This window comes from Lygodium microphyllum, chromosome 11 (assembly GCF_053477565.2).
Source record: "Lygodium microphyllum isolate KBCC chromosome 11, Lygodium_microphyllum_v1.1.10, whole genome shotgun sequence".
NCBI classification, from domain to species: Eukaryota; Viridiplantae; Streptophyta; class Polypodiopsida; order Schizaeales; family Lygodiaceae; genus Lygodium; species Lygodium microphyllum.
Genome location: NC_141145.1, coordinates 47,266,005 through 47,338,093, shown reverse-complemented (window position 1 = coordinate 47,338,093; position 72,089 = coordinate 47,266,005). Strand labels below are relative to the sequence as shown.

General features: G+C 40.1%; 1 protein-coding gene and 1 pseudogene across 2 annotated transcripts; one reads left to right on the top strand and one right to left on the bottom strand.

Moving 5' to 3' along the window:
• Nucleotides 1-26,621: 26,621 nt before the first annotated feature.
• LOC148028786 (heat stress transcription factor A-3-like) lies at nucleotides 26,622-31,607 on the bottom strand. 2 transcript variants are annotated; one of them, XM_087687578.1, is made up of 3 exons: nucleotides 30,916-31,032; nucleotides 30,390-30,543; nucleotides 26,622-28,003 (listed from the first exon to the last, which is right to left on the bottom strand). In XM_087687578.1, exons 2-3 carry the CDS (start codon nucleotides 30,459-30,461, stop codon nucleotides 26,861-26,863), a joined length of 1,215 nt encoding a protein of 404 aa, XP_087543704.1. In that variant the 5' UTR covers nucleotides 30,462-30,543; nucleotides 30,916-31,032; the 3' UTR covers nucleotides 26,622-26,860. The 2 variants fall into 2 exon arrangements, with proteins under 2 accessions (XP_087543704.1, XP_087543703.1); XM_087687577.1 differs by lacking the exon at nucleotides 30,390-30,543 and having other exon boundaries at nucleotides 30,916-31,607.
• Nucleotides 31,608-50,114: 18,507 nt separating this feature from the next.
• Nucleotides 50,115-61,184, top strand: LOC148028785 (uncharacterized; annotated as a pseudogene).
• Nucleotides 61,185-72,089: the final 10,905 nt, after the last annotated feature.

The window sequence follows — 72,089 nt, the reverse complement described above, 5'->3', positions numbered from 1 at the left end:
TGAAAAAAAGAAATCTCTCTTTATGAATTTTTTTTAATTTGGAAAAAATTTAAGTTAGACTTGCTAATTGTTGAGATATTGAGCTCCACTCGTGATACGCCAGGGTGACCGTTGTGTATTTATGTCACCGACTTGTCAGTTGCAGATGCGGTTGGTACACCGCCCCTGAATAATAGCTACATGATAGCTATCCTTATCTACTCTAGTTCGTGGCTCAGTTAGTATGCCACCTTAGTTAGTTGAGTTTGGTTTGAGACCCATATCTAGGGTTCTTCTATTTCTTTGTACTTGAGTTCTTTTGGCTTACACAACTAAGAAGAGGAAAACTGTTTTTTCAGCCTCCACCCTTGTGTGTCTTCCCCCATTTGTGCAAGCAAGAAAGCTTCAAGCGAGACTCCTTCCTTCTCTCCCACAATCTTGACATGGTATCAGAGCCTTGTTCGTGGTAAGGAGCTCAAGAAAGCAAGCCAAGCTCGTGGTGGTCTGGTAAGAGGAGCAGTGTTGCTTTCATTTTCTGTTTTGGGAGCAGATCTCTGCAAGTAGCACAGCCGGAAATTGCAGGAGTGCATTGTCTTAGGTTGAGATGCCCTTCGCGGTGAAGCAAGAGGGCAGTATATGTTGCGGGAGAAGGCTTTAGCCCTCGGCGACCTTGTTTTTTTTATTTGAGGCCATTTCGGGGCCTGTTTTGCAGACGGAAGTTTTCTGCACGCACTCAGGAAAAGGCTCAGTTTTATGCTGTGCGACCACTGTTCTACAGGTCGGTGAAAAGTTACTGTAGAAATTGCATCGTATGCTTGTGCGCAGAGACATTGGGAGTTTCAGAATCATCCTTGGTTCCTGTTTATGCAAAATCGTCACTAGGAAGTGACTGTGTGGTCAAATATCACTTTCGCCAGTTTTGCAGATTTGCCCTTGTGAGGGTGAAGCTGTGTTTTTTTGCAGTGACAGAATTTCTTGCAGTATTCTGTAATGGCGTCTGATTCTCTTTCACAGATTGTCACTGAAAAGCTTGACAAGAACAACTTCCAGGCATGGAAGTTTAGAATGACGAATTTCCTTATGGGAAAAGGATATTGGGAATTTGTTGCAGGAAATGAAGAAAAACCAGTTCTTCCTGATGTTCCCAATCAACAACAAATGCAGGCATTTAAAACATGGCATGAGAGAGCCAGGAAAGTTATGTATTGGCTGTCTATCAGCATTTCAGACTCTATGATTGTGCATATTCAGGATGCAAGTACGCCAAAGGAGGCATGGGATACTTTGTCAAAAATGTATAGCACAAATACGCAAGCCAGGAAAATGCAGCTCAAGCAAGAGTTGCACAATGTGCAAAGAGAAAATATGAGCATCAACGACTACCACATGAAGGTGAAGAAGATTGCAGATGCACTTGCTTCCATTGGGTCGCCAGTGGAAGATGATGATTTAGTTTCCGTGACCTTGAATGGTCTAGGAAAGGATTATGCACAGTTTCGGACATCCATTTCAGTTCGTGAAAGATTTCCTGATTTTGAGGAGTTGATTGCTCTTCTAATTTCTGAGGAGCAGAGAAATGGTGGTGCATCTTCTTCAGGAGGAACTTCAAAAGAAGCTGTCTTCTACTCAAATGCTGGAAGAGGTAGAGGCAGAGGTAGAGGAGGCCGATTTGGAGGCCGTGGTAGAAATCAGAATATGCAGCAAACTCAAGAAAACCAGTCCTATGGAGGAGGACGTGGTAACTCTAGAGGCAGGGGGAGCCAAAGAGGTCGTGGTGGATGGCAAAGAGGTCACAATGCAAACAGTAATGTTGAATGCTACTACTGTGGTAAAATGGGTCATATGGCTAAAGACTGCTATAAAAAGCAGAATGACATCATGAATGGAAAACTGCAACAAGGGAATTATGCATCTTCTAGTAGACAGGGTGATGACAGAAATGAGCATTTGTTCATGGTGCAGCACATGAACAATTCTGTGACAAGTGCAGAAGAAAGCAATGATGTATGGTATGTTGACTCAGGTGCATCAAACCACATGACAGGTCATGCAGAATGGATGGAGGATGCAAGGAAAATGGAAAAACCAGGATTTGTGGAGACTGGTGATGATACTGCACATCCTATTGTGCAGATTGGAAAAATTCCCTTGTCTATGCAGGATGGGAAAAAGAAATACCTATCCGATGTATTTCATGTCCCGAATATCACCAAGAATCTGGTTTCTGTTGGTCAAATGGTTGAACAGGGCTTGCAGGTCAGATTTAATCCTCATGGATGCTTTGTTGAGGATATGAAAAATAAAGGTCGCTTGATAGCAAAAGGAAAGAAGAAGGGCAGAATGTTTACATTGGATGCAGACATGTCTGAATTGAGTGCAGCAATGTTTGCACATGGGACCGGTGTAGTTGCAGATATTGATATCTGGCATAAACGCATTGGTCATGTTAATGTACAGCGACTTAAATCAATGCAGGCCCAAAATATTGTTGCAGGTTTGCCGAAATTCAAGGTTGCAGAAATGCATAAGGTATGTGAAGCCTGTCAGTTTGGAAAACAGGCAAGGAAACCATTTCCTAGACATGTTCAAGAGAGTGAGAAGCCATTGGAATTAATCCACTCTGATGTGTGGACTACTAAAACTGCATCTCTTGGAGGCTGTCATTATTTTGTCACTTTTATTGATGACTATAGCAGAAAAGTTTGGGTGTATTTTATGAAAAAGAAAAGTGAAGTTTTTGGGCATTTCAAAACTCTTAAAGCTATGGCTGAAAAAGAAACAGGTCTGCAAATAAAATGCCTAAGGTCAGATGGAGGGGGAGAGTACCTCTCAAATGAGTTTGCAAAGTTCTTGCAGGAGCATGGCATAAAGCAGCAATATTCATGCAGTTATACCCCACAACAAAATGGAATTGCAGAAAGGAAAAACAGGCATATTGGAGAGGTATCTCGTGCCATGCTCAATGAAAAAGACTTGCCAGATTTTTATTGGGCTGAAGCAGTTGCTACAGCAGTCTACATAATGAACAGGACTCCCACTGCAGCAATACATGGAATGACTCCAGAGGAGAGGTATACTGGTAGAAAACCAGATATTTCTCATTTGAAAATTTTTGGTTGCATTGCCTATGTACATGTGCCAGATGAGCTGAGATCCAAGTTGGATCCAAAAGCTGAGAAGTGCATCTTTATTGGTTACTCTCTGCTGCAAAAAGGGTATAGATGCTATAACCCTTCTACTCGTAAGTTTACAGTGAGCAGAGATGTTGTTTTTGATGAGATGAGTAGCTGGTATAAACCAGTAAATGTGATTGATGATGAAGATGCACAAAATGGTAATGCTACACAGAATTCACAGCAGCAGTCACAAAATATTAGTGGACCTGGAGCGTCCTCTAGCAGTGGTTCACATTCTTTGCCATGGACAGGCAGATTGAGATCAGGAGAATCTTCTCAAAGCAATGCAGATAGTGGTATGCAGGTATCACGAAAAGGAAAAGAGAAGGTTGATCAGCCCATGTTTGATGTGAATGCAGGTCACTCTTATGTGGATGGTGAATCCAGTGGCTCAGAACAGAGCATTGATGATGAGTTGGGTATTCCTTCTATTGTTACACCTGGAGTAAGGAAGACCAGGGATGTTTTGAGAGCACCTGGGAGTGAACCTACTTTGTGCAGGTCTACGAGAGCTAGGTATCCTGTGGATAGGCTGAAATATGATGGATTTACAGCCATTCACTATGCATATATGGTCAAAGTGATACAGGAACCAGAACCCACATCTTTTGAGCAAGCCATGGGAAAAGAAAAATGGGAGAAAGCCATGGATGAAGAAATGGATGCCTTGGAAGAAAATGCTACATGGGAGTTAGTACCTTTGCCTAAAGGTAAGAATGCAATTGGCTGTAAGTGGGTTTATAAGGTGAAGCACAATGCAGATGGTTCTGTGAATAGATACAAGGCAAGATTAGTAGTCAAGGGTATGCACAAACATATGGCATTGACTATGAAGAAACATTCAGTCGAGTTGCAAGGATGGCAACTGTAAGAGCAGTCATTGCTATGGCTGCATCAAAGGGATGGTCTTTACATCAGGTGGATGTAAAGAATGCCTTCTTGCATGGTGATTTGCAAGAAGAGGTCTATATGGAGCAGCCACCAGGTTATGTGCATGCTGTTCATCCTGAGTTTGTTTGCAGGTTGAAGAAAGCCTTGTATGGCTTGAAGCAAGCACCTAGAGCATGGTTTGACAAGATAGGACAATATCTTGTCACTATTGGCTTTCAGATTTCCAAGGCAGATTTCTCACTTTATGTGAGAAAAATAGAGAAAGGTATTATGCTACTTGTCATTTATGTTGATGATTTGATTATGACAGGTGACAGTGTTGAAGATATCCTTCATGTGAAAATGCTATTGAAGCAGAAGTTTGAGATGAAGGATTTGGGAGAGCTGCGTTATTTCTTGGGCATTGAGGTGATTAGATCACCAAGTGGGATACAACTCTTGCAGAGGCAGTATGGATTGGACATGCTGTCCAAATATGGGATGACAGGCTGTAAGCCTATTTCAGTTCCTTTGGAGCAAAATGTGAAGCTGAGCACAGATGCAGGTGAGCTTCTAGAAGACCCTACTATGTACAGACGCATAGTAGGAAGTTTGATTTATATGACTATTACCAAGCCAGATTTGAGCTATGCTGTTGGATTGGTAAGTCAGTTTATGCAGGCTCCAAGGAAACCACATTTGGATGCGGCTAGACGCATACTCAGGTATGTGAAGTCCACATTGCAGTATGGACTATTTTATGAGACTGGGGTTCAGATACAGTTGCATGGATACACTGATGCTGATTGGGCTGGTAGTATTTCTGATAGACGATCTACCAGTGGATATGTATTCTCTTTTGGGAGTGCTGCAGTCACTTGGAGCAGCAAGAAACAGCCTACAGTTGCCTTGTCGAGCACAGAGGCTGAGTACAGGGGTGCAGCAATGGCTGCATGTGAGGTAGCTTGGTTGCATAAGCTACTTTATGATATGCATCAGTCTACAGATGGGCCAGTTGTCATTTATTGTGACAACATGATTAGTATACACTTGGCAAATAACCCAGTCTATCATGCTAGAACAAAGCACATTGAGGTGCATTATCACTATGTGCGAGAGAGGGTTTTACTAGGTCTTATTGATCTAGTTTATGTCAGCACAGAGGATCAGGTAGCTGGCATATTCACGAAGGCATTGGGCACAGAGAAGCTGCGCAAGTTCAGAGACCTGCTTGGTGTGCAGGAATTGGGATTGAGCTTGAGGGGGAGTGTTGAGATATCGAGCTCCACTCGTGATACGCCAGGGTGACCGTTGTGTATTTATGTCACCGACTTGTCAGTTGCAGATGCGGTTGGTACACCACCCCTGAATAATAGCTACATGATAGCTATCCTTATCTACTCTAGTTCGTGGCTCAGTTAGTATGCCACCTTAGTTAGTTGAGTTTGGTTTGAGACCCATATCTAGGGTTCTTCTATTTCTTTGTACTTGAGTTCTTTTGGCTTACACAACTAAGAAGAGGAAAACTGTTTTTTCAGCCTCCACCCTTGTGTGTCTTCCCCCATTTGTGCAAGCAAGAAAGCTTCAAGCGAGACTCCTTCCTTCTCTCCCACAATCTTGACACTAATATGGTGCTTTTGGAAGGGTGATGGATACTAACTTGGAGAAGAAAATGGATAGTTACAAGGGATAAAAGAAATAGAGACCCCCTTCTTTATGGATGCGGTGCATCATACAAAGTAGGGTGTAGCCTAGCAATGTAGGGGGCCAAAACATAAAAAATTATGCAATGATGACCATAGAAGAGAGAAGCTTCGCATTTTCCACCCTTTCCATGGTAGAGATGTTATTATTTGACTAAAAAGTGGATAGAATTATGTAGTTTACTTCATATATGATATCTTATGGAGGGTGTAACTCTAAAACTCTAGAGATGAAGAGTAAGGATCTTAGTACAAAAATGAACAACGTAAATTTCATTTAAAGTATATGTTAATCAAGGGTGGTTCATGCACAAGAAAAATAATTATATTCTATGAGGCTTAGAGACAAGAGTGAAGAGAGAGAAAGGAGAGAAGAGAGAGAGAGAGAGGAGAAGATAGAGACAAGGGGGAGAAAGAAAAGAGTAGAGGGTAGAGAGAGAAAGAGCAGACAGAGTAGAGGATAGAGAGAGGAAAATAGAAAGATCAAAGGATAGAGAGAGAGAGAGAGGAGAGGAGAAAGAAAAGATCTAGGGATAGAGAGAGAGAGAGAGAGAAGATAATAGATGGTACGAAAAAAAGAGTGGAGGGTAGAGTAAGAGAGAAAGAGTAGAGAGGGGAGGGAGAGGAGATAAAAAGAATTTGAGAGAGAGAGAGAAGGTAGATAGTGTAGGTTGAGAGTAGACAAGGTAGAGAACATAGAGGAAAGAATGTGCACGTAGGCTCATAAGATGTGGGGTCTCTATGAAGATATTTAGGAAAGAGGTGGGGTCTCTATGAAGATATTTAGGAAAGAGGAGAGAGAGATGTAAAACTAGCTAAAAAAGACAAGAAGCTTTGCTTATTATGATCAACAATAGGAAAATTTGAGATTTCAATCCTTTGATAGCTAAAAAAGACAAGAAGCTTTGCTTATTATGCTCAACAATAGGAAAATTTGAGATTTCAATCCTTTGATAGCTAAAAAAGACAAGAAGCTTTGCTTATTATGCTCAACAATAGGAAAATTTGAGATTTCAATCCTTTGACAATAACTATGAATCAAAATCACATTGTTCTTGTCAAAATTTCTTGGATGTTAGCACTTCACTACTTCCAAGGACTTCCACGGCGCAAGAGTGATAAAAAATAAATCTAAACTTTGCTTAATCCTCCACTTCATCTAATCATGATGTAGATTAGGAGTGGTCGAAGCTAAGCCCCTAACAATAACCCTTGTAAAGTCACATCAAAGCTTGATTCAAATCAAAGGGGACGAAGCCTTCTTCAAGATGAGCTATAAGATTCGCTCCTAGATGCAATACAAACTTTATTATAACCAGCTTTTTGTGCCTGTTCTTGAGTGCTTGCAACTAAAATACTGCCTATCCCAATTCTAACATGCATTGTATGAGTGGCTTTCTACGACTTTACTACAACAAGCTTTCTATGACTATTCTTAAAAGTGCATGTAACTAAAACACTATCTGTCCCAATTCGAACACGCACTGTATGAGTGGCTCATGGGATGAGGAGCCTAAGCATCATAGTAAGAAATATCCTTAGCATATTGAGCATGATCCCAAAACTACATCTAAGCATCAATTGGCTATGCCACCATCACTACATAAGAAATCCTCATTGCCATACATCTTGCATTGATTGTATACATATCAAGTGCTATACATGGGTGTCTTGATCATTGAAAGTGTGTCATACCAATGGGTATCTCATAAGAAATGGGCCAATCATGGAGTGTATCTACACCTTCAATACAAGTGTCTGTCTCCGAATCATCGGGAGGTGGACAAAAGTTCCCCCCACACTAGGTTGTGCATCCCTTTGGGGTCTTAAGTGATAATAAGAGAGGGTCACCTCTCTTTTGGTTTATCACCTTGCCTAGCATCGAACCTTTTCCTTAGCCGGAGTACACATGGTAGACATTTTTAATTATTTAACCAGCATGAGATACATTTAAAAATAGACATTGGGCCTTTTTATGAGATGCAAGGATTTGGATAGGGCTTACCTTTGCCGTCTAATGACTCTTTGGCTACCACTTATCCTTTCACAATGGCGTATTATCTACTTGGGATCAATTCAACACACACATGATCAGATAATTGTTAGAGCTAATAATAATTAATGAGGAAGAGTTAACATGATGCTTTCATGGTTTTCCATAAGAATTATTTTCATACTGAGCTCCATGTATTCAATTCGGGTAAGTGAGGCCAATAATAGCTGAAATGGGCTCTTAGGGGCTGAGATTAAAGAGCATTTGGATTGATTTGAGAGCTTAGATTGAGTTTCAATGGCGTCCCAAAAGAGTTCACTACTATGCACAAGGGTTTTCCAGCTTGTGGTAGCTCCAATGCTAAATGAAGAGATTCAAACATTTATCAAGAGAATGAAGAGAGGTTGCATGAGCTCAGTAGAAGAACGAAAGAGGATGGGTAGAGCTAGAAATGGATCAAGGAAGCTAGGAAGTAGGAATGAAGATCTTGAGGGTTCTTGCCAGGTGTGGCAAACATGGTAGCTTGCAAGAGAAGAAAGAGAAGGGACTGGAGCCAAAAGTAATTGAGGTTTTTGCCCTCCTCTAACTCATGATCCTCCAACTTTGTTGTGGAACCCCTATAAGTTTTATAGAAAAGAGTGATGACCAGCTAAGTTAACCATTTTATCTCCAAATATATCACAAGCTCCAATCATAGCTCCTCCTTACTTCAAGAAATCTGTCACTAATTGTAGTCCTCTTGTTCTACATGTACCTGCCGAGTAGCTAGGATCTTTAGATTTGAAAAGAGAAATAGATAGAGAAAGCAGAAAGCAGAAAGGGGAAAATGACCAAAGCCTAAAGCTCTGGAACCACTCGTTATGAATGAGGATGAGAGGAGAGAGAAGAATGAGCAAAAAAGAGAGGAAAAGAGGAAGAAGAGAAAGAAAGACTAGAAAGAGGGGAGGAGGAAAGAAGCCATGGAAGAGGTGAAGAGTCAATTCTTGATTATGTTTGGATACCCTAAGCCAGGCCTCTTACACCTTTTAAACCTTGGTCAATGTGACTAGGTATTTAACACCTAGTTCCTGTATATCCCACTTGTTTTACAAGAGAAGAAATTGCTATTCAACTTGGTCTTTAATTGTAATATTGGTTTGGAAATATTAGGAGAACAAACTAAAGCATGAAAAATGATTAGTTGAACAATAATCTAGTTAGGAACCTTTAGAGATCAAGAACACCACATTGTTGGAGGAAGGGAAAAAAGTCAAACTCTAGGGCTAAAATCATCATATCCTATTATTGTGCACTTGGGAGAAGTAATGGAGCATCGAGTACCTATATACTTGTCTCTCCTCTAATGGATCCCATTTGGAGAATGAAAATGATAGTTACCAAGGTGAAAAGGAGCAAGGGGACAAAAAGGCATGTAGTGGTGGCCATGGAGAAGGGAATAATTCAAGTTTAATATTTCCTAATCAATTCCTTATTACAAGGCTCTTTTTGAGCCCATATTTCTCCTAACAAAAACTAGCGTTCCACACGCACAGAATGCTAGGCCGCTTCGCAACAGCTTTGCTACCTCTTGAAGCGACAAGCGAAGTTGCCATGCGATGAACTTCGCAAAAAATCCATTTCTCATCTTTCTCTCTCCTCTTTTTTTTCTTTCTCTCTCCCCCAAATTCCCTACATCTGTTTTTTTTCTCTCTCTCTCTCTCTTTCTTTGCCTTCTATTTTAGTTTTTTTTCTCCTGGTTCTCTCTCTCTCTTTTTCTCTCCCCGCTTTTTTTCTCTCTTTCTCTCTCCTTTTATTCTCCCCCCTCTCTCCTCTCTTTTCCTTCTCTCTCCCTCTCCTCTTTTTTCTTTTTTTCTTCTTCTCTCTCTCTCTTCATTCTCTTTTTTTTCTTTTCTCTCTCTCTCTCTCCTTTTCTTCTCTTTGCGCTTTTCTTCTCTCTCTCTCTCTCTCTCTCCTTTCTTTTCCTTCTCTCTTTCTCCTCTATTTTTTATTCTCTCTTTTTAAATTTTATATTTTCTCTCTCTATAATTCTCTCTGCATGTTCTCTCTCTTCTTCTTCTTTCACTTTCTTTCCCCCCCCCTCAGTCTCTCTTAAAGTATGTAAATTTTATATTTTCCCTATAAATAATTCTCTCTTTATGTTTATATTCTCTCTCTTCTCCTCCTCTCTCTCTCTCTCTGCCCCCTTTTCTTCTTCTCCCCTTTCTCCTATTTTTCCTTTTTTTCTTCTCTCCCTTTTAAATTTTGTCTTTTTCTTCTCTCCTCTCTCTTTTAGCCTTTATTTTCTCTCTCTCTCTCTCTCTCTCTCTCTCTCTCTCTCTCACTCACTCTCTCTCAAAAAATATTGAAAATTTAAAAATAATTTTCTCTTTTCTCTTTTTTTCCATCTCTCTTCCTCTTTTCCTCTTTCTTCTTCTTATTCTTCTTTCTCTTCTCTCTCTCTCTCTCTCTCTCTCTCTCTCTCTCTCTCTCTCTCTCTCTCTCTCTCTCATTTCCTTCTCTTCCCTCTTCTTTCCTTTTTTCTTCTCTTTTTAAAATTTTTTATTTTCTCTTTCTTTTAAATGTTATATTTTCTCTCTCTATAATTCTCTCTGTTCAAATTCTCTCTCTTCTTCTTCTTCTTTTCTCTCTCTCATTTTCTTCTCTTTGCCTCTGTCCCCCCTCTCTCTTCTCTTTTCCTTTTTTCTTTCTCTTTCTTTCTCTCTCTTAAATTTTATATTTCCTCTCTCTATAATTCTCTTTCCCTCTGTTTTCCCTCTCTCTTCCTTCCTCTCCTCTTTCTTTTTTGCTATTTGTATATATATATATATATATCCTTATTTTAATAAAAAAGAAATTTTCACTTTTTTTCTTTTCTCTTTCTTTTAAATTTTATCTTTCCTTTCTCTATAATTCTCTCTCTCTGTTCCCCCTCTCCCTCTCCTCTTCTTTTTTTTTTCTCTCTCTCTCTCTCTCTCTCTCTCCTTATTTTAATTAAACAAAATATTTTTATTAAAAAGTTTAATCTAAGAGAGAGAGAGAGACAGAGAGAGAGAGAGAACCTAGGCCCTACGCATGAGAGAGAGGGGGAAGGGGGAGAAGAAAAATGTTTAATTAAAAAAATACTATTATCTTTCCTCTTTCTCCCCCTTCTCTCTCCGTCTTCTTCTTTTTATCCTTCTTCTTCTTCTTCTTCACTACAATAGAAACGAGGCATAGACGCGCGTGTTAGACGCGCAAAGTCGGGCACGTCTATCATTGCGTCTATAAGTGCGTGTAAACGTACGTGTAGATAGACGCGAATTTTGCGTCTATATATCTGCACAAATAGACGCCAATATAGATGCGCCAGCAGATGCACAATTATTTAACCACCTAAAATTGCAATTCACATAATTAAAAAACCAAAGTTAATAATTATTTAACCACCTGAAATTGATTCTTGAGCATGCACGTGTGCGCAAGATAAAAACCATAGAATTAAGAATACAAATTGAATCATTGAATTAAAAAAATAGAGTTAATAATTACTTTTTCATTGCTCTCTAATGAATGGGAGTTCCTCCAATTGACAAGCCTGATATAAGTAATCAGCGCGGCAAGCGACAGAAACCTTACAATTAGTAGCAAGCATTGCAATATGTATCTCGTAATTTCTCTACTTGAAGATGATAAAAAATACTTCCTTTTTATTATGAAAAATTCAATTTACCTTTAAACTTGACTATTGATTCTTGAGTATGCACGTGTGTGCATGATAAAAACCATAGAATTAGGAATACACATTGAATCATTAAGCAAATTAAGTATGTTACAGTGAATGATCCATCTTATCTTCAATGAGATCAGCCCTTGCTAAACTATCTACTTCTAGGTCTATGTTACCAAGAGGTAACGAAACAAATAAGTCTATCCCACTATTAGATGTGTTGCTATATTGCTCAATAACTTCATCAATATCATCGACAATCACATTATTGTCTTCTTCTGCGTTTCCTTGAACATCCTCGCGAGGTTCATCTTGTACTATATCACGCATATCATCCATTATGGTGTCATCATGCACATCATCATTAATTGTTGGATTGCCATCTGCTATCTCCATGTCGGTAATATTACCATATATTGGTTTTGAACGATTAGATATAGGGATGACATACCACCATCAGTTATTGTTTACCATTGGATGATACACAACCTATATTTGAAAAACAAAAGCAAGAAACTTAAGTACTTATTATATTGTGTATATATATCACATGTATACATATTAAAAAAATTAGCCTTTGCATATATACCTGCTCGCATTGTTGAGGTAGTACTAATGTGTCATTCTTGTTTTGGTGAAATTTTGTAGAGTCAATGATTACAAAAACACTTGGATGATGTCTGATTGTGCAATGCTCACCATTTGTTACCATTTCTTTAAATGACTTTACATCCAGTACATATATAAAGAATCATCTGAAGTCAAGCTTCAGAATATCTTGGATCAAGCCACAATAACCTTCCATGGTACCATTGGCATCCTCCAAGTGAGAAAGGATACCACAATCTTGGGTATTTCTCTTTTCATCTATACGTTGAGTTCGAAGATGTTTACCCTCACACCAAAGTGCGTTGAATAATGTGCACTAGAGGTAAAAGATAAAAGATCAAACATGTCAATTATTTATATAAAATAAAACTTATAGAAACAAATTAATTGATAGTATGTCTCACCTTTGATAAGGAACCTCGTGCGTATTCCCACTCTTCTTGAGATATATTAATTTCCTCCTCTTTTTCCATTCTCTCCATTTCCTCATGTAACCAATCTATATCAATATGACGTGGGAGCGCATTTAGATGATCTGGAAATGAGACATTACGTCCATATCTAGTGTGAAATTCTTGTCTTTCGCTTTTTCTTCTTGCCCTTGCTTCATTATATAGTGTCACCCATTTTCTCATTACATCACTATTGAGCACACAAAAACTATTTAACTTATGAAGTTCTTCTTTTGTTAGCACTTTACTCATTCCTTTTCCTTAAGATACTATAGAGGTCATCCTCAAGTCTTCATCATCTTTCCATAGTTGTGGATGAGAGGGATCCACTTCAACAAGATATTCAGAGATATAAACAAGGGATGATTGCACTAACCAACCCTCAGCCATGCTTCCCTCAGGCCGTGCTTTTTGCCTCACAAAATCTTTCAAGGTTTTCATAAAGCACTCAAGAAAAAACATCCACCTTACATGAACTGCCCCACAAAGTACGATCTCATCAATCAAATGTACGAGTAAATGTAATTGAGTAGTCAAAATGGATCGAGGAAAAATTTCCTCCATCAAACAAACCACCTCAACAGATAATACTCGAGCATCTTGCAATGTGTTTGGATCAATTTCCTTCGAGCTCACGTATCTGTCAAGATGTATTTGAGAATTGTTTATTTTTGTATAAAAATTCAAAGATATATAATGAAAAAATACAATGTATACACACCTCACAAGCTCTCCCATCTTGTAAATGATATCACGTACATCTTTGGATACACAATGGGATATGCTAGTAGGAAGTACGAACTGAATGTAAACAATATTTATAGATCAAATGATTAGTTGAGAAAAAAGTCATCATATCCCAAAGTTTACACATAGTTACTCCACTAATTACTATATTCATGGTTAGAGATACCCTTACTTGAATCATTTTGTGCCAATCATGGGACTTCAAACCAGATAGTTGCTCCACATCTCTTTTCTTTTTCTTTATGAAGGCTCCCTTGAGACATCTCATACATCCTGTGGGTGTTCGAAAGATATATATTTGTTCCTTCACTATTTTTTCCTTGTTCTTTGACAACATCCAAGGTGCATGGGGTAGCTCAATCTTTCCTCTGGGTCCAATGCATGGCCAGGCTCGTCTCATGCGACCAATTTTACGTGAATCCTCCCTTACATTAACTGAATCGCGAGCCCCTATCAAGTGATCCCATAATGTAGATACAACATTTTTGAATATGTGCATGGGGTCCAACAGGTGATTGATCTTGAGTTCAGTCCAATAAGGAAGACGAAAAAATATAGAGAACCTAACAAACAAATAATATATTATGTAAACAATTCATCATGCTAAATACTTTAAAGTCAATCGAGAGAAATGCACTTCTTACCGACTCATGCCGAGTGGAGAGTGGCTGTCGACATTAATCCATCTCTCCTTCCAATCTCGAATGGTTAGAGATTGTGGAGTCATTCCATTAGTAGGGAGAACATATTTGGGATGGTTAATAGGAAGAAATCGATGATGATTGTCGTAGATAACCTTCTTTAAACGTGCCGGCCTAGAGGAAACTAGAGAGGGACTACAAATAGGACATGCATGATATCCTGACGTGGTTAAAATTGAAAAAACAAGTGAATTAATAAAATGCAATTGATTCAAGTCTTGAATTTCAAATATAGAGTTATATACATGTACCTGAATACTCTCCGTATCCTGGAAAGTCATGCATGGTCCACAACAACATGGCCTTCAATGTGAAATCTCTAGAGGATGCAGATGTAGTTGTATCTTGCACCTCAATACCTTTCCATAACATTTCTAACTCTTCAATCAAAGGCTCTAAGTAAATGTCCATGTTTTTTACCTTGTGCTTTCCAGGAATCAGAAGGGACAACATTACATGTCCCTTTTTAATTGCCATGGACGGAGGAATATTATAGTTCACCAATACCACTGGCCATACACTGTATGATGTGCTTTTGATGCCAAATGGATTGATTCCATCCATACCTAAACCAAATCTCAAATTTCTTGGCTCTTCTTTGAAAACGGGCCACAAATGATCTATATGTTGCCATGTCGGTGTGTCTGCAAGGATCCTCCATTTTCCATCACTTGAACGATGACTAGCATGCCATGACATGAGCTTTCCAATAGACTTACACTTGAACATAAGCTTTACACATGGAACAATCGAAAAATGTCACAAAACCTTACTAGGCACATCCATTGACTTCATCTCCACTTCGTATCTTGATTCACCACAAACAGAACACTCTCGTGCGAACTCATAAATCCCACGAAATAAGACACAATCATTGGCACATGCATGGATCTTGACATAATCGAGGCCTCCCAGAGATATCAAGTAATGTCTTGCTTGCTCTCTCTTAGTTGGCGATTTGTTTCCTTTTGGAAGCATTTGTGATAATAACCTACATATATTTTTAAAAGTGAGTTAAAAAACCACCAACGTCATATATTTCTGTCTGATTTCAAAATAGAACAATTAATATTATGATTCATAAGCCAAATTGAATTGATACCTACTTCAATAACGCATCCAAACTGACATTACTCCATCCATAAATTGTTTGCATGTTACGTATCTCGAGGGACGCACAAAGAACGGAGTACGTACAACCTTTATACAACAGAGTAGATGATGCTACATATAGTGGATCATCTGGCTTCGTAGAGTGACCTTCTCCCTGAACCAGTTGCGAAAATAGATGGTGTACTATGTTATCCAAAATCTCATCCTCTACGACTTGATGGGGCATTTCATGAGGGCTACTATCATGGTCGTCAGTCTCTACTCTTCTTGAAGACTCTGCCTCCTCGCGTCGACGTTTTGCAGCCTCTCGACGCCCGGGAGGGAGCATTTGAGAATGTGGCACCGCATCCTGCTCAACCACAAAAGGGAGTTTCATGTACGTTGATATATAATTCCTGTAACATAGACTAGCAATCTTAGTGGTTAAAAAAAACAATGAATACCGGTGATTTTTCTCGGTCCCATTCTCCATACAAGCTGAGGTGTGACATTGCAATTCGACATGCTCGAAAAATACACCCTCGACAACGATCACACATGCATTCAATTTTTCATCGTAGCCATGCATCTCGATTATGAAGACGCAGTGTTTCATCCTCACTTGAGGATATGCTCATTGGCTCATCAACATGCACCGTACTAGGTGATGACGATGACATGATTAAACCTAATTCATGACAACATCAAATTAAAATATTTGTCATTCATATGTTTACATAAGATCTCAATTTTAAATACACAAAAATAATCATAAATACATTAAAACTTATGATAAGAATACACTATTAAAACTTATCTTAAAAATAAAAAATTATGATAAAGCCTAAATGCACGTCTATATTCGCGTTTACATACGCGTCTATATTAGCGTCTATTTTTGCGTCTATATTCGCGTCTATCTTCGCGTCTATCTACATAATAGACGCGCATATACACGCAAAAATAGACGCACACGTCAAAATTCAAACCATACTTAAATCATTTCTTTTCAAACTACGCCTTTCCTTTCCTGCGTTTTTTGCAATTCTAAAGCTTGAGTTTAGCCGACATGCAGTCTCTGTCAAGATTGTGGGAGAGAAGGAAGGAGTCTCACTTGTAGCTTTCTTGCTTGCACAATGGGGGAATACACACATAGGTGGAGGCTGAAAACAGTTTTCCTCTTCTTAGTTGTGTAAGCCAAAAAGAACTCTTATACAAAGAAATAGAAGAACCCTATATATGGGTCTCAAACCAAACTCAACTAACTAAGGTGGCATACTAAGTGAGCCACGAACTAGAGTAGATAAGGATAGATGTCATCTAGCTATTATTCATGGGCGGTGTACCAACCGCATCTGCAACTGACAAGTCGGTGACATAAATGCACAACGGTCACCCTGGCATATCACGAGTGGAGCTCGATATCTCAACACTTCCCCTCGAGCTCAATCCCAATTCCTGCACACCAAGCAGGTCTCTAAACTTGCGCAGCTTCTCTGCGCCCAATGCCTTCGTAAATATCTCAGCTACCTGATCCTCTGTGCTGACATAAACTAGATCAATAAGACCTAGTAAAACCCTCTCCCGCACATAGTGATAATGCACCTCAATGTGCTTTGTTCTAGCATGATAGACTGGATTATTTGCCAAGTGTATACTACTCATGTTGTCACAATAAATGACAACTGGCCCATCTGTAGGGGCTGATGCATATCATAAAGTAGCTTCTGCAACCAAGCTACCTCACATGCAACCATTGCTGCACCCCTGTACTCAGCCTCTGTGCTGGACAAGGAAACTGTAGGCTGTTTCTTGCTGCTCCAAGTCACTGCAGCACTCCCAAAAGAGAACACATATCCACTGGTAGATCGTATATCAGAAATGCTATCAGCCCAATCAGCATCAGTGTATCCATGCAACTGTATCTGAACCCCAGTCTCATAAAATAGTCCATACTGCAATGTGGACTTCACATACCTGAGTATGTATCTAGCCGCATCCAAATGCGGTTTCCTTGGAGCCTACATAAACTAACTTACCAATCCAACAGCATAGCTCAAATCTGGCCTGGTAATAGTCATATAAATCAAGCTTCCTACTATGCGTCTGTACATAGTAGGGTCTTCCAGAAGCTCACCTGCATCTGCGCTCAGCTTCACATTCTGCTCCAAAGGAACTGAAATAGGCTTGCAGCCTATCATCCCATATTTGGACAGCATGTCCAATCCATACTGCCTCTGCAAGAGCTGTATCCCACTTGGTGATCTAATCACCTCAATGCCCAAGAAATAACGCAGCTCTCCAAAATCCTTCATCTCAAACTTCTGCTTGAATAGCATTTTCACATGAAGGATATCTTCATCACTGTCACCTGTCATAATCAAATCATCAACATAAATGACAAGTAGCATAATACATTTCTCTGTTTTTCTCACATAAAGTGAGAAATCTACCTTGAAAATCTGAAAGCAAATAGTGACAAGATACTGTCCTATCTTGTCAGACCATGCTCTAGGTGCTTGCTTCAAGCCATACAAGGCTTTCTTCAACCTGCACAAACAAACTCAAGATGAACAGCATGCACATAACCTGGTGGCTACTCCATATAGACCTCTTCTTGCAGATCACCATGCAAGAAGGCATTCTTTACATCCATCTGATGTAAAGACCATCCCTTTGATGCAGCCATAGCAATGATTGCTCTTACGGTTGCCATCCTTGCAACCGGACTCAATGTTTCTTCATAGTCAATGCCATATGTTTGTGCATACCCCTTGACTACTAATCTTGCCTTGTATCTGTTCACAGAACCATCTGCATTGTGCTTCACCTTATAAACCCACTTACAGCCAATTGCATTCTTACCTTTAGGCAAAGGTACCAATTCCCATGTAGCGTTTGCTTCCAAGGCATCCATTTCTTCATCCATGGCTTTCTCCCATTTTTCTTTCCCATGGCTTCCTCAAAAGAAGTGGGTTCTGGTTCCTGTATCACTTTGACCATATATGCATAGTGAATGGCTGTAAATCCATCATATTTCAGCCTATCCACAGGATACCTAGCTCTCGTAGACCCGCGCAAAATAGGTTCACTCCTAGGTGCTCTCAAAACATCCCTGGTCTTCCTTACTCCAGGTGTAACAATAGAAGGAATACCCAACTCATCATCAATGCTCTGTTCTAAGCCACTGGATTCACCATCCACATAAGAGTGACCTGCATTCACATCAAACATGGGCTGATCAACCTTCTCTTTTCCTTTTCGTGATACGTGCATACAACTATCTACATTGCTTTGAGAAGATTCTCCTGATCTCAATCTGCCTGTCCATGGCAAAGAATGTGAACCACAGCTAGAGGACGCTCCAAGTCTACTAATATTTTGTGACTACTGCTGTGAATTCTGTGCAGCATTACCATTTTGTGCATCTACATCATCAATCACATTTACTGGTTTATACCAGCTACTCATCTCATCAAAAACAACATCTCTGCTCACTGTAAACTTACGAGTAGAAGGGTTATAGCATCTATACCCTTTTTGCTGCAGAGAGTAACCAATAAAGATGCACTTCTCAGCTTTTGGATCCAACTTGGATCTCAACTCATCTGGCACATGTACATAGGCAATGCAACCAAAAATTTTCAAATGAGAAATATCTGGTTTCCTACCCGTATACCTCTCCTCTGGAGTCATCCCATGTATTGTTGCAATGGGAATCCTGTTCATTATGTAGACTGCTGTAGCAACTGCCTCAGCCCAATAAAAATCTGGCAGGTCTTTTTCATTGAGCATGGCACGAGATACCTCTCCAATATGCCTGTTTTTTTTTTTGCAATTCCATTTTGTTGTGGGGTATGACTACATGAATATTACTGCTTTATGCCATGCTCCTGCAAGAACCTTGCAAACTCATTTGAGAGGTACTCTCCCCCTCCATCTGACCTTAGGCATTTTATTTGCAGGCCTGTTTCTTTTTCAACCATAGCTTTAAGAGTTTTGAAATGCCCAAAAACTTCACTTTTCTTTTTCATAAAATACACCCAAACTTTTCTGCTATAGTCATCAATAAAAGTGACAAAATAATGACAGCCTCCAAGAGATACAGCTTTAGTAGTCCACACATCAGAGTGGATTAATTCCAATGGCTTCTCACTCTCTTGAACATGTCTAGGAAATGGTTTCCTTGCCTGTTTTCCAAATTGGCAGGCTTCACATACCTTATGCATTTCTGCAACCTTGAATTTAGGCAATCCTGCAACAATATTTTGGGCTTGCATTGATTTAAGTCGCTGTACATTAACATGACCAATGCGTTTATGCCAGATATCAATATCTGCAACTACACCGGTCCCACGTGCAAACATTGCTGCACTCAATTCAGACATGTCTGCATCCAACATAAACATTCTGCCCTTCTTCTTTCCTTTTGCTATCAAGCGACCTTTATTTTTCATATCCTCAACAAAGCATCCATGAGGATTAAATCTGACCTGCAAGACCTGCTCAACCATTTGACCAACAGAAACCAGATTCTTGGTGATATTCGGGACATGAAATACATCGGATAGGTATTTCTTTTTCCCATCCTACATAAACAAAGGAATTTTTTCAATCTGCACAATAGGATGTGCAATATCATCACCAGTCTCCACAAATCCTGGTTTTTCCATTTTCCTTGCATCCTCCATCCATTCTGCATGACCTGTCATGTGGTTTGATGTACCTGAGTCAACATACCATACATCATTGCTTTCATCTGCACTTGTCACAGAATTGTTCATGTACTGCACCATAAACAAATGCTCATTTCTATCATCACCCTGTCTACTAGAAGATGCATAATTCCCTTGTTGCAGTTTTCCATTCATGATGTCATTCTGCTTTTTATAGCAGTCTTTAGCCATATGACCCATTTTACCACAGTAGTAGCATTCAACATTACTGTTTGCATTTTGGTCTCTTTGCCATCCACCACGACCTCTTTGGCTCCCCCTGCCTCTAGAGTTACCACATCCTCCTCCATAGGACTGTTTTTCTTGAGTTTGTTGCATATTCTGATTTTTACCACGGCCTCCAAATCGGCCTCCTCTACCTCTGCCTCTACCTCTTCCAGCATTTGAGTAGAAGACAGCTTCTTTTGAAGTTCCTCCTGAAGAAGATGCACCACCATTTCTCTGCTCCTCAGAAATTAGAAGAGCAATCAACTCCTCAAAATCAGGAAATCTTTCACGGATGGAATAGATGTTCGGAACTGTGCGTAATCCTTTCCTAGACCATTCAAGGTCACTGAGACTAAATCATCATCTTCCACTGGCGACCCAATGGAAGCAAGTGCATCTGCAATCTTCTTCACCTTCATGTGGTAGTCATTGATGCTCATACTTTCTCTTTGCACATTGTGCAACTCTTGCTTGAGCTGCATTTTCCTGGCTTGCATATTTGTGCTATACATTTTTGACAAAGTATCCCATGCCTCCTTTGGCGTACTTGCATCTTGAATATGCACAATCATAGAGTTTGAAATGCTGATAGACAGCCAGTACATAACTTTCCTGGCTCTCTCATGCCATGCTTTAAATGCCTGCATTTGCTGTTGATTGGGAACATCAGGAAGAACTGGTTCTTCTTCATTTTCTGTAACAAATTCCCAATATCCTTTTCCCATAAGGAAATTCGTCATTCTAAACTTCCATACTTGGAAGTTGTTCTTGTCAAGATTTTCAGTGACAATCTGTGAGAGAGAATGAGATGCCATTACAAAACACTGCAAAAAATTCTGTCACTGCAAAGAACACAGCTTCAGCCTCACAAAGGCAAATCTGCAAAACTGACGAAAGTAGTATTTGACCACACAGTCACTTCCTAGTGACGATTTTGCATCAACAGGCAACAGGGATGATTTTGTAACTCCCAATGTCTCTACGCACAAGCATACAATGCAATTTCTACAGTAACTTTTCACCGACCTGTAGAACAGTGGCTGCACAGCATAAAACTGGGCCTTTTCTTGAGTGCGTGCAGAAAACTTCCGCCTCCAAAACAGGCCCCGAAATGGCCTCAAATCAAAAAAACTGGGTCGTCAAGGGCTAAATCCCTTTCCCGCAGCATATATTGCCCTCTTGCTTCACCGCGAAGGGCGTCTCAACCTGAGACAATGCACTCTTGCAATTTTTGGCTGTGCTACCTGCAGAGATCTGCTCCCAAAACAGAAAATGAAAGCAACACTGCTCCTCTTACCAGAACACTGCGAGCTTGGCTTGCTTTCTTGAGCTCCTTACCACGAACAAGGCTCTGATACCATGTCAAGATTATGGGAGAGAAGGAAGGAGTCTCACTTGTAGCTTTCTTGCTTGCACAATGGGGGAATACACACACAGGTGGAGGCTGAAAACAGTTTTCCTCTTCTTAGTTGTGTAAAGTTGTGTAAGCCAAAAAGAACTCTCATACAAAGAAATAGAAGAACCCTATATATGGGTCTCAAACCAAACTCAACTAACTAAGGTGGCATACTAAATGAGCCACGAACTAGAGTAGATAAGGATAACTATCATCTAGCTATTATTCATGGGCGGTATACCAACCGCATCAGCAACTGACAAGTCGGTGACATAAATGCACAACGGTCACCCTGGCATATCACGAGTGGAGCTCGATATCTCAACAGTCTCTTCATGCCTCACCTAGTCTCTTCATGTCTCACCTCCTCATGACTCACCTCTTCTTTCATTTCAAACACACAAGAAGGGAAAAAGGAAAGCTAAGGAGAGAAAGAAAGAGAGAACAAGAGAGAGGAGAACAAGAAGAAGCAGCAAGCAAGCAAGCAAGCATCAAGGGAGGGTAACTTACCAAGGAGAGGAAGAAGGAGAAGGAAGAAACACCACCACCCACCATACCAAACACCCAAGGTGACTCTCTCTCTCTCTTTCTCTCTCTCTCTCTCTCTCTCTCTCTCTCTCTCTCTCTCTCTCTCTCTCTCTCTCTCTCTCTCTCTCTCTCTCTCTCTCTCTCTCTCTCTTTGCTCTGTTTGTGTATTTAGGATTTGTGATTCCATTATGTATTGCATTTTGTAAATCATCAATGGCGGTCGTTGAGTAAAAATCAGCCGACCGAGTGTGTCTGATAGCACGTCTAGATTTCAGTGTAGACGCAGATATAGACGCAAAAAATGTCTCCTCTCATAGCATCCGAGGGCGCGTCTTAGAGCGCATGTTGGCGCATGTGCAGGTCAATCTACACGCGAGGATACACGCGCGCACAGATTGACCTAATATTTGTGTCTGACAGCGCGTCTGTGCTGCATCTTAGATGCAAATATAAACGCACTAGACAGAAGGTTGACTTTGGGAGCGCGTCTGAGGGCACGTCTAACCTGCAATTTAGACGCAGGGATACACGCGCCAGGTCTCCCAGCTCTGATAGTAAACAATATATTTTTGCAATGATGAATGTGACCAATCCCATGTTTGTGTGCTCTAGTTTTCTTGTTTATAAGAAGCATTAGCACTTAAGTTTTATGCTCAATGTCTAAAGAAAGCTCTTTGAAAATGTAGGTAATATATGATTTTTTGTATGCAAATAAATTTATCTTTTTCCTGTGTTTTTTTGCAGATGTCATATCCTGGTTCATCTAGCAATGACCCAGATTTGGATCGCATGAATGATACATTGGCCTCGTCTGGCAGGGGGGTCAATGCATTTTTTGGAGGTTTTCCTAGTAGGGAAGACTTCATGGGAGAGATGACCAGACACCTTGGCCGCTCTCCCACAGCGGACGAGGTGTTCAATGTTATGTCTGGAATGCCTCTGACGTCTCTGCCTGGCACTACTTCCCAAACTCCACATGTAGGTACTCCACATGCAGGTACTCCATATGCAGGTACTCCATATGCAAGTACTCCACGTGTAGCACCTGTGCATACATTGGCTGGAGCACAAGCATCTGCAGAAGCACGTGCATCTGCAGAAGCTCGTGCGTCCATCGAGGCAGAGGGTAGTCGACAAAGAGGGAGGAGGGAGAGTCGAGGGGGAGGACGAGGCTTATGTGGGGGTTGCCTAGGAGGTGGCGAGCGATCACCCTCACTAGTAGATCACGTAGAGGAGGTTGTACGCCAATACTATAGAGTTACAGATGCTAGTGGCATCTTTCATGATGATGAAGGAAGGGATGTAATGCCGTACATGAGGAGCGTCGTGCATGCAACATATAAAGATTGTTTCATTGCCTTCAAAAATCAAAAAAGCGGCTTATGGCAGGAGGTGTTGAGGGCAGTCCATAGGAGGTACCCAAATCCTGAGGGTCAGCGATTCTCGGATGATTGGGGACGCACAAAAGTGAGGGATATGCTTCACAACAAAAGATCCCACCTCATGACACGGGCCAGGGACTCACTGTGGAGGCAGGAGGAGGGGCATGGAGCCCATAGCCAACCACCTATGTGCCAACGCATAGAGTGGAAGAAAGCCAAGAAGAAAGCAGCAGAGAAAGTGAAGAGTCGCTAGCATGCAGAGGCGCGACAGATCCAAATGGAAACCATGGGATCTTCGCATTATGAATCGGACGGCAAAGAGTCGTGGGAGGCAGAGTTTATAAGTATATTTTGATTTCTAGTTTTTTAAAATTTATATTTCTTTCAATTTCTAATATAATTTATTCTAATATATTGTGACTCATAATTGTTTGTATATATCATAATTGTTTTGCAGACTACTATCGTTGGTACGATACCTACTCCTAGAGAGGTAGGTTACCATCGAGGCCATAACCGCGCAGCCACATGGCTTTACTTCTATGAGGAGGGTCTCATCACTGAGGACCAATACAACGGGGCCATGAGGATTCGACAGTCAGAGGAGGTATGTTTTTTTTACTTTCCTATTAAAAGTATAGCTAATTATAACATTTTCTCCACCATGTCTATGTAAGCAACCTTGATCTTTTGTGTGTGTAGGCAAACCCGGATGTGGAGCATAGCGAGGAGGGGTATAGCGACGCTAGTAGCCATAGTGATACTAGCAAAGATGTTTCTTCTTCAGATTTGTAGAGGAGCACCATACCTCCTTATGAAGCCTTGTTTTCTTGTATATGTATGATCCATCTTTGAGCCTACTGCTTGCGGCCACGCTTTAGGTCGCAAGCACTTAAACTTCCTATGTAAATGCTTTTGATCTATAATAAATACATGGACTTTTATTTTCAATTCTCATGCCCATAAGATACATTGTCTTTTTTCCAAATGCACAATCTGATGTATGGGAGGGGGGAAAAAAAAACCAAAGAGCTTTGCAACCACATGCTTTCTGGTTTTTTTTTTTCAGTTTTGTTTTGCGCGTCTATCCGCGCGTCTAAATTGCAGAAAATCCGTGTTTATACGCGCGTCTACCGTGCAGATTACACACACTTATACATGCGCTTTATAATTCAAATTTTAAAAAAAATAAATATCTTTTTTTAAAAAAGAAGATTTTTTGTTTTTCGTTTGCGTCTACCAGTGCTTGTAAAAGCGCGTCTACCAGTGTGTTTATATGCGCGTATATATGTGTGTCTATTTTTATGTGTAAATTCGTTGATACATGCGATTATAGACGCGAAATGGTAGACGCGCAAATAGACGGGCAGATAGATGCGGCCGTAAGATTTTCTCTATATTTAAAAATCGCATCTAAAAGTGCGTCTATGAGGCCTTTTGTTGTAGTGCTTCTTCTTCTTCTTCTCTCTCTCTCTCTCTCTTTCTCTTTTATTCTATCTCCTTCTCAAAGTGCGTGAAAAACTATGTTCGAAAATTTTTAAATTAAAAAATCTTTTAAAATGTTTAATTAAAGAAAAGTTTAAGTTAAAAAGTTTAATCTAACTGGGAGAGAGAGAGAAAATTTTGATTTAAAAAGAAGTTTGATTTAATTAAAGGAGAGAGAGAGAGAGAGAGAGAGAGAGAGAGAGAGAGAGAACCTAAGCCCTACACATGAGAGAGAGAGAGGGATTCTCTTTCTCTCTATTCCCCCTCTCCCTCTCTTCTTCTTTTTTGCTATTTCTCTCTCTCTCTCTCTCTCTCTCTCTCTCTCCTTATTTTAATTAAACAAAATGTTTACATTAAAAAGTTTAATCTAACAGAGAGAGAGAGAGAGAGAGAGAGAGAAAATCTAGGCCCTACGCATGAGAGAGAGGGGGGAGGGGGAGAAGAAAAAATTTTAATTAAAAAAAGACTATTCTCTTTCCTCTTTCTCCCCCTTCTCTCTCCGTCTTCTTCTTTTTATCCTTCTTCTCTCTCTCTCTCTCTCTCTCTCTCTCTCTCTCTCAAAGTGTGTGAAAAACTTTGTTCAAAAAAAGTTAAATTAAAACGCTTTTAAAATATTTAATTAAAGATAATTTTAAATTAAAAATTTTAATCTAATTGTGAGAGAAACTTTTGATTTAAAAAGAAATTTAATTTAATTAAAAGAGAGAGAGAGAGAGAGAGAGAGAGAGAGAGAGAGAACCTAGGCCCTACACATGAGAGAGAGAGACAGGGGAGGGGGGAAGAATTTAATTAAAAAGGGGATGGGGAAAAGAAAGAGAGAGATTATAAGTGAGGAGAGAGGGGAAGGGGTTTTAATTTTAAAAAGGGAGGTCGGGTGGGGGGGGGGGGGGAGAGAGAGAGAGAGAGAGAGAGAGGCTTTAATGAAAAAAGGGAAGGGGAAGAGAAAATGGGATATTGCATGTGAGAAAGAGAGGAGGGGAGGGGGTTTTGATTGAAAAAGGGAGGTTTGGAAAAGGAGGTAGGTTCGGGGCTTTCCAAACCTATAGCTAAAATAATATAGTAGTAAGATTATGCATTAAATGTGACCATTCATCTTTGGAATTAATCACTCAGTGTTTCTCATAATCGAGAGAGTCTAAGGTTAGTATCTGTGTATAAAACATGGCAAGAATCCGAGTGAGAGAATAGGAATCTTCTTCTTTATTAGAGGGATTGAATGTGGGTGGAAATATGTAATTTTATTAGTCATTACACACATTTTTATGTCTACTACAATTGCTAACCAACAAACTGTGAGTGGAGGTGTATTTTTATGTCCAAACTTGGACAATGGGGCTTAAAGTAGAGATTATTAGTTGCAAGATTTTCTAGAGATCTAGCACTCTCCTCAAAATAGGTCTAATTTGGACACCAAGAGCTTGAGAAGAGATCCTGAGATAATGGGCAAGCATATGAATAGGATCTTTGAAATTTAGATTTAATATCAATTGTGCAAGTGTATGGATTTTGGCTAAAAGTTGAGTTTACTACCCCATATATTTATAAAGAAAATTTTTAAATGGACTTGGAACCTAATCTATTCTAATTTCAAGAGCCCTTCTTTGAAGGATAAAATGCAATGACCATATGATGATATCAACATCGATATAGTTAGAAGTGCTATATGAAGAAACCCTCCATTCAACCCACTACGAACTTCATCATTGTTTGAAACCAAATTTTCTATTGATGTTCTATGGGTAATAAGGCAATATACTTTGGGTCTTTAATTTTAAATAAATGGTTCATGTTTATGATGTATACATCCATACCTAAACTAGCTGCGTCGATACATTCAAAAAAAGGTATTGTGTTTTACCAATCACATTATGAAGTGGACGTAAGGAATCTATTATCAATTAGATTGACAATTCAATATGTTAGGTAATGTGGTTTTACTTGAGAGAACACCACCTACAAGTATCTAATTATACACATATATACATGGTTTTGTTTTAAAACAAAGGTTAAGAGCATCATATGTAGGTTGGTCCTATGGCTAGCAAGGTATTTAGCATGACCAACTTGCTTCTATAGTAAAGTCTACCAATAGGACTTCACTTTGGCGATCTAGTGCCCCTTACTGCATATCATACAAACTATTTTGTTCCACTTGTAGTCTAGAAATTCCTTCTACATGATCAAGCATTTCCCCAAGATTCTCGGGAAGACTTGGAGAATAAGTATTATCAAAATTCTCATAGGTAGTGGGGGAACCTTTCACATAGATAGGCATTAGAGTAGCATGAGCTTGAGGATCTTGTGAAGGATCTACTTTGTCCATTTTGACTTGAGAATACATGGTTGAAGGCATCGCAAGCTCTTCCATTTGAAGTTGTGCATGCTTGAGAAGCCCACAGTCTATGAGGTCATGTTGTTCCATGAATCCACCTTGCTTTTCATCATCTTCTTCTTCAACTTCAAAAGAGGCTTCTTCATTATAGAACTCAATGTGATCAGCTGCAAATAATTGAGGGTAACCTACTCCAATTTCATCAATGATGGTCTCAAGCTCGAGAGGAGACATGTCAATCTCAGCATTGAGGTACTGAAGCAACTTGGCCTTAGGGTGTGGTAGAGAATCCTCTAGTTTGATCGGATTATGAGGTGAGCGTAACGCGTTCCACTTTCTACTAGCATTGGAGACACTAAGCCCGTATAGTAGTCTCTTGTCTCGGGTCATGAGGAGGTCCGGGTTGGCAAATGATTCACTTTGATAATTCATGGGGGAGTGGAGGACTCTAGCGAGGAAGGAAACCATCTTCTGCTGGGTCTTTTCGACGGCGAGGAGGCGCTGGCCCAAAGAGAGCAAGTCCTGTTTGGATTTCTGGTTTTGGTTGTGGAGCCTTACCACTTCGAGCATGATGGTGGTTTTGTCCTTGGCGAGGCGCCTAAGCTCCATCTCCAAATCTAGGTGGGATTTCGCATGGTGATGGCTGTGATCCTTGGCTAATTGATGAGGAGGAAGGTCATTCAGTGGAGGGGTATGAGCAGCAGCAGCTGCTGCTGCTGGCGATGGTGTCGATCCTTCCATACCACTGTGGTCTGCTGCTGCAGCTGCTGAATTGGCCGTGGTGGGTGGTGCTGCTGCTGATGATGATGAAGGATTATTGCTGTTGTGGTGGGATTTGCGGCGGGTGATGAGGGCGAGGAGGGGCTTCTGTCCCCGCAGGAACTTCTCGCTCGCAAACTCCCATCGATCCGGATCGACTTTCCTGAATCCCTGCCAAAATAAAAAATTAAAAAGATATACAATATGCATTAGTAACAAAGTTCGTGTGTTCTCTCTCTCTTTCTCTCTCTCTCTCTCTCTCTCTCTCTCTCTCTCTCTCTCAAATTTCAATCCCCATTATAATTCTTACGTTGTGAAATACGACAATATCATGAGCTTTTACAAGGGAGCCTCCTTATACCTACCCTAGCAAACCCCCCCCCCCCTTTCCCAATAGTGAAGTACGACAATATCATGAGCTTCTACAAGGGAGCCTCCCTATACCTACCCTAGCAACCCCCTATTCTCAATAGGACTTAGGTAGGTATAAGGTGCCTCCTAAGCATAAGCTCCTTACATTGAACACTGTAAAGAAAAGGGAGAATACCCCACATGGAAAATTGTCAAACTTCCTCTCTCTCTCTCTCTCTCTCTCTCATGTACCAAAGACTTATCTTTTATAGTTCTATCACAATAAACTTAACTTTTCTAGTTCTATCACAAGGTCTCTGGTTCTTATACCATTAAGCAATAGAAAATAAAACACACATTTGGAGACTTTCATAGGTTAATGTATCAATGCTATTGGAAGGAGCTACTCATCCTTCAGTAAAAGATCAAAAGAAAGATAATATGAAAGTCATAATCCATCATTTCATTTAATAGATAAAAAAGGAGTGAGGGAGAGGGTGTGCGTGTGTTGTTGTAGGCAAGAGAAGAAGATATTTTACAAGGAAAGACTCCCTTCTTAAGGCCGTACATAAGTTTTTGAGGAAAGAATAGTTGAAACTATGTCACCTCCCCCACATATAGCATGGGTTGATGTAAATATATTGTTGCTTAATAGGTTTCCAAATCATAAAAAAGAAGGGCTGTTATAAGCAAACGTTTAGCCACTCTAAAAGTGGACTCTTTTTTACCAAGTACATTAATTGCTATGACTACATCTAACTTAAGATACTGTACAATATATTTACCAAAACTTATCTCTCTTTTTTTTTTCTTAAAGAAAGGGGTTCATGTGAGATATTTTTTACTGAGTGTCAACAGATATGTACGCGTGCACACACACAAGATTTATGACTCACTCCACTAGCATATCTCGGCCCTCCAAATGTAAAAGACAATGGAACCAAGTTCCTGCAATCTTCAAAGACAATGGAACTAAAATTCTCTCTTTCTCTGAAGGAAAATTCAAGCCTTGGCAAGATAATAGGCATACTCTCACACTTGAGATTGGACTTGTTTTTCTAGCAGACATAAGATATACCTATGAGATCAACAATATATTTATGTTGTCACTAACAATTAATAAGGATGAGAAAACATGTATTTCTTTCAAATCCCCTAAGTTTCCAACCAAAATGTAAGCATAACATGTGTTATGAAAGAGACATGCACTTTCTCTCTCTAAGTTTTTACCAATAGAATCCTCAAAGAAGAGCCCCTACGAGGAGCTAAAATTTGCAACCTTACTTAACTAATGACATTGGAAGTACTTATAATGAAGACTTGGGAATAAATGAAATGGTCAAAAATTGATCTTGAATTTATATCACTATATTATGCACCTCATAGTTATGTATGTGGATTGGTATCTATATAGAATAATTGTATATGCATACACCCATGTCCATACATGCATATAAACACTCACATATATAGAGATAAGAGACTCATGGATTAGTTAGACTAAAAATTCAGTTTACATACAGGTAGGATATAAGTACTTTGGTAGTTACGCTATGGCACCACCAAAGAAGTAATGTGTGTGATCATTGAATAGATTAATCTAAGGATCAGATAAAGTAATATGACATAATCAAAGAAATTGAATTAGAGTGCTTTCCCCATGGTGAGAAAGCAATATGTCTTAATTAGGCAAATTGAAATAGAGGGCTTTCTCATGGTGAGGTTAGGATGTTGAAAGTGTGCACGAATTTTTTTGAGAGTGGCCTTCCCATTGAGTCTAGGAATCTTTTCTGCCCTTATCATTTGCAATAGTGGGTCAGGGACTCCCTTTAGGCTGGGTTCAAACAGAGGCGGTAGCACTACAAACCGTAGCCAACCTTCTACCTCCTTTGTGTCAACAGTGAAGCCGGAGGCTCAGAGTGCTACAAGAAGGTAAAGAGAGGTTTTTTCTTAGTGCCAAGGCTCTTTAAACGCTCGAGGAAGTTACTATATGTGTATCCTCTACATCACGTGCATTCAAGGCCTATTTATAAATATCCTTATCTATGAATTTTTCTTGAAAAAAACATAACCCTTTTCTATTCAATATATAGATGATCCCATTATATTACACCATTTTGTAAGTAAAACATGTATAAAAATTGTATTTTAATAATACATTATTTTGAACCCATGTGATGCACACATATATTCATTAGTAACTTACCTGAGTTTGAACGGAGAGGGGTCGATAGAAAGAAGGTAGGTCCAACAGAAAGAGGAGGAAAGTCTTAGCCATTTGGGAGATACCAGGTCAAAAGCACGCCCCTTTGATATATCTCTGATGTCACTCGTCTGAACCTAGCCTTACTTTCCCCCCTCTACACAACAAATTACCATTTTTAGTGATGACCCCAATGACACCTTAAACATCGCTGGACGGTGCTTCCAAATTTAGCTTTGTTTGGTCCCTTTTCCAGCTCATTGTGGGGAGTCGGGACCCCCTCTTATAACCCAAGGGAAATTCTAACACTTAGAGGGATATGGTACCACCTGCAGGGTATGGGGTAATTTAATTTTCATGGTTCTAAAAAACACCACACGCAAACATGTGCATGTGTTTTGTATGCACGTGCGCGCGCGCACATAGATATACATATACAGATTATACATATGTGTGTACGTATGTGGTGGAGAGACTCGAGAGTGTACTGTGTGTGTATGTATATGAGGGAGAGAGTGAGGGGCCTCACGTAAGTGTTGAGCTGGCGCACAAAGCTTGAGAAGTTGTTGTGCTTGAAGAAGGATGGAAGGAGCAGGGCAGAGAACTCGTACACATCCCACACGATGAACCCATTCCCTGCACCGTTCCACGACACCACACGGTCTGTGAGGGGGTCGTCCACCATCTCATACGTCTTGCTCAGGAAGGGCGCCGGCGGGGGGGCGCCCGACATCATCTGACGATGAGGAGCGACAGCTGCCATGGAAGCTGGATCACAAGAAGAAGAAGAAGAAGGAGAAGAAGAAGCAACTGCAGCGACAGCATTATCCGAACAGGGAGAAGACGCAGCGCCCTCGTCGCATTTTTTTTGTTGAGGATGATGATGATGATGATGAAATGGATGATGGAGGCTTTTGATGTAAGGAGAATTAGTGGCCGCCATGGGCGCAGGTCGGATTCGAGCTTGGAGAGAGAGAGCGCATGGGGTCGAGTATCAGACAAAGAGTGAAGGATGGAAGATGACTGTAATGATAAGGATGAAGAAGAAAGAAGAAGAAGAAGGGGAGTAGTTGCGATGGCTGTGGAAGGCGAGGTGAAACACAGTGGTGATGGATTAGACAGTGGAGTGAGAAGCTAACCAGGGCAGTGAAGGGGTACAAGCCCTTTCCAGCTCTCCCTCTCTCTCTCTCTCTCTCAAGTGGTTCTTCCCATCCATGGCGAGGACTAGGTGATGCTCCTGAAAACTACCTTTCACCCAATCCCGTCCTGCCTGCCCACCGATCCGATGTTACATTTTCAAGGATCTCGTACAACCTAAAATGAGCACCATAAGTGCAACCCCAAGGCCCCTTTTTATTAAATGTAATCTTTAGGTTTAGACTCTAACCCTTTGCAAATTTGATGTGACCTCCATGATTCACGAAAGGTTTTCGGTCCTAAAGGTAACCTTTTTGCAAGAGCCACAATCCAAGTTAAGCTCAGCAAGATCACCTCGCCTCGAGATGAATATAATTGGGTTGTCTACTTACCAAGGAGCAACAACCTACAAATCCATCCTCCTTTGCCACTGTATATTTCGGTTGCCCAATTGAAGACAACTACTTTGGTTAAATCAAGAAAGCAAAAATGCTGCAATGGTTTATCCATTGTTTGCAAGGAAAAGAAAGTGCCTTAGAAACTTGGTCTCTAAGATCACATTTGAGACCACTTTTTGTCCAAAGAGTTCACACACTTGGCTTCTAGAATCAATCCATCCGTAATGCTTAACAAGTATCACATATGAGAGCATCAAAAAAGCTAATCAAGAATATTGGTTTCTAAAATCACATTCGAGACCATGTTACATGCAAAAAGTTGACATGCTTGGCTTTTAGAAGCAATCAATCCATAACCCTTTACTAGTATCACATTTGAAAGCCTCGACAAAGCTAAAGGTGAGTTTGTATAACATTTGACCAAAAATCCCATCCACAAAGCAAAGCTAGGTGCATTATCTAGTAGTCCCAGTTAAGTTGGTGGTAAGGAGGCTGTAAGAAATATCTTCATGTATGAGATTTTTCCTCACCATGTTATCTTCTTCAAACTTTGGTCATTCAATATGTATGCATTAGAAATAAATGAATGATTAAAATCACACAATTAAAACATGATCATTAAATATAAAGTGACCAAAATTACCTATTACAATAAATGCAATAGGAGCATCATAAGATGCTTACATCATGAAACACAATAGTCCAAGGTTCTTGACTTGTTTATATATGGATTTCTATGCTGAAATCGGTGCAAACTTCATTGTTAAATAGTAATCACTTCCTTAACAACCTATGCTTGCAATTTGAATAGCTAGCAATTGGTGTTTCTATTATCATACAATGTTTTTTTTCCAAAAGGAGCCACCATGCCTTTTAATTAGGGACAAACCTTTATGTGTCTCACAAAAAAGTGTGACTACCATCATTATCAAACTTTCTCACCAAATATCTACAATTTGAAAAGGTTTTTTATTATTTCATATTATTGAAGTAGCTTAAAATGCCTACTTTGTTCAAATTCCTAGATTGCCCAATTTGAAAATTTTAGGAGTTTTTTGTATTATTTTGAAAAGCACATGACTAAAAGACTGACGATTTTTAAAACCAATTGTGATTTTGGGACAATTTTGAGAAAATATTTTAAATAATTTCAAATATTTCCCCTAAGTCATAGTATCATCCAAAATGTTTGCAACAATGTTTGCATCTTCACCAAAAAGTAAGAATAGTTCAAAACAAGTGCACTAGTCTAACACAAGTAGAGGTAGAGGTCATGATGGTAGAGGTTCTTGTGGTGGATATTGTGGGAAAAATCAAGGGCAATCTTGTGACTCACAAGAGGAGTCACATATAGGTGATAGAGGCCAGTCTCAAGGAAAGGGGAGCCATAGAGGACATAGAAAATAGAATGTAGGTTATGATAATAGAGAATGCTATAAATGTGGTTAGAAAGGTCATATTGCATATGACTTTCCAAAAAAGAGAAGGGGTGGAAATATTATGTAGCACATGGTGAATGTAATAAGTGCAAATGCAGAGGCAGTGATGATCGGGGATGTATGGTATGTGGATTCAGGTGTCTCTAACCAACTTGAAGTAAGCTTTGAAACTTTTGAAGCTTCTCTCACCCAATGCCGTCATGAAGATACCAGCTATCTGATCCTGTGTATTGACATATATCAAGTTGATCTCAAATGTGCAAGTACATTCTCTCTCACAAAGTGATAATGCACTTCAATGTGTTTTTATCTAGCATCGGACATAGGGCTCCTAGCCAATTGTACGCTATTCATGTTGTCACAATTAATGACAACTGGACCATCTATCTACACATTCAAATCACCCAATAACTTTATATCCATACCACCTCACATGTTGCCATAGTAGCACCTCTATTCTCAACATCTATACTTGATAAAGAAAATATAGGTTACTTTTTGCTGCTCCATGTAATTGTTGTACTACCAAGGGAAAATATGAATCTACTTACATCGTCTGTCTGCCCAATCTACATCTGTGTATCCAAATACCTGTATATCCTTACCTACCTTATAAAAAATTTCCATAATGCAAAGTGGACTTCACATATCTCAATATGCATATAACTACATCCAAGTGAGGATTTGTAGGCATTTACATAAACTGGCTGCTACGACAAGGCGGCCAACAACATAGCTCAAGTCTACCCTTAAGATAGTTGTGTAAATTAAACTCCCTACTATCCTCATGAACATAGTAAGGTCTTCTATCTCATCCCCAATGATGTCTCATGGAGAATGGATTAGAGAAATGAAAAAACTTGAAATGATTGCTTTTGTGGAAACAGGTGCATAAACCTCCTATTTCAATACATAGTTAAATGCGATTATATCCCAGGCTATTCACCTTATAGAATATGTAAGATACCACATACGTTCGAAAGAAATGGTATTTTATTTAGTAACATTTATAAAATTTATAATTATAAAAGGGTTTTTATTACAATTTAGAAAGGACTTGTAATTTTGGTAAATTAAAAGGGGGTCATTTTATGGCCTTATACATGTAAAGAAAGGGAATTTCTTAACACATGTTGAACGCACATTATGTAGATGGTTTCTTATAGGTGCATCTCCCCCTCCCCCCCCCCTTCCTTCAAGGATTATATTAGCTACTCATTTATATATTGCCCTATCAAAAAAATGAAAATGTTGAGCTCTATGAGCACTTAATAGGATATGGACAAATATCTTATTCTTTTCAAGAGTTTGGACTAATATACTATAAAATATGGCATGTATATTGATGAATTTAAGACTAAAATATATCGTTAATTGTTTCCAAATATGAGGACCCACTAGAATAAGCATTGGTAGAAGCCTTGCTCTAAATATACCAGTATGTGCATCGCAATGAGTGAAAGAAAGTGTGTTGAAATAAATGATGATATAGACGGTTGATTATCTAAATGACTATAAAAAAATGTCACTAGTGTATACATTGATGGTTATTGTAGAAGAGAAAAATGATTTAGGAGGGACCTAGCCCTTTTACTACAAAGGATTTGGGCCATGGATGGTCAAATTGTTGCATTTTTGAACTAGGAAAAAGACTTATGGGCATGTCTGCAGTCATAAACAATAATCTATCAATAGACCCACATCCACAATTACATGTATTTCACATAATATAAGTATAATACTTTGCACTTTTATAAACACATTTGCTTGCAAATTTTAGGATAAGTTAAACGTTTAAATAAAGGTGCTAAATATTGGTTTAAAAAATAAGGGCCTGCAAAAAATATAGTAGTTCTACAACTAGTAGCCCCTTAGTTTTTTTGTCCCTTTTCGCTAAAATCCTCAAGCCTAGGCTAATAAATAAGTTTACAAAGCTAGGGAAAATTGCAGTGTTTTTACAAATTCCTCAACCATAATGAGCCTAAATAATATGGATTATACTCTAGAAATACATGGACTGTTTCCTCATCACTTGACATATGGAGAGAAAGAATCACTAAATTGATTACTTATTACACATTCTATATTTAGTAAATTTATATCAATGAATTAATGACTCACTTTTCTTTAAGTATTGATGATGATCTAGCATGGCCATGAAACCACTTAGAGACCAGTGTTCCTAGTGCATCACTTAATGGGGTGATCAAAGCACTGTGGCGGGGATATCTGGTACATGCAGTACAAGTTATAAGGGGGAAGGAAGTGTCTACCAAGTGTGAGAGTGTACACAAGAACCAAGGAGTTACACATAAATGAAGATGTATTGAGTTCTAAGAGCAAGAAGTGCATTACCATTGTGTATATGTATTTATGTGTGTATTTGGGGATGCCTAGGAATGTTTACTTGTGTTAATGAGCATTGCATTCATTTGGGGTCATCCTCTTCCTTACAAGTCAGGGTTTAAGGTCTTTTCTCTCTTAATAAATTAAGAAGAGAAGTAATTCTTTCACTAAGAAAAACGAGAGGTGTAATTCTCTCACTAAGAAAGACGAGAGACGTGATCCTCTAGGAGTGAGGAGAGAAGTGATTTTCTCTTTCTAAGGTCTAAGATGACACAAGATTTTGTGGGAAGTCAATCTTAAGGTTGAGGCCCAAGGCAATCTAATGAACTCTCCTTATCTATGGCTCAAGGTGGTTGCATGGACCATAAGTTAAGAGTAGAGTTTAAAAAGCTGCTTTTCTTAAAAAAGGCATAGTGAATCCATTTCAAAATATCTCGCGATAGAAAGCCGATCTCTAAAAACATCTCGCTAACATTATTGAAAACAGTGAGATCTACAACTTTTGTGTTGGACGTTTTTCTATGCGAGCAACGCACAGAGAGATATCTCAAAATTTGTGTTGCAAAAGACACTACAAGGATATGAGGCTATAGCGACGCGCCTTAGCAATGACAAATAGCGGCATCGCTATTTGCGTAGCTATTAGCGTCGCACCATGCTAATAGCAACCGTACCTAGAGCAAAAGAATCCCCCCCCCCCCTTTCTTCAAGGATTATATTAGCTACTCATTTACATATTGCCCTATCAAAAAAATGAAAATGTTGAGCTCTATGAGCACTTAATAGGATATGGACAAATATCTTATTCTTTTCAAGAGTTTGGACTAATATACTATAAAATATGGCATGTATATTGATGAATTTAAGACTAAAATATATCGTTAATTGTTTCCAAATGTGAGGACCCACTAGAATAAGCATTGGTAGAAGCCTTGCTCTAAATATACCAGTATGTGCATCGCAATGAGTGAAAGAAAGTGTGTTGAAATAAATGATGATATAGACGGTTGATTATCTAAATGACTATAAAACAATGTCACTAGTGTATACATTGATGGTTATTGTAGAAGAGAAAAATGATTTAGGAGGGACCTAGCCCTTTTACTACAAAGGATTTGGGCCATGGATGGCCAAATTGTTGCTTTTTTGAACTAGGAAAAAGACTTATGGGCATGTCTGCAGTCATAAACAATAATCTATCAATAGACCCACATCCACAATTACATGTATTTCACATAATATAAGTATAATACTTTGCAATTTTTTAAACACATTTGCTTGCAAATTTTAGGATAAGTTAAACGTTTAAATAAAGGTGCTAAATATTGGTTTAAAAAATAAGGGCCTGCAAAAAATATAGTAGTTCTACAACTAGTAGCCCCTTAGTTTTTTTGTCCCTTTTCGCTAAAATCCTCAAGCCTAGGCTAATAAATAAGTTTACAAAGCTAGGGAAAAATTGCAGTGTTTTTACAAATTCCTCAACCATAATGAGCCTAAATAATATGGATTATACTCTAGAAATATATGGACTGTTTCCTCATCACTTGACATATGGAGAGAAAGAATCACTAAATTGATTACTTATTACACATTCTATATTTAGTAAATTTATATCAATGAATTAATGACTCACTTTTCTTTAAGTATTGATGATGATCTAGCATGGCCATGAAACCACTTAGAGACCAGTGTTCCTAGTGCATCACTTAATGGGGTGATCAAAGCACTGTGGCGGGGATATCTGGTACATGCAGTACAAGTTATAAGGGGGAAGGAAGTGTCTACCAAGTGTGAGAGTGTACACAAGAACCAAGGAGTTACACATAAATGAAGATGTATTGAGTTCTAAGAGCAAGAAGTGCATTACCATTGTGTATATGTATTTATGTGTGTATTTGGGGATGCCTAGGAATGTTTACTTGTGTTAATGAGCATTGCATTCATTTGGGGTCATCCTCTTCCTTACAAGTCAGGGCTTAAGGTCTTTTCTCTCTTAATAAATTAAGAAGAGAAGTAATTCTTTCACTAAGAAAAACGAGAGAGGTAATTCTCTCACTAAGAAAGACGAGAGACGTGATCCTCTAGGAGTGAGGAGAGAAATGATTTTCTCTTTCTAAGGTCTAAGATGACACAAGATTTTGTGGGAAGTCAATCTTAAGGTTGAGGCCCAAGGCAATCTAATGAACTCTCCTTATCTATGGCTCAAGGTGGTTGCATGGACCATAAGTTAAGAGTAGAGTTTAAAAAGCTGCTTTTCTTAAAAAAGGCATAGTGAATCCATTTCAAAATATCTCGCGATAGAAAGCCGATCTCTAAAAACATCTCGCTAACATTATTGAAAACAGTGAGATCTACAACTTTTGTGTTGGACGTTTTTCCATGCGAGCAACGCACAGAGAGATATCTCAAAATTTGTGTTGCAAAAGACACTACAAGGATATGAGGCTATAGCGACGCGCCTTAGCAATGACAAATAGCGGCATCGCTATTTGCGTAGCTATTAGCGTCGCACGATGCTAATAGCAACCGTACCTAGAGCAAAAGAATCCCCCCCCCCCCCCTTTCTTCAAGGATTATATTAGCTACTCATTTACATATTGCCCTATCAAAAAAATGAAAATGTTGAGCTCTATGAGCACTTAATAGGATATGGACAAATATCTTATTCTTTTCAAGAGTTTGGACTAATATACTATAAAATATGGCATGTATATTGATGAATTTAAGACTAAAATATATCGTTAATTGTTTCCAAATGTGAGGACCCACTAGAATAAGCATTGGTAGAAGCCTTGCTCTAAATATACCAGTATGTGCATCGCAATGAGTGAAAGAAAGTGTGTTGAAATAAATGATGATATAGACGGTTGATTATCTAAATGACTATAAAACAATGTCACTAGTGTATACATTGATGGTTATTGTAGAAGAGAAAAATGATTTAGGAGGGACCTAGCCCTTTTACTACAAAGGATTTGGGCCATGGATGGCCAAATTGTTGCTTTTTTGAACTAGGAAAAAGACTTATGGGCATGTCTGCAGTCATAAACAATAATCTATCAATAGACCCACATCCACAATTACATGTATTTCACATAATATAAGTATAATACTTTGCAATTTTTTAAACACATTTGCTTGCAAATTTTAGGATAAGTTAAACGTTTAAATAAAGGTGCTAAATATTGGTTTAAAAAATAAGGGCCTGCAAAAAATATAGTAGTTCTACAACTAGTAGCCCCTTAGTTTTTTTGTCCCTTTTCGCTAAAATCCTCAAGCCTAGGCTAATAAATAAGTTTACAAAGCTAGGGAAAAATTGCAGTGTTTTTACAAATTCCTCAACCATAATGAGCCTAAATAATATGGATTATACTCTAGAAATATATGGACTGTTTCCTCATCACTTGACATATGGAGAGAAAGAATCACTAAATTGATTACTTATTACACATTCTATATTTAGTAAATTTATATCAATGAATTAATGACTCACTTTTCTTTAAGTATTGATGATGATCTAGCATGGCCATGAAACCACTTAGAGACCAGTGTTCCTAGTGCATCACTTAATGGGGTGATCAAAGCACTGTGGCGGGGATATCTGGTACATGCAGTACAAGTTATAAGGGGGAAGGAAGTGTCTACCAAGTGTGAGAGTGTACACAAGAACCAAGGAGTTACACATAAATGAAGATGTATTGAGTTCTAAGAGCAAGAAGTGCATTACCATTGTGTATATGTATTTATGTGTGTATTTGGGGATGCCTAGGAATGTTTACTTGTGTTAATGAGCATTGCATTCATTTGGGGTCATCCTCTTCCTTACAAGTCAGGGCTTAAGGTCTTTTCTCTCTTAATAAATTAAGAAGAGAAGTAATTCTTTCACTAAGAAAAACGAGAGAGGTAATTCTCTCACTAAGAAAGACGAGAGACGTGATCCTATAGGAGTGAGGAGAGAAGTGATTTTCTCTTTCTAAGGTCTAAGATGACACAAGATTTTGTGGGAAGTCAATCTTAAGGTTGAGGCCCAAGGCAATCTAATGAACTCTCCTTATCTATGGCTCAAGGTGGTTGCATGGACCATAAGTTAAGAGTAGAGTTTAAAAAGCTGCTTTTCTTAAAAAAGGCATAGTGAATCCATTTCAAAATATCTCGCGATAGAAAGCCGATCTCTAAAAACATCTCGCTAACATTATTGAAAACAGTTAGATCTACAACTTTTGTGTTGGATGTTTTTCCATGCGAGCAACGCACAGAGAGATATCTCAAAATTTGTGTTGCAAAAGACACTACAAGGATATGAGGCTATAGCGACGCGCCTTAGCAATGACAAATAGCGGCATCGCTATTTGCGTAGCTATTAGCGTCGCACGATGCTAATAGCAACCGTACCTAGAGCAAAAGAATCCCCCCCCCCCCTTCTTCAAGGATTATATTAGCTACTCACTTACATATTGCCCTATCAAAAAAATGAAAATGTTGAGCTCTATGAGCACTTAATAGGATATGGACAAATATCTTATTCTTTTCAAGAGTTTGGACTAATATACTATAAAATATGGCATGTATATTGATGAATTTAAGACTAAAATATATCGTTAATTGTTTCCAAATGTGAGGACCCACTAGAATAAGCATTGGTAGAAGCCTTTCTCTAAATATACCAGTATGTGCATCGCAATGAGTGAAAGAAAGTGTGTTGAAATAAATGATGATATAGACGGTTGATTATCTAAATGACTATAAAACAATGTCACTAGTGTATACATTGATGGTTATTGTAGAAGAGAAAAATGATTTAGGAGGGACCTAGCCCTTTTACTACAAAGGATTTGGGCCATGGATGGCCAAATTGTTGCTTTTTTGAACTAGGAAAAAGACTTATGGGCATGTCTGCAGTCATAAACAATAATCTATCAATAGACCCACATCCACAATTACATGTATTTCACATAATATAAGTATAATACTTTGCAATTTTTTAAACACATTTGCTTGCAAATTTTAGGATAAGTTAAACGTTTAAATAAAGGTGCTAAATATTGGTTTAAAAAATAAGGGCCTGCAAAAAATATAGTAGTTCTACAACTAGTAGCCCCTTAGTTTTTTTGTCCCTTTTCGCTAAAATCCTCAAGCCTAGGCTAATAAATAAGTTTACAAAGCTAGGGAAAATTGCAGTGTTTTTACAAATTCCTCAACCATAATGAGCCTAAATAATATGGATTATACTCTAGAAATACATGGACTGTTTCCTCATCACTTGACATATGGAGAGAAAGAATCACTAAATTGATTACTTATTACACATTCTATATTTAGTAAATTTATATCAATGAATTAATGACTCACTTTTCTTTAAGTATTGATGATGATCTAGCATGGCCATGAAACCACTTAGAGACCAGTGTTCCTAGTGCATCACTTAATGGGGTGATCAAAGCACTGTGGCGGGGATATCTGGTACATGCAGTACAAGTTATAAGGGGGAAGGAAGTGTCTACCAAGTGTGAGAGTGTACACAAGAACCAAGGAGTTACACATAAATGAAGATGTATTGAGTTCTAAGAGCAAGAAGTGCATTACCATTGTGTATATGTATTTATGTGTGTATTTGGGGATGCCTAGGAATGTTTACTTGTGTTAATGAGCATTGCATTCATTTGGGGTCATCCTCTTCCTTACAAGTCAGGGTTTAAGGTCTTTTCTCTCTTAATAAATTAAGAAGAGAAGTAATTCTTTCACTAAGAAAAACGAGAGAGGTAATTCTCTCACTAAGAAAGACGAGAGACGTGATCCTCTAGGAGTGAGGAGAGAAGTGATTTTCTCTTTCTAAGGTCTAAGATGACACAAGATTTTGTGGGAAGTCAATCTTAAGGTTGAGGCCCAAGGCAATCTAATGAACTCTCCTTATCTATGGCTCAAGGTGGTTGCATGGACCATAAGTTAAGAGTAGAGTTTAAAAAGCTGCTTTTCTTAAAAAAGGCATAGTGAATCCATTTCAAAATATCTCGCGATAGAAAGCCGATCTCTAAAAACATCTCGCTAACATTATTGAAAACAGTGAGATCTACAACTTTTGTGTTGGATGTTTTTCCATGCGAGCAACGCACAGAGAGATATCTCAAAATTTGTGTTGCAAAAGACACTACAAGGATATGAGGCTATAGTGACGCGCCTTAGCAATGACAAATAGCGGCATCGCTATTTGCGTAGCTATTAGCGTCGCACGATGCTAATAGCAACCGTACCTAGAGCAAAAGAATCCCCCCCCCCCCTTTCTTCAAGGATTATATTAGCTACTCATTTACATATTGCCCTATCAAAAAAATGAAAATGTTGAGCTCTATGAGCACTTAATAGGATATGGACAAATATCTTATTCTTTTCAAGAGTTTGGACTAATATACTATAAAATATGGCATGTATATTGATGAATTTAAGACTAAAATATATCGTTAATTGTTTCCAAATGTGAGGACCCACTAGAATAAGCATTGGTAGAAGCCTTGCTCTAAATATACCAGTATGTGCATCGCAATGAGTGAAAGAAAGTGTGTTGAAATAAATGATGATATAGACGGTTGATTATCTAAATGACTATAAAACAATGTCACTAGTGTATACATTGATGGTTATTGTAGAAGAGAAAAATGATTTAGGAGGGACCTAGCCCTTTTACTACAAAGGATTTGGGCCATGGATGGCCAAATTGTTGCTTTTTTGAACTAGGAAAAAGACTTATGGGCATGTCTGCAGTCATAAACAATAATCTATCAATAGACCCACATCCACAATTACATGTATTTCACATAATATAAGTATAATATTTTGCACTTTTATAAACACATTTTTTTTGCAAATTTTAGGATAAGTTAAACGTTTAAATAAAGGTGCTAAATATTGGTTTAAAAAATAAGGGGCTGCAAAAAATATAGAAGTTCTACAACTAGTAGCCCCCTAGTTTTTTTGTCCCTTTTCGCTAAAATCCTTAAGCCTGGGCTAGTAAATAAGTTTACAAAGCTAGGGAAAAATTGCAGTGTTTTTACAAATTCCTCAACCATAATGAGCCTAAATAATATGGATTATACTCTAGAAATACATGGACTGTTTCCTCATCACTTGACATATGGAGAGAAAGAATCACTAAATTGATTACTTATTACACATTCTATATTTAGTAAATTTATATCAATGAATTAATGACTCACTTTTCTTTAAGTGTTGATGATGATCTAGCATGGCCATGAAAGCACTTAGAGACCAGTGTTCCTAGTGCATCACTGAATGGGGTGATCAAAGCACTGTGACGGGGATATCTGGTACATGCAGTACAAGTTATAAGGGGGAAGGAAGTGTCTACCAAGTGTGAGAGTGTACACAAGAACCAAGGAGTTACACATAAATGAAGATGTATTTAGTTCTAAGAGCAAGAAGTGCATTACCATTGTGTATATGTATTTATGTGTGTATCTGGGGATGCCTAGGAATGTTTACTTGTGTGTAATGAGCATTGCATTCATTTGGGGTCATCCTCTCCCTTACAAGTCAGGGTTTAAGGTATTTTTTCTCTTAATAAATTAAGAAGAGAAGTAATTCTTTCACTAAGAAAAACGAGAGAGGTAATTCTCTCACTAAGAAAGACGAGAGACGTGATCCTCTAGGAGTGAGGAGAGAAGTGATTTTCTCTTTCTAAGGTCTAAGATGACACAAGATTTTGTGGGAAGTCAATCTTAAGGTTGAGGCCCAAGGCAATCTAATGAACTCTCCTTATCTATGGCTCAAGGTGGTTGCATGGACCATAAGTTAAGAGTAGAGTTTAAAAAGCTGCTTTTCTTAAAAAAGACATAGTGAATCCATTTCAAAATATCTCGCGATAGAAAACCGATCTCTAAAAACATCTCGCTAACATTATTGAAAACAGTGAGATCTACAACTTTTGTGTTGGACGTTTTTCCATGCGAGCAACGCACAGAGAGATATCTCAAAATTTGTGTTGCAAAAGACACTACAAGGATATGAGGCTATAGCGACGCGCCTTAGCAATGACAAATAGCGGCATCGCTATTTGCGTAGCTATTAGCGTCGCACCATGCTAATAGCAACCGTACCTAGAGCAAAATAATCCCCCCCCCCCCCTTCTTCAAGGATTATATTAGCTACTCATTTATATATTGCCCTATCAAGAAAATGAAAATGTTGAGCTCTATGAGCACTTAATAGGATATGGATAAATATCTTATTCTTTTCAAGAGTTTGGACTAATATACTATAAAATATGGCATGTATATTGATGAATTTAAGACTAAAATATATCGTTAATTGTTTCCAAATGTGAGGACCCACTAGAATAAGCATTGGTAGAAGCCTTGCTCTAAATATACCAGTATGTGCATCGCAATGAGTGAAAGAAAGTGTGTTGAAATAAATGATGATATAGACGGTTGATTATCTAAATGACTATAAAACAATGTCACTAGTGTATACATTGATGGTTATTGTAGAAGAGAAAAATGATTTAGGAGGGACCTAGCCCTTTTACTACAAAGGATTTGGGCCATGGATGGCCAAATTGTTGCATTTTTGAACTAGGAAAAAGACTTATGGGCATGTCTGCAGTCATAAACAATAATCTATCAATAGACCCACATCCACAATTACATGTATTTCACATAATATAAGTATAATATTTTGCACTTTTTTAAACACATTTGTTTGCAAATTTTAGGATAAGTTAAACGTTTAAATAAAGGTGCTAAATATTGGTTTAAAAAATAAGGGGCTGCAAAAAATATAGAAGTTCTACAACTAGTAGCCCCCTAGTTTTTTTGTCCCTTTTCGCTAAAATCCTTAAGCCTGGGCTAGTAAATAAGTTTACAAAGCTAGGGAAAAATTGCAGTGTTTTTACAAATTCCTCAACCATAATGAGGCTAAATAATATGGATTATACTCTAGAAATACATGGACTGTTTCCTCATCACTTGACATATGGAGAGAAAGAATCACTAAATTGATTACTTATTACACATTCTATATTTAGTAAATTTATATCAATGAATTAATGACTCACTTTTCTTTAAGTGTTGATGATGATCTAGCATGGCCATGAAACCACTTAGAGACCAGTGTTCCTAGTGCATCACTTAATGGGGTGATCAAAGCAGTGTGATTGGGATATCTGGCACATGCAGTACAAGTTATAAGGGGGGAAGGAAGTGTCTACCAAGTGTGAGAGTGTACACAAGAACTAAGGAGTTACACATAAATGAAGATGTATTGAGTTCTAAGAGCAAGAAGTGCATTACCATTGTGTATATGTATTTATGTGTGTATCTGGGGATGCCTAGGAATGTTTACTTGTGTGTAATGAGCATTGCATTCATTTGGGGTCATCCTCTGCCTAACAAGTCAGGGTTTAAGGTCTTTTCTCTCTTAATGAATTAAGAATAGAAGTAATTCTTTCACTAAGAAAAACGAGAGAGGTAATTCTCTCACTAAGAAAGACGAGAGACGTGATCCTCTAGGAGTGAGGAGAGAAGTGATTTTCTCTTTCTAAGGTCTAAGATGACACAAGATTTTGTGGGAAGTCAATCTTAAGGTTGAGGCCCAAGGCAATCTAATGAACTCTCCTTATCTATGGCTCAAGGTGGTTGCATGGACCATAAGTTAAGAGTAGAGTTTAAAAAGCTGCTTTTCATAAAAAAGACATAGTGAATTCATTTTAAAATATCTCGCAATAGAAACCTGATCTCTAAAAACATCTCGCTAACATTATTGAAAACAGTGAGATCTACAACTTTTGTGTTGGACGTTTTTCCATGCGAGCAACGCACAGAGAGATATCTCAAAATTTGTGCTGCAAAAGACACTACAAGGATATGAGGCTATAGCGACGCGCGTTAGCAATGACAAATAGTGGCATCACTATTTGCATAGCTATTAGCGTCGCACGATGCTAATAGCAACGGTACCTAGAGCAAAAGAACGCGGGCCTAAACCCGAGCGCGTCATTTTTCACACATTCACGATGAAAGAGAAAGCGAGAGGGAGAGTGAGATGGAGAGCAACCATCTTGCTGAGAGGGAGAGAAAGAGAGAAAGAAGGCTTCTCACTGCCATCGCCACTATTTGCGAAGAAGAGGAGGATTTAGTGTACGGAGGGCAAAGAGGAGCCGTCGTCACGAAGAGGAGCCACCAAACCCTTCTTCGAGTCTTTACGGTGAGTGCATTGCCCATTCTTGCTTTGCTTTTGTGTTTTCTCTCTCTCTCTTACTTGTTTTTTGTATAATTCATGTGTATTGAGAGAGGGTGAGGAAATGAGAGAGAAAGAGAGGGAGAGGGAGAGGGGGAGGGAGAGAAAATGTGTGTGAGAGAGAGAGAGAGAGAGAGAGAGAGAGAGAGAGAGAGAGAGAGAGAGAGAGAGAGAGAGAGATGGAGTTTTCTCTCTCTCTCTTTTACTTGTTTTTGGTATAATCTGTGTGTATTGAGAGAGGAAGAGGAAATGAGAGAGAAAGAGAAAGAGAGGGAGAGGGAGAGAGAAGAAAGAGGAAATGAGGTATAATTCGTGTGTATTGAGAGAGGGAGAGGAAATGAGAGAGAAAGAGAGGGAGAGGGAGAGGGAGGGAGAGAGAGGGAGAGGGAGAGGGAGGGAGAGAGAGGGAGAGGGAGAGGGAGTTTTCTCTTTCTCTTTTACTTGTTTTTGGTATAATTCGTGTGTATTGAGAGAGGGAGAGGGAGAGGGAGGGAGAGGAAATGAGGTATAATTTGTGTGTATTGAGAGAGGGAGAGGAAATGAGAGAGGGAGAGAGAAAGAGAGAGAGAGGGAAAGGGAGAGAAAATGAGAGAGGGAGGGAGTTGTTTTTGGTATAATTCGTATGTATTGAGAGAGGGAGAGGAAATGAGAGAGAAAGAGAGGGAGAGGGAGAGGGAGAGGGAGGGAGAGGAAATGAGAGAGGGAGGAAATGGGAAAGGAAGAGGGAGGGAGAGGGAGAGGGAGGGAGAGAGAAAGAGAGGGGGAGGGGGAGAGAGAGGGAGGGAGACATTAAACATAATAGGGAAATGAGAAAGGGAGAGGGAGGGAGAGAGAAAGAGAGGGGAAGGGAGAGGAAAAGAGAGGAAAAACATTAAACATAATAGGGAAAGAGAGAAAGAGAGGGTGAGGGTGAGGGAGGGAGAAGAAATGAGAGAGGGAGAGGAGAGAGAAAAGAATGAGAGGAGAGGAGAGAGAAAAAGAGAGAAAAGATGTTAAACATAATAGGAAAAAAGAGAAAGAGAGGTTGAGGGTGAGGGTGAGGGTGAGGGTGAGGGTGAGGGTGAGGGTGAGGGTGAGGGAGGGAGAGAAAATGAGAGAGGGTGAGGAGAGAGAAAAAGAGAGAAAAAACATTAAACATAATAGGGAAAGAGAGAAAGAGAGGGTGAGGGTGAGGGAGGGAGAGGAAATGAGAGAGGGAGAGAAAGAGAGAAAAGGAAATGAAAGAGGGAGAGGAGAGAGAAAAAATGAGAGAGGGAGAGGAGAGAGAAAAAGAGAGAAAAATCATTAAAACTAATAGGGAAAGAGAGAAAGAGAGGGTGAGGGTGAGGGAGGGAGAGAAAGAGAGAAAATGAAATAAGACCTTAGAATAAGCTCATCCTAGGCTCATAGGGGTTAGGCCGATCCTCAACAAACCTAAGGGATATATGGCTAGAGAACCCTAGCACACTTGTACTTCCTAGCATAATGTCATTCCTACAAAGAGAGCTCTCATACATGGGGCTTTTCCTAGCCTCCACCACGCTCAAACTATCCCCTTGGTGAAGGGATCTAGCCACTAACCTTGGGGGAGGTTTAGTGTGTAACCAAATATCCACCTATGAGAGCACAAGAACTTTTGTAGAAGTATACATGAAGGCAATCAGCCTATCAGTTAGAAAAACATTCATTTTTCATAACGTAAATCCAAAAATAACTTTGGATATTCCATAAAAATCAATCTCTTCTTAAAAAGACAAATACAAAAAACTAAAACAACATCATTCATATACTTCGCAAAAGAAGATACGATCCACAATAACTTACCCTTGTTATGTTAAGTACAATAATAACTAGTACTAAAGATAAACAATTCCATACCAAGTATATCATTGTACTTTATTTATCTTACATTATTTAAAGTTACTAGTCCTGTTAGTACATTAGATGATGAATAGCCTAGGTAGTAAAGGTTATTTTCTACATAACTTCTAGATTGTCCCTTATGTTCATCACCACAAGATCTCTTAGGAAACTCATCTTCAACTATCAATTTTAATTAATAAATATAATGTAATATCACTTGCAAGGAAGGATACTCTTTTATCATTAACCCTTTTTCATCCTTAGAATAGTCTTAGGAACAAATTTTTGCTCTAACAAGCATATATTTGAGTATAATAACTATTTTAAGGTTTCTTCCATGAGTAGCAAGCTAGAGATCATGCTTTGGTATTTGTGGAGATCCCAATCTCATGCACTCATAGAGATTATAGTGTGCAATAGTGTGGAGAGAAGGTGGGTGAGTTGTAAATGGTAAAGGGGAATTCTATTGATGATGGAGAGAAGATGAGATAGAAAAGACAATTCTATTCTTAGTGAGTGCAACCTACCCATAGTATGGCATCCATGACCGATTGAAATCAGTAAGACTTTGAAATCCTACCTTAAGTATTATAACTATTGTTTTGTGGTGGATTTTATTGCCATAAGTCAATGTCAATTTGTGCTTGTGTTCTCCACGGTGTGTTGGCTATGGGTGTCAAATGCTCTAGTCGGATCTCTCTCTCTTTCTCCTCTCTCTTCTCTCAACCCTTCTCTCTCCCTCAATCTTCCCTCTTTCTCTCTTCCTATACTCTCCCTAAATCCTTCTCTCTCCCCCTATCTCTTTTCTCTCTCTATCTCTCTTTCTATTTCTACCTCTCTCACTTCTCTCCTCTTCTTCTCTAACTTTACTCTCTCCCTAACTCTTGTATCTCTCTTCCTCTCTATATAAGTAGTCGTAGTCGTGGTTGTGGTTGTGTTCGTAGTCATGGTTGTAGTCATAGTTGTAGTTGTGGTCGTAGTCGTAGTCATAATCATGGTCGTAGTCGTAGTTGTGGTCGTGCTCGTCGTAGTCATGGTCGTGGTCACGGTTGTGGTCATGGTCATCGTGGTCATGGTCGTGGTCGTGGTCGTGGTCATGGTCATCGTAGTCGTGGTCGTGGTCGTGGTCTTCATCGTAGTCGTAGCCGTGATCGTTGAAGAAAATGAGAGAGGGGGAGGAAGAGAAAAAAGAAGAAGGAACGAGAGAGGGGAAATAAACATACAGCATAATAAAGAAAGAGAAAAAGAGAGAGAAATGGAAGGAGAGGAGATAATGAATGGATAAAAATCAAAGAGAGAGCGATAGTGAGGTCCGGTGCAACATCACGAGACGGGAAACACTCTGACATATATATGTTAATCTGTAGGTGGGTGGGTGGAGACTTTACATACGTTAATTTTTGCTGAGTTACAAGAGAAGAAATCCCTTGTCAAACAATTTAAGAAAGAAAAAAAGAATGATAACAAAAACAGATTGTTTGTCGTAATGTAGACAAAATGGAAAACGATGAAGGTCTTGTTGTTCAAGATCGCGAGGCATATCTTAATCAATGTGTTCTCCTTGCTCTCAATGCAAGCTGGCAATTAGACGAAAATGTCGATTGTCTATAAAACATGTACGACGCTTTGGCGAGTTTCAATTTGAGATCATTGATCAGGCGATTGTGGATTTTCAGAAAACGATAAGAAAAGTTAATATCAATCATGCATGTACTCGCAAGCTAATTGAATACCATATACAAGAAGATTGAGTGTGGCTAGCAAATTTTCTATCCAGGGAGGTGACGTCTCATCCCAAGGAGGAGTGCACCCTTTGCGGCCAATTAGAAGAGTTCGTGGACGTGCGATGGATAAAGTGCATGAGCCAATCCACCACTTGGAAGGCACTACCCAATTTATACCGTCAATACTAGAGGAGACAGGCAGCCTTTTAGACCTACCTACAGTCTTGGAGCCTAAGATGGAGGCAATGATCGATGCATTGATTCCCATGGATGTCGAGACGTCTGATCCGCTTAGAGAGGAAGCATCCATACCATTATATGATGGGTACTGAGTATCTCGCCTGAAGACACTGCTTGCACTCCTAAGTGTGCAAGCAAAATACGGGTGGAGCGATGCGAGTGTGACCGAGTTGTTTAGGTACCTTGTACGTACGCTTCGTTGATTTCTTTTTGGCACTATTATTAAAAGCATTTGTTCTTTTTTAGGGTGTTTTATGATTTTTTATCAGGTTATTAAAATATCATATATTAGCACCTGGAAATACCATACATGAGTCTCGTGATGATGCACGACATGTTTTACGAAAGCTTGGCATGGACTACAACAGCATCCATGCATGTATCAAAAATTGCATACTCTTTCGAGGAGAATACGTGACTATGGAGACATTTCCAAAGTGTGGTGCTCACAGGTATCGACAGGACTTGCAAGGGCAAACCATGCCTCAAAAAGTTTTTAGACACTTTCTGCTTATCCCCCGCATAAACCACATGTTTCGTACGTCTGGCACGGCGATCTTGACAACGTGGCATATGCAAAATAGGTCCACAAATGGAGTTCAACGAATATCAATGGATTCATGTGCATGGAGCCACATTGACTCTACCTTCCCAGGCTTTGCCCGAGAGCCAAGGAATCTTCGGCTCGGTCTTGCAATGGATGGCGTGAACCCATTTCGTCTGCGCTCAACTTCTTACAATGTGTGGCCTATAGTCCTTGTCAATTACAATATCCCTCCATGGCTCTCTATGAAGAAAGGACATCTCATCCTTAGCTTACTCGTCCTCGGCCGCTACAAAGTCAAAAATATGGACATGTATCTTTGTCCATTAGTCGATGAGCTTAAGATTTTATGGGAGGAGGGAGTCACCGTGCAAGACATGAGCAAGTGCGATGGTCGACGGTCTACCAATATTCGAGCCATTCTCATGTGGACGATGCATGACTTTCCAGGATTCGGAGAGTGCTCAGGTAAATAGGCTTTCGTTCTCGTTGGTAATATCTATATTTTATCTCGTTCAAGTTATATTCATTGGATAGAGGTGTTAGAACAGGTCTAGTTACCTCAGGTTATCATGCATTTGTGCGGGCCACAATTAAACTCTCGAAGGTCATGAACCATGAAGAAGATAGTATATCAAGGACACGCTGCTTTCTTACCAGAGGGTCATGAGCTCAGGGAAGGTTTTCTTGGACGACCTCCAATACATATGAATGCCGTAAGCTGGTATGAGCTGAAAATGGTCCACGTGGAGTCACATCCAAACAGAATGCGGTAGTTCTTAGTTTTCTACGAGTTGTTATATTGGAACCACTTACAGGTCAACCACTTGTTGGATCCCATGCATATTTTCAAGAATGTGGGCAGCTTGCTAAGTAGTCAAGTCTATTCGCACTCTGATGGGTATGATGCATTCTCTCAAGTCTGCATTTTCTAAAGACGACATAAGATATGCATTTTAAGTGAGATCATTTTTTTAGGATTTATATTATCGTGCTTTGTATGATTTAAATTGATTATGCTAACATCATTTTTTGTCTGTGTAGGTGACCTTTTTAGGATCAGTCGAGGGATGAGCGATGAGAAGTTGCAAGATATCTTCACGTGCATGTCTCCAAATTAGATGGCAAGATTCAGAGACATGGCGGACCACGAGCTATCATCGTCAGGCTGCTCTACTAGATCTACTTCAGCGCGATTAGATGCTTCAGCTTCGAGTAGACGAGGTCGATACTCCAGACTTGGGCTAGAGGGAGGGAGTACTTCAAGGTCAGGGGGATGTTGTAGGGATACAGAGGCAGTGAGCCCATGGTCGGGATAGGATACATGTGTGACTCCTTGCTCTCGTGGCGATTCCAGGGAGCATGGCTCAGGTGGATGCTGTGGAGGCACGGACGTGGTGTCTCCGTCTCATCGTTCTGCTGGAGTTATGTCACCTCTAGGATTTTTCACACCTATAAGGACGTTTACTCCAGTTACTTAGGCTTTTGCTCAGCCGTCTACAGGTGACACCCCTATGGGTGCTACTCCGATGATAGATACTACCCCAGTTGGTACACCAGATGTACAGGGGTCTCCTGGATATGCCCAGGAGTGTGGATGGAGGTGGGAGAGGATCCATCTTAGGCATACCCCAGAGGGATATGCCTATCTTGTCAATGATAGGTCAGGAGCCATCATCATGAATGATGAGGGGAGGAGGATGATGGCTCCCATGAGAGAGTTGTGCCAACAAGTTTTTTGGCACAACGTCTTAGATCATTGGAAAAACATACCGGAGGGAAGTAAGGACTACACAGTAGCATCCTTGCATGAGGAGTTTCCGGTTCCAGCCATAGCAGATAGATTTTCTACGGGTTGGATGATGGATTGCATGCGTGCATATATGTCACACAGACGAACGGACGTACGCAAGGCACTCAAGAGTGGGGCTGCAAAGCCCGAGTGGCTAGACACGGATGACTGGCGCCGACTGAGGGAGGAGGCTACAGATTCTCCAAGACGTTGGAGTCAGCAGCGCGAGGTGGCGAGGGCACTAGTAGAGGCCAGAGTGGTCCATCATCTTGGGAGTGGCGGCCACAGGACATATCTAGAGGACTTTGTAAGTTTTTCTTTTGTTTTGCTTGCTTATTTTTTTGCAATATCCTTTGTACTGACAATCATATTTCTAATTGTTAGTATTTTATTTTCTTTGCAGCACTCCATTACAAATTGCGATCCGACCGGCCTTGAGACTTGATGTGCATACTAAATTTAAGACGGTCCAAGGGTTTGTTCTCATCTACAAAGTACCGAAGTACATTTTGGAGGTATTGTAAACAACACATCCTTTCCCGTAAAATTATGAACCTGGTAGGGAAGGCCTGTGCAAAGTAATACATAATATCCATATGAGCAATAACTACATCCTCATTTGGATTAATCAACAACTGGGGGATATTCTTTTGAGTATTTGGGGTGGATTACTGATGCATGAAAGCAAGATACCAGCAAAAATGAGCTACAATGCGAACTTTGGTATCCTCAGAAAGTGGCAATCATTCTTGTCAAGATTGAGCAGAGGATGTGGTTGGTGACTTTAACTTGGCAGTTGGCTCTGGGATAGTAAGGAGTGGACTTGTGATGGCGGATCTTATACATCTCTATTAGCTCTTCCATAATCTTGTTAAGGACATGAGTACCTCTATCACTTACCAGCTCTAAGGGATTGCCAAAGTGGGTGATGATATTCTCGTACATGAATAGGGCTACGTTGTTACCATCATCCCACTTCAGAGCTTTAGCTTTACAACACTTTGTGACATAATCTGTACATACCAGGATGTATTTGTTCTGCTTCCGTCTGGTAGGCGGATCAATAGGACCCACGAAATCAATCCCCCACTTCTCGAACGGCTTTAGGGGAAAAATAGGTTGCAGTGACATGGCACTTGTTTTGGTGGGTTTCCCCATTCGCTGACAAGCATCGCACCTCTTGCAATAGTCATATGCATCCTTGTGGAGGGTCGGCCCCACCAGTATCTCGCTAACAGAGCCTTCTTGGCTATTGCTTCTCCTACGAAGTGTCCACCACATGGTTTGTCATGACATGCTTTCAATACTATGCCGATTTCGTCTCCTGCAACACATCTTCGCAATACTTCACCTTTGCCTCTCGTACAGTGCACCGCCTAACAAGGTGTAGGGAGTTGATTCTAACAGAAGCTTCTTCTTATCACGGCTTGAGATGCCAGGAGGATACTGTTGAGTTGCCAGGAGATTGGCAATGTCTACATACCAGGGAGTAATTGTTTTGACTAGAAACAAGGAAGTATTAGGAAGGTCTGGATCACCCTATTCCTCTTCTGCAGTTTGAGGAATCTGTGACAAATGATTGGCTAGGACATGGGAACGGCCAGGCTTAGTAACCACTTCAAAATTGAACTCCCGGAATAGGAGCAACCATCTCATCAATCGTCCTTTGACATCTGCTTTGTTCATCAGGAAGGACAGGGCTTCATGATCCACATAGAACTTGAAATGCATTGATAGTAGATAGTGTCGAAACTTCTCCGGTGTAAACACCATTGTTAAGCACTCAAGCTTTGTCACTATGTAGTTCTACTCTCGATTAGTTACTTTTCGACTTGCATAATAGATTGGTTGATCTAGTTTAGAGGGGCCATTTTGACATAGGACAGCACCTAGCCCTTCAACTAATGTATCTGGGTACACATGAAACTCCTTCATCCAATCAAGAGACTGCAAGATAGGTACTTGGATGAGGCACTATTTTAGGGTATTAAAGGCTTCTTTGCAATCATCAGTCCAAAGGAAATCCACATCTTTTCTTAGGAGCTTGTGCAGAGGGGCTGCCTTGGTTGCAAAATGTGCAATAATTCTTCTGTAGTAGCCCACATGGCCAAGAAATCCTCTCAATTTCTTGAGGTTTTTTCGTGCTGTCAAGGTGGCAATCTTCTCAATCTTCACTGAGTTGTTGCAATCCCTTGTGCAGAGACAATATGGCCCAGAAGAACTCCTGATGAGACGCCAAAGTCACATTTTCGAGGTTGAGAGAAATCCCATACTCTCGGCATCTGTCAAAACATTTCTCTAGGTGTCCCCAATGCTCACGGATTAAGCTATAGACACAGAAGTCATCGAGATACACCTCAATGAAATCATGCAGATGATTCTGGAAGGCAGCCATCATTACTCATTGGAAGGTGGCAGGAGCCTTACAAAGCCCAAACGACATCACTCTATAGGCATAGGTTCCCCATTTTGCTGTGAAGGTTGTTTTTGATTGGTCCTCTTCTACGATTTGGACATGGTTATACCAGCTGAATCCATCCAAGAGGGAATATAGCTCATGGCCTGCTACTGTGTCCGACAATTGGTTTGTGAAAGGGATAGGGAAATGATCCTTCTTCATCTTTGAGTTCAGCTTTCGAAAGTCCACACATATTCGAAGTTTCCCATTCTTCTTGGGTACAACCACAATGGGTGAAACCCATTCACTGTTAGCCATGGGATAAATTAACTCTGCTTCAAGGAGCTTCAATAATTCAAACTGAGCTGAATAATTAGGATTCATACGCCGTTATCTTTGCCTTACAGGTTTGGCATCAGGCTCTAGGTCAATGTGATGTTGGTATACTGTGGGATCAATCCCCTTTAGATCTTCATACGACCAAGAAAACACGTCTAAGTTCTCCTTTAATAAGTCTCGCAAGACCACTAGTTCTTCTTCTAGAATATTGAGACCCACTTTTAGGTGACGTTCAGTATCGTCAGTATCCAAGAACGTCACTTGCCTTTCACCTTCCACATTGCGGATAAATGTCCCACAGATTGTTTCTTGATAGAGGTCTGACTCCTTCAAGAGAGTAGTGTCATCGTCTGATATTTCACTAGAACTAGTGTCCTCCTTTTGAACAAATGACTCATTTGTATTTTGGAATTGCTGAAAGGGTATCAGAGCTTTGTTTGTTTCTGTGTGAGTGGTGATGTCTTCTGCACTTAGGGATTCATCTTCAAAGGATGCGTCTAGGAATGTCACATAGCACATACCTTCTATAAGCCATGGTTCTGATAGCTCTGGCTTCTATTGACAAGGGGCATCATCATCATCTTTTCTCCAGAATAAATAGTCAGGGCGACATGAGCCACTGGTGAACTTAATTTTTATACCTTTGATCCATTGCTTATGCAGATTTTGCATACTTCGTGGTCGATTGGTCAACCCAAATGGAACCATGGTCATTCCATCCAACACCCCGAGATCTTTGGCCTCTGAGGTCTCTATGTAGGAACATCAACAAGATCATCTGCCTATCAGAGAAACTTCTTCATCTACACTTTCATAACCTGCTTCGTTTTCCTCCTCATCATTTTCATCCTCTTCCTCTGGAGGCTCTGTCTCTGCTTCTGTAGAGGATTTGTAGGAGAAGAATAGATCCTCTGCCTCTATGTCAGCTTCTGCTTATGCCTCTGTCTCTGGCTCTGTCTTTGCTTCTATCTCTGCTTCTGACTCTGTAACTACCATGTAACAAGGAGAACAGTACATCCATGCTTCTATTTCATTATCAGAAGTGATTTCAGAAGTCAAGTCTAGTTAAGGCAAGAGGTACTCTCCCATGGACAAAGACTTTGCTTCCTTCGATAGTTGGCTTACAGTGCCCACTGTTAGGGACTGTGCCTCTATTTTCTTGGGAAAGATTTGTTTGACAACCTCTTCATCTCCTGATGTACCATATGTTACTTCATTGTAGAGGCAGTCCCTAAAGCTAAGCTAAGGCGAAAAGTGCAATTTTAAATGAAAAGTGCCTCAAAAAACTCTAAAAACTCTTATAAAAGAGCACCAAGCTCCCTCCCCTGCCATTTGTAAAATAATCGACGAGTATAGGCTTAGGGCATGAAGCAAGAAGAGGGAATTAGAAAAAGGGACCTTGCTACAACGGCCGGTCATGTAAAAATGAATGGGTGCCCACGGGATTTTAGGGTTTTGTATATAAAGTTGAAAATTGAATGAGAATCTCATTCTTTGGTGTGTGGCTAACAAGAGTCCTCTCTTCTTCTCTTCACCTTGCTTGTGTGTGTGCTCTTGAGAGAGGGAGTGTGAGAGTGTGAGGGAGTGTGTGGGAGTGAGGGATCAAGAGGGTGAAGCTCTTCACCATTTCCTCTTCTCTCTTCTCTTTTCTCGTACACGCAGCTATGGTGGATGGAGCTTGGATATGGAGGAGGCTTGAGGATGCTTGAGCTAGCATCTAGGATCGTGAAGCTACCAGCGTGTGCGAGAGAGGAGGCAACTCATTTTGGCATCAAGGTAAGCTCACTACACCTTGAGAGGATGGACAACACGTAGGCTAGGTGAGAGATAGCCATGAGAGCTCCTTGGAATGCTTGAAACAATAAGCAGTCCGTGGGTCTTGGCGGTTGAGTGTGAGCTCCCGCTACATCTACATCAGTGGCTTGTAAGTTTCTTTTGGAGGATGTTATTTGTAGGTATGGATGTATTGGAAAAGTTACTGCAGATAGAGGTGATTTGGATGCTGATGAGGCTAGGGAGTTTTTCTCTCGCCTTGGCATTAAACTCACTTTGACTTTGGCATATAATCCAGAAGGAAACGGGAAGAGCGAAAGAGGCCATCCGCCAATTGTGAAAGCCTTGGCCAAAGCATTCAGTGGACGGGTTCGAGAGTGGCCTAGGTTGTTGCCTTATGCCTTATGGGCCAATTGCACTACTCACAATGTGACTACAGGTTATATGCCAGCTAAGTTAATGTATGGACAGAAGCCATTCATGCGTATAGAGACTTGCACACTTACTTGGAGTGCGTTACCATGGCAATAAGAAGAGATGACTAGGGAAGATCTTTTGGCTCTTTTTATTCGTCAGTTGGAAAGAAGACTTGAAGATATTGAGAAAGCAATTCAAAAGCTCAAAGAGGCTAGAACTTGCAACAAATACCACTTTGATAGCAGACACAAATTGAGGCCTAAAGAGATAAAAGAGGGAGATTGGATGTTGGTCTATGACAGCAATCTAGACAACTAATATAGTGCTATCTGCAAGGTTTTGAGACGATGGTTTGGGCCCTATTTAGTGTAGCATGTCCATGACAATGCTATATATTCTTTAGTAGAGCTTAATGGTACGGTCTTGCGGATTCCGATTGTAGGGAAAAGAATCAAACTATTCAAGAGAACAGATGATGCAGCCTATGCATTTGAGGAGATGGATGATGCGATTTATGATGAACTTGAGCCAAGAGATGATGAAGATGAAGATGTGGACATTGAAGATGCTTTTGCAAAAGATGGTGAGACTAGATTGACCATCGAGCTTGGCGGTGATAAGGATGGGTAGCTGTGGCCCATCCGGAGGATGTACAGGTTTGGAGGGGGTGGATGTCGTGACGCTACGTGTCTACCATTGCAAACTTGAGGGTGGAATTTTTTGCCAAGATTTTGGACTCTTAAGTCAGTGTCATTAGGGAATTATTTTCTGTTGTTTGTATCTTTTTTGTTTGCATTATGCACGAAAACAAGTAGAAATGCAAGGCACAATACATTCATAATTTTTGTGGGGTAATGTTTGATTAGTTGTACAACATTAAAGTATGTATGAAGGCCATGAGGATTCTTTCAGTTCAATGCCTTGTGGACAAAACATGCTTTTGCCATGTCATTGCCTGTAAATATGTATTGTAATAGTGATCTTGAGAAGGTTGCAAGTTGTTTCACAAGGTGAGAGTTCATCAATCTCCTGATCTTGTGCAAAGGGCACATTAGCCATATTGAGTGTATATGGTGCTATTGGGTCTCTACAACATTCTTCTTGAATATGTATACTCTCTTAATTTGATGAGAGGCATTAAGATCAGACATAAAAACTTTCAAGGAAGGGATCCTGCTTGCATAAGCTAGGTGCATGGGATATTAAACTCTAAAAGGTTTCCTTACCTATGTGACACAACGGATTGCTTGACATACCCATGTACTCGGATTGGAAACTATTATGGAATTCGTCATCTAAGGATAGAAAAAAAAAAGGGGTGCTATTTGGCTCTTGATCATGGCTTAATCATGAGCAATGATCACAAGCAATTAGGATAATGTTAAATATTCTATATGAAACAGCCAGAAATGAGAATAGATGATAAGGTGTGAACTTGTTACATGTCAAAATGATGCTCAAACAACACGATGAGATTGATGACAAAAGAGATGACACAGATTGAAAAAAAAGTGACATCAACAAAAATATAAGCTTTTTTAAATCACGAGCTTTATTGCGTTAAAGCAAGCACCATTAATGAGTGTTTTTAAAGTTTAAAAAGGCTACTATGGGGGCCGACAGAGAGGAAAAAATAGGGAGGCCACTGGTGAAGCTCCACAAAGGCTACACAGGAAGCCAAAGAAGAAGCTGAATGCGAGGAGGACATGGATCATGTGGAGCCCTCGCATATCCAGGAGTGCGTGAAAGAGCTCTGCTTCACTATATCTTGCGAAGCCTTTTGCCATCATGAATAAATCTGATCGTGATCGCATCGATGATTATGCTTTCTGGAGGAGTGTGGATGACAACGATATTGGCAGCAAAACGAAGACAATTAGCTGATAATGTCGACGAGGGAGGTGATAGTGCAGAAGCCTCAGACGAAGCCGAAGGCCGATAATTAAGAACGTAGTAGAAGAGAAGCCGACAACGATGACCTACAGTCGAAGAGGAGGAACGGAACAAAGCAAAAGTACGTGAAAGGCGGCGGACTGAGGAGTGATGTACCTATTGCAGTATAAAGGGGAAAGAGGAGAGGAGAAGGTAAAGATATCATCGCTGCAATGGCAGAAGAAGGTGACGACATATTAGCACTGACGACGATGCTGTGATCGGAGATATGGACAAAGGAAGACGAAGCAATAGGAAGCTGTCAAGGAATGTAAAGCTGTCGAGGATTTAACAAAAGAAGCTGAATATACTATTCAGAAGAATCTGCAGAAGTGTGACGACAAAGAAGCTGCTGCCATACTTGATCAGGCTGCAGTTGGTGCTACGAGCCCTGCGATTTTTACGTCCGAAATGCTTCCTCTCCCCTATTATGGAGCTTCTTTGATGATTATTGCTGACAAGCGATTGTGGCCGTTCGAATTTCCAAGCTAGGCATCATTGGTCTTTTCCATTGGTCTTCTAGCTCTTGTTTACCATCAAATACTAAAATCAACCTTAATATCTGCCTACCAAATCCACAAATAATACATTTCCTCAATTGTGCCTCGAGGTTTGTATACTCCAACTTGAAAAAGCCCTTCCACTTAGCCATACAGTACTTGAAGGTTCAATTCTTGTGCTTCTTTAGCAACTTTCCTTGATTCAAATTTATCCCTTATTACTTGGAAATTCATTCTTCATCAATACCAAAAATACTTCAATTATCTTGAGTAAATCTTGATCTATTATTCCCATCTCGCTTAGCATCCCTGCGGTGAGCAACTTCACAAACCACCCCATGCGAATTCAGTGCAACAACAGTCTCGCGGGCCAGGAGCGTCTGTAATACACTGATGTACACTAAATAGACTTAATTATGCATTTGTAGCTAATATGTAGTCCAACATTTACCTTTCCTTCTCCTCATAGGGAGATCCCATAACATATAGGCATAGTGCCTAGTCACACAAATATCACGAAGCTCCCCTCGCTCGGTGTCGTATTGCTGCGCATTCGAGGTGTGTAAACCACCCAAAAGTTGTGCATGGGATTTGGTACTTTGTACATATTTTTCTGCGTATGAATATAGTAGCGAGTATGAAGGATTGCTTTCAGTCTATGTTGAACAGGATCAAGAAGACAAGTTTATGATTATTAGTTGTGAAGATTTCTGGGATGTGTTTTCAAGTCAGATACTTGACAATAATGAGTGTTTTGAATCATATACCTCAAATATATACAGCCGAAGAGTACTCAGTGGTGAATTTGTGGTTGTGAACAAGCATCTTCTGAATGATCTGACTGACATGGGACTTTGGAACTTAGAGTTGAAGATGGCTCTATACAGAAAGTTCAGCAGATTCGTGATGATTTGAAAGCAGTTTACAGGAATGTTTGGGAGATCAAACAGGGGACCATTGTTGACACAGTTGCAAGACCATATGCATTTATCAAGTTTGATACTGATATTCAGAAGACCAAAAAGCTTTACTTGGACATTTGTGTAAATGAACTTCGTGTGTTTTGTAAGGAGACAAGTGCTTTGTCTCTGGAATTGCCTGCTCTGTATGACCAGTCACTCAATCAGGAAGATCCAAGTTAGATAAATGCTGAAGACATAATGGACATCATGTGGATAATTTTCTGTTCAGTGGCTGGAAGTTCCCAAGGCATTCATATATATGCTGTGTTTGTGACTAGAGAATCGGGTGAAGCATTATCAGGATATGTTGAGGATGCGAATGCAGAAATTTGGATCTTATCAACTTATGAGAACACTTTCTGGTCTGTCATAGTTTTTTCTCTAATTGCTGTGCTTGCTGTTGCTGCTGCTTTAGCAACATTTTCGTTGGCGAAGATTGATAATGGAAGTTCGTGACGAATATCAACTAAGCTCTCACTGTACTTGCGACAGCACCTCGAGTACATGGTTCAATGGCTGGACTGTGAAGTAATGAAATGGGGGTATTGTGAGAAGGGCCGCTTTTCTGATAGAAGGAAAGGACTGCTTTTCTGGGTTTTTTTTTAAAAATAGAGGTCGTTTTTCTGAGTGGAAGGCGAATTTGGGAATCGAAGGAGTTCTCGGCAAATGGGGAAGAAGAAAACGAAGACATTATTGCAGAGGAGAAGGGAAGGCACGGAATGCAGAATTGGTGGGATGATAAGAGATCTTGGGACTCCTCTCAGTAAACAAAAAAGGACTCCGATGAGCTCGAAAGGAATGGGAGGCCACGACAAAGCTTCGATGAACTCCGATGATGGCAAAGTCTTGTTGTCCAACCGTGAGGAAGCATTGTAGGAGTCTAAAGCTGCAGTGACTAAGGTAAGCGAACGATGGAAGAGAAAAAGGGGCTGAACGACGAAGGAGCGCGTCTGGAGCTCGGCTCTCTTCTGCGGTCGACAAGATGCAGATCTTTGTGAAAACCTTGACCGGCAAGACAATCACGTTAGAGGTTGAGTCCTCTGACACTATCGACAATGTGAAGGCCAAGATTCAGGATAAGGAAGGGATTCTCCCTGACCAGCAGCGTCTGATCTTTGCCGGAAAGCAGCTCGAGGATGGCCGAACCCTTGCTGATTACGACATCCAGAAGGAATCCACCCTGCACGCGTTTACTTTACTGTGGCAGAGGTTGAAGAATACAAAAACGGAGAGCAGGGAATTAAGGGTGTAGAAGAAGAGAAAGATGAAGCAAGCATCTTGCCAACGTTTTTACTTCAGAGGTTCGATTAACACAGGGTGAGGAACAGGCATCTTGCCAACGCTTTTACTTCTCAGATGCGCCTTACATTCCGCTGGCCTTGAATGCAGACCAGGGCCGTCCTGTGAACACGCCCGGTGGTTCGAGGCATGGACACGTGAAACATGATGTCTGCTGGCAGATTTTGAGAAGTGCATGACAGTTCTTCGTGGAAACGCTACGCTCTGATGCCCTGTTGTTGCGCGGCATATCCTCAGTCTGGATTACCAGAGGCCCGTGCTTAAAGCAAGAAGAGCAGCAATCATTATAACCACTGACACTTCTGTCTAGAGCGACATCAAATTGTGGCCTTTCAAGGTCTTTGCTGGCCCTGGCGAGAAGCCTATGATCTCTGAGCAGTACAAGGGCGGACATATGGTATACTTGGAGGATCCGACTCTGATTCTGTTGATCTTGACCATGGAGACTCTGATCATGAGAAATTCGAATTAGAAACAGCACCCAACCTTCGTCTTTGAGCACTCAGCCTGGCACATTCAGAGCTATCATCTGTGTTCTATGACAAAGTATTGGTGTTGGCTTGGGAATCTCCTTCAGGAAAACGAATTAGTGAAATCTCAGCTTTCTGAGTTGTCCGTGATACAAGCATACAGTGTAATTAGAACCCAGGACATTCAAGACACATCAAGTGTGAAATCTTCAAAGCTTGTAGCAACTGAGGCTTCATCTACAAGGCTAGCAACTGCTGGATCTATGCAGCAGAATGATTCGAGCATAACAGCTGCTGAAACCACCTTACAGCTTGGATATTATACGAACTGACAACCACCAAACTCCTTTCCCATCCATCATCTGAACAGGAAATCCTGAACGAACCTTACCAGTTTGAATGAGATGTTACAGTGGTCTTGCTAATATACATATGGATGGAAAACTGTACTGTGAAAGGCCTTTGCCATGATGGGTACATTAAAAGTACATCAGTCCATTGATATTAAATATAGACTGTTAAAACAAAAAGTCATCTGCTATTAAATATACCTCAGACTTTCATAGATCACAATGCCTACCACTCAAAAGCAAACAGCAGACAACAAAGAATGAATTGTCCTCGCCACCACTGAGATCGATGATGGGACATTTCTTTACATGTCAAAAGAAACAACCACAGAATTTATTGATTGAATTCTGGAATTATTGTATGGCTATTAAAAATATATGACTCAGAGTTGAATACTAGAACCATCTCTAACATTGGATTATTCATTTGATTGATCTTCCATCTTGAAATTAATCAAGGTCCTCTGTGGATGCGACATTGCTTTCACAAACCCTTCGACATCTTTGGTGAACCCGACGTGAAAGCGTCGCAGAAATTTCAGGATGGGAGACACTTCAGCCTCTATTTCAGCTTCTTCTACAATTCCAGCTGCCTCTACTTCATCTCCATCTATGACTGCTGCGTCAAGTACTTCAACGGAGGATCTAAAACAGATTTTGCAGAATATGTCCATGTATATGCAGCTCCAAAATCAGCAAACTCAAATGTATATGCAGCAGCAACAACAATTGCATCAACAACAGTCGTCTCAACAAAGGCAACTCTATTCGGAGCAGGAGAATGCAAACAGCGCGACTAAGGCTATTGAAGCAGTTGAGAGTGAGAAGAAGCTATTTGATGGGCGAAATGTTTCAGCATATTTGAAGACATATGAGATCAAGATGGGGTTTTTTGGAGTTCCTGCTGGACTTATGAGTAAGTACTTCCTTCGTCTTGTCACACCTGCTTTGAGGACAAAGGTGACTGATTTATATATTCAAAATACACATTGGCAAGATTTTAAGAAGGCACTAAAAGAAGAATACTTCCTTGAGGACTTTGGTATGGCTACTCGACGGTCATTCCGAGAGTGGGTCTACATGCCAAACAAGGGTCTTGCTGCTTCAGAGTTGATTCGAGAATTCGAAGAAAGGTATAGTCAGCTTGATGCTATTGAACAAAGAGCATTGGATGTTGAAAAAGTTGAACTTTTCTTGCAAGCTGCAGATCCTGCTCTTCAAGAAGAATTGGGTGAGCTTCTTGAAGATCGCACGAAGCCTATGGGTCTTAAAACTGATTGGCAGGATGCTCAGGATGCAGTCTCGACATTGACTAAGAGGAGGATATGGAAGACTCGCCTACAGAATGGTTCCATGACACCTACACCATCATCTGCTCCTATGCCTACTTCTATCCCTATTATTTCTTCTCCTCCTCAGCCAGTTTCTTGGCCTATACCAGTGCCTACTGTTTCTACTCCACCTATTCCTCCTGTTCCACGACCGATGCCTACACCTTCTGCTCCAAAACCATCCGCTCCATCGGTGCCTACTTCTCTTGATGACATAATCAAAGGAATCACAGATTTGACACTTGAGTCAGTCAAAGCGGAGTTGGTGGGTAAGTTGAAGGAGCAGTTTGCTTCGACTGTGCCTGCTACTTCTTCTAGTGCTCCTATTGCACCTAGGAGTGCTCCTAGTGCTCCTAGGAGAGATCGGAGATGTATTTGGTGTGATAGTACAGAGCATCAGCATTGCAGGGATTGTGACTCTTTCCAGGATGCAAGGAGGCAGAATTTGGTATATTGGGGGCAAGATGGTAAGATTTGGTTGACAGAGACAGGAGCTCCACTTGCTACCAACTTTGGTAAAGGTGGAATGAAGAAGTTAGTGGAGGACATGGCTGCGCGTACTTCTTATGTGACGGCTAGAGGTGATGCTTCTGCATATGGAGTACAGATTGAGAAGGGATCGGAGACTCAGTCCGCACTATGGACTTATGCTATGGAGACTGCAAACAAGGGGAAAATTCAGCAAACTGTTTTGACTAGCGCAGGGTCTAGCATCAGATCAGAGACAGGATGGGACTCGCCTGTTGACAGGTATTCTATTTATGCTTATTTGGCTAAATCTCATGGTGCAGATGTATTTGTTGAGGAGAAGCGTAAGAGGGATGAAGACAATCCAAGTGCAGCTAAGAAGACTAGAGGGGGTGAGTTTGTTACTCCACCTACTGCAGGACCGTCTTCAAGACCAGGGCCAGATCGACAGATGGAGGATGCTCAAAAGAGGGAAAAGAGGCAAGAGCCTAGAGAGAGAAAGCAGCCAGGATGTCTGATATTGAGACATCTACAGATATGAAGAAAATCTTTAATGATAAGATACTTGGCAGTGAGGTGACTTTCACTATTTCTGAGATTTTGGGCATCTCGAAAAGAGAGTTTCAGGATCAGTTTCAGGAGGTCCTGAAGAGGAAAAGACATGCATTGGTTACCACTGATGCACAGGGAGTTTTGATTGGAGAGTTGGATGATGATGATGATGAGGTTATGGTTGATAATGCTTCTGTTTTGCCGCAGGTAGAGAAGAGGGTTCAGCCTATGCATTATGCTGAAATTGATGAGCCTGTTTTGATACCGCGTAGTCACTTTTCGCGGAGCCATTGGGCTAGGGCAACTACAGAGACGATGGTAAAGGTTGGAGAGAAACAGGTGCCTTATGTTGCATTGGTTGATCATGGTTCAGAGATTAATCTCATTGTACGTGGAGTTTATGAGAGTAACAGATGGCCTATGGATGTAGAGCATGGGTGGCGTATGAGAGCCGCCAATAACACTGCAGGTGATTTATATGCTGCTTGCCCTAGTGTCAGGGTTTCTATTGGTGATGTAGAGGAGGATTTTCATTTCTTTGTGCAGGATTCATGCTCGTATCCCATAATTCTTGGACAGCCATTCATTACAGAGATGCGCATGGAGACAAAGGTCATGGATGATGGATCTGCTTATGCACGGATTCGCAGTAAAGATGGTATGAGAGCAGTTCAGTTTATGACTGTATGTGTGAACCATGTTAGAAACAGGGATACTCTCAGAGATGCACCCTTACCCACTGTGAGGGATTCGGGTTTTCATTAGGTACCGCTGTTTCGCGAGACGACGGTGGTACAGAGGAGAGGAGATTGGAGTTCTCGCCTCCTGGCAGCAGCAGTGTTTTCTCCTCCGGTTATGTTGGGATTTCAGCAAACAGTTCAATGAGTTATCAGAAGACTTCTAGATTGTCTAGAGCTGCCAGGCAGTATATATGCAAGAAGGAGAAAAATTTGAAAAATGCAGGAATTTTGGAGGATGATGAGCACATAGATGGTATGTATGACAGTGTGATTTGTGCAGATACGATGACGGAGATGGGAGATATGCTGAAAACTGATATGCTGAATTGTCATGGTAATGTATTAGTGCAGTCCCTGGACATGTTTCATGAAATTGCAGATTTTATGTCACAGATTGAGTCAGAGGCTGAGGAAACTCAGCAAAGAGTGTTGAGTGCTGAAGAAATTCAGCAAACAGAGTTTCCAGCTGGTTATGATCAGCTTTCAGAGAGACAGAGGGCTGAAAAATTTCAGCCAACAGAGTTTACTGCTGAAATATTTCAGCATTCAGAGTTTGGGGCTGTTCCTATGCAGTCCATAGAGCAGAGGGCTGAGAATATTCAGCCATTAGAGTGCAGAATTGCTGATTTACAGCAAGGTTTATGTAATGCAGAAGAGCATAATGAAGCCAGGGTTGACACGAAATACAAGACTGTGGATAAGAAGGTGGATTTTATAGGCAAGATTATGGAGTATTGTTCTACCACTTCAGAGATACAGAGATTCATTGGAGCTTGTGTGTTTTACATGATTTGGACACCCCATTTTGCACACATAGCAGATTGTTTATATGAGCTGTTTCGAAAGGGGCAGAAACTATTTTGGGATGACAACGACACTAGAACCATGCGGAAAATGAGGAAGTTATTGCAGATTTTTTGGAAGATGGTGAAAAGATGGTTTGGGCCATACATAGTCAGACATGTCTTTGATAATGCAACATATGAGTTGACAGAATTGGATGGAACAGTGCTTAGAGTGCCTATTGCTGGAAAAAGAATCAAGATTTTCAAGAAAAGAGATGATGAGGATTATGCATTGGAAGAATTTTCGAGAGAAGAGCAATGACAAGAAACTCCAATGGAAGAGACAGATGATATGGCTGGATATCCTGTTGATCTACCGGAAATGCATAATGAAGAGATTGATTTGTTTGTGGATCTTGATGATAATGATCATGGGTAGTTGGCCCATCCGGAGGATGCGCAGGATTAGAGGGGGTGGATGTCGTATTGCTGCGCATTCGAGGTGTGTAAACCACCCAAAAGTTGTGCATGGGATTTGGTACTTTGTACATATTTTTCTGCGTATGAATATAGTAGCGAGTATGAAGGATTGCTTTCAGTCTATGTTGAACAGGATCAAGAAGACAAGTTTATGATTATTAGTTGTGAAGATTTCTGGGATGTGTTTTCAAGTCAGATACTTGACAATAATGAGTGTTTTGAATCATATACCTCAAATATATACAGCCGAAGAGTACTCAGTGGTGAATTTGTGGTTGTGAACAAGCATCTTCTGAATGATCTGACTGACATGGGACTTTGGAACTTAGAGTTGAAGATGGCTCTATACAGAAAGTTCAGCAGATTCGTGATGATTTGAAAGCAGTTTACAGGAATGTTTGGGAGATCAAACAGGGGACCATTGTTGACACAGTTGCAAGACCATATGCATTTATCAAGTTTGATACTGATATTCAGAAGACCAAAAAGCTTTACTTGGACATTTGTGTAAATGAACTTCGTGTGTTTTGTAAGGAGACAAGTGCTTTGTCTCTGGAATTGCCTGCTCTGTATGACCAGTCACTCAATCAGGAAGATCCAAGTTAGATAAATGCTGAAGACATAATGGACATCATGTGGATAATTTTCTGTTCAGTGGCTGGAAGTTCCCAAGGCATTCATATATATGCTGTGTTTGTGACTAGAGAATCGGGTGAAGCATTATCAGGATATGTTGAGGATGCGAATGCAGAAATTTGGATCTTATCAACTTATGAGAACACTTTCTGGTCTGTCATAGTTTTTTCTCTAATTGCTGTGCTTGCTGTTGCTGTTGCTTTAGCAACATTTTCGTTGGCGAAGATTGATAATGGAAGTTCGTGACGAATATCAACTAAGCTCTCACTGTACTTGCGACAGCACCTCGAGTACATGGTTCAATGGCTGGACTGTGAAGTAATGAAATGGGGGTATTGTGAGAAGGGCCGCTTTTCTGATAGAAGGAAAGGACTGCTTTTCTGGGTTTTTTTTAAAAAATAGAGGTCGTTTTTCTGAGCGGAAGGCGAATTTGGGAATCGAAGGAGTTCTCGGCAAATGGGGAAGAAGAAAACGAAGACATTATTGCAGAGGAGAAGGGAAGGCACGGAATGCAGAATTGGTGGGATGATAAGAGATCTTGGGACTCCTCTCAGTAAACAAAAAAGGACTCCGATGAGCTCGAAAGGAATGGGAGGCCACGACAAAGCTTCGATGAACTCCGATGATGGCAAAGTCCTGTTGTCCAACCGTGAGGAAGCATTGTAGGAGTCTAAAGCTGCAGTGACTAAGGTAAGCGAACGATGGAAGAGAAAAAGGGGCTGAACGACGAAGGAGCGCGTCTGGAGCTCGGCTCTCTTCTGCGGTCGACAAGATGCAGATCTTTGTGAAAACCTTGACCGGCAAGACAATCACGTTAGAGGTTGAGTCCTCTGACACTATCGACAATGTGAAGGCCAAGATTCAGGATAAGGAAGGGATTCTCCCTGACCAGCAGCGTCTGATCTTTGCCGGAAAGCAGCTCGAGGATGGCCGAACCCTTGCTGATTACGACATCCAGAAGGAATCCACCCTGCACGCGTTTACTTTACTGTGGCAGAGGTTGAAGAATACAAAAACGGAGAGCAGGGAATTAAGGGTGTAGAAGAAGAGAAAGATGAAGCAAGCATCTTGCCAACGTTTTTACTTCAGAGGTTCGATTAACACAGGGTGAGGAACAGGCATCTTGCCAACGCTTTTACTTCTCAGATGCGCCTTACGTTCCGCTGGCCTTGAATGCAGACCAGGGCCGTCCTGTGAACACGCCCGGTGGTTCGAGGCATGGACACGTGAAACATGATGTCTGCTGGCAGATTTTGAGAAGTGCATGACAGTTCTTCGTGGAAACGCTACGCTCTGATGCCCTGTTGTTGCGCGGCATATCCTCAGTCTGGATTACCAGAGGCCCGTGCTTAAAGCAAGAAGAGCAGCAATCATTATAACCACTGACACTTCCGTCTAGAGCGACATCAAATTGTGGCCTTTCAAGGTCTTTGCTGGCCTTGGCGAGAAGCCTATGATCTCTGAGCAGTACAAGGGCGGACATATGGTATACTTGGAGGATCCGACTCTGATTCTGTTGATCTTGACCATGGAGACTCTGATCATGAGAAATTCGAATTAGAAACAGCACCCAACCTTCGTCTTTGGGCACTCAGCCTGGCACATTCAGAGCTATCGTCTATGTTCTATGACAAAGTATTGGTGTTGGCTTGGGAATCTCCTTCAGGAAAACGAATTAGTGAAATCTCAGCTTTCTGAGTTGTCCGTGATACAAGCATACAGTGTAATTAGAACCCAGGACATTCAAGACACATCAAGTGTGAAATCTTCAAAGCTTGTAGCAACTGAGGCTTCATCTACAAGGCTAGCAACTGCTGGATCTATGCAGCAGAATGATTCGAGCATAACAGCTGCTGAAACCACCTTACAGCTTGGATATTATACGAACTGACAACCACCAAACTCCTTTCCCATCCATCATCTGAACAGGAAATCCTGAACGAACCTTACCAGTTTGAATGAGATGTTATAGTGGTCTTGCTAATATACATATGAATGGAAAACTGTACTGTGAAAGGCCTTTGCCATGATGGGTACATTAAAAGTACATCAGTCCATTGATATTAAATATAGACTGTTAAAACAAAAAGTCATCTGCTATTAAATATACCTCAGACTTTCATAGATCACAATGCCTACCACTCAAAAGCAAACAGCAGACAACAAAGAATGAATTGTCCTCGCCACCACTGAGATCGATGATGGGACATTTCTTTACATGTCAAAAGAAACAACCACAGAATTTATTGATTGAATTCTGGAATTATTGTATGGCTATTAAAAATATATGACTCAGAGTTGAATACTAGAACCATCTCTAACATTGGATTATTCATTTGATTGATCTTCCATCTTGAAATTAATCAAGGTCCTCTGTGGATGCGACATTGCTTTCACAAACCCTTCGACATCGGCTAATTGCCGTAGCTCCACTGCGACTCTCCTACACCTTGGGGATTGGCCCCAAGATGCATCGCTCCAACATATAAGACATAACACACAAAATCGACTCTTTTCTTGTTTTGTATGATCCAGGGATATATCAATCATCACCAAACAGTCCCAAGGAAAGCATACAACTGACCTACAACAAAGGCTCCTTTCCACTCAACATATAAGTCATATCCTAGGAAGACAATTGCTATGCAATCCAGGACTGATACCATACCATGAGTCATGCATAGTGCAAATGATCCTAGTGCACAAACAATATTTATCAAATCAGCATTTTGTGATGTGGAAAAAATAGCCCTTTCATGATTTTCACTAAATGTATGCTTCGATGTATGGAGACTAGCACCGATTTCTCATGCTACTAGCCCCTTCGACTCAATTATCGCAATTCTAATGAAATGTGCAATCAAATATTTCAAAAATTCAAACCCTCTCAGTCCTTTTAATCTCTTAACCTCACCCTTTCCCTCCAACATTTAGGTTATGCTGTGTTGCATAGGTGTAGGGTATTATTTTGTATGTATTTTTCGCATAAAACAGAAAAAACATGAACTATAACACATAAACAAAGCCGAACTGAAGCCAAACTTCATGCCTCAACTTTGTTGTACAGCCACAACTATGAATCATAATTCTCTAGATTTTTATAACGTGAAAATCCTAATTTTTTTCATTTTAGCTATTTTCTCTATTTATTTGTGTATAAAAATAGGTTTTTTTTAATTTGTGAGTAATGACTGATTATGATAGCTAAAAGATGTTTTGTCTCAAAATTTTATCCCATGCGCATCTCTTTTCCCTACCCAAAACCAATAAAACCTTCATTTTTACACTAAAAATACGCTTTTCATGCCATAATTTAATTATTACCACTATTTATTATTACATGTCTACAATTTTTTAATGCATAGCCCTCAATCATAGTGCAAACAAGATTCAAACAATTTTTTGTTCCATATGAATCTCATTTAGACCATCAAACATCAACAAGAAGCAAATTTCCTTTGTAAAAATGAGGCATACCGCTTATTTGCGTGTTGTGAGTTTTGTAATTAATTTTTTCAGGTTGCCAATGGACCAACCAACAACAAATATTCAATGCTGAACATCCCTTGCAAGCCTCCTCTTGATCTTGGAGCAATCTGGTTCATGCCCAACAAGCATCCTTCAATCAGTCTTCATTCTTTTCATGGGCATGAACTGCGCCTTAAGGGGAGAGAGAGGGAGGAGAAAGAAAGAGTAAAAATGGAACTCAGCAATCGGGTAGCCATTTCATGACATGAGAGTGGCGATAGGGAGAGAAGGAAGCAAGAAGATCAGTCATCTAATCAGTTGGTAGGGGTACATTGAGGTGGAAGAAGCCTTGTAGCCCCCCTCCTCCCCCATTTTGCACCTGCAGTGCCACCATCTCCATTCTTTCTTTTTCATAAAGAAAAAAAGCCACCCCCCCCCCCCAATTGTCAAATTTGGGGGTCCAAGGGGCCCCCAAAGGGTCACACCCCTTCCAATTTTTGGTACTCCTCCCGCGTTCAGCGTCCGAATTAGCTTTCGAAAATTCTTGGGTGTCTGTCTCAAAGTCCCCCACTACCAAGCATCTCCTAGAGTCTCATTTGACATGCTGAGAAATTATAAAAATTTCCCAACCGTCACTCGGTTGGTCTTTAAAGCATTTTTAGGCCTTTGCCGCCTAAAATCGTACTGATTGCAGCTACCACCTTCGAAGGAGTCTATTTTTCCCCTGAAATTTGGATTTTTTTTGCTATTTTTAAGCACTTCTCGGCATCAAAAATCATTTTTCAAAATACTATGCCTAGACAAAGAAGCAAGTCTTAGTATAGATATTATATATGTGGTTATGGAGATGCAGGTTAAGCCTCTAGAGGTGGATCTTGCTTCTCTTGGACACATGATTGACCCCAAGACTTGTAATTTAGGTTTAATAAGTAGACTTGGAAATTTAATTATAAGAGGAAAATAGAAAAAAAGATTATTTGCATTAGCTTTTGGGACTCTCGTTGTGTAGAGCTCTATTGTTTGCAATAGATTTTTGAACTGTCGTTATGTAGAGCTCTATGCATGTAGGAACTATGGGACTCTTGTTGTACAG

What these genes read in the sequence shown, in the direction of transcription:
- LOC148028786 (XM_087687577.1), bottom strand. Translation starts at nt 31,329, where the DNA reads ATGGCGGCCACTAATTCTCCTTACATCAAAAGCCTCCATCATCCATTT. An exon ending in TGCGCCAGCTCAACACTTAC is followed by an intron (nt 28,004 to 30,915) that starts GTGAGGCCCCTC and finishes TTATTTTGGCAG; the next exon opens with GGATTCAGGAAAGTCGATCC.